This window comes from Lycium barbarum, chromosome 2 (genome assembly GCF_019175385.1).
Source record: "Lycium barbarum isolate Lr01 chromosome 2, ASM1917538v2, whole genome shotgun sequence".
Lineage (NCBI taxonomy): Eukaryota > Viridiplantae > Streptophyta > Magnoliopsida > Solanales > Solanaceae > Lycium > Lycium barbarum.
This window is the reverse complement of record NC_083338.1, coordinates 108,264,396-108,336,484: the sequence shown is the minus strand read 5'-3', so window position 1 is coordinate 108,336,484 and position 72,089 is coordinate 108,264,396. Positions and strand designations below refer to the sequence as shown.

The 72,089-nt window shown below is 37.7% G+C and overlaps 1 protein-coding gene across 2 annotated transcripts; it reads right to left on the bottom strand.

Annotated features, from left to right (window-relative positions):
• Positions 1-37,221: 37,221 nt before the first annotated feature.
• On the bottom strand, positions 37,222-47,529 carry LOC132626733 (prefoldin subunit 3-like). Of its 2 annotated transcripts, XM_060341702.1 has the most exons (6): positions 47,135-47,512; positions 44,769-44,826; positions 43,518-43,589; positions 38,185-38,304; positions 37,985-38,086; positions 37,222-37,668 (listed from the first exon to the last, which is right to left on the bottom strand). In XM_060341702.1, the coding sequence occupies exons 1-6, from the start codon at positions 47,266-47,268 to the stop codon at positions 37,591-37,593; spliced, it is 564 nt and encodes a 187-aa protein (XP_060197685.1). In that variant the 5' UTR covers positions 47,269-47,512; the 3' UTR covers positions 37,222-37,590. The 2 variants fall into 2 exon arrangements, with proteins under 2 accessions (XP_060197685.1, XP_060197686.1); XM_060341703.1 differs by lacking the exons at positions 37,222-37,668; positions 37,985-38,086; positions 38,185-38,304 and adding an exon at positions 41,867-42,573 and having other exon boundaries at positions 47,135-47,529.
• Positions 47,530-72,089: the final 24,560 nt, after the last annotated feature.

Sequence of the window (72,089 nt, the reverse complement as noted above, 5' to 3'; positions counted from 1 at the left end):
TTGTGTTCCCCACTTTGATTAGATATTATGCTTCAAGTTTCAATGTGATATACTTCTAGTGGTTGTTCTAAGAGTATGTACTTGATCTCTTAAGGACTTCCTAATGTTTCCCAACAGTTAGGCCGTATTTCCTCTTTATGATTTTTCCAAATGTAAAAGAGTTGAACTCGAAGAGCGACCAATAATGCCAATTAGACTTGTTCTTATCCCTAAGTTAGTCTATTAAACGAGGGTTAACGCCCCGAGTGATTGTTAAAGTTAATGCTCCCAAAAGTTAATGCTCCCAAAAAATCAGAATGAATGTTAAAAACCTAACTTTAAGTATTTATAGGGCCAAAAATCGCGCCAAAGTTCTGGACAAAAACACCCTTCGCGGCATCGTTACGGACCGTAACACAGGTTACGGTCCGTCCTTCGGTTCCGTCCTTTATCAGCTTGATATAGGTCAACTGTTACGTCTTCTTGCGATGGACCGTAACACAGGTTACGGTCCGTATCTTCCAGCAGATCATGGCTTCAGTGTTCAGTGGCCAATGCGTTACGCCATGACGTTACGCCCCGTAACCTGCGTTACGGACCGTCCTTCTGGGCGTAACACGTGACACTACTTAGGCTTCTCACTGGAAATTTCCTTCAGACTACGGTACACGTTACGGCCCGTAACATGAGTTACGGACCGTCATTTATAGCGGCACGTATTTGGACCTTCCTCTCTGGGTACGAATCACGTTACGGTCCGTAACTCGAGTTACGGACCGTCCTTTTGCTCCAAGTTGTCCGTTTTTCAGTATTTCTTATCATTTCCGTTCCTTAGTCAACTAACCCTACAAAACACCAAAATAACATAAGAAACGATGTAAAAACACTTAAAAACAAGCAACACTTCTAGTGAAAAAGACATAAAATGTGCCGAAATTCACGGCACATCAGTCGACAAGGTTCAGATGCTTGCTATGCCTGTGGCCAGGTTGGGCACATGATGTGAAATTACCCGTCGATGAGTGGTAGATTTAGGGTCCAGCCCACAGGATCAGCGGCTGGTTCTTCTTCAGTGCGCTCGGTAGGGCAGACTCCCCAGATTCCAGCAAGTCGAGGTAGAGGCAGAGGGGGAGCATCTACTTCAGGTGCCACTCAGCCCATATGTATGCTTTAGCCGGACGACAGAATCTTGAGTCCTCCCCAGATGTGGTTATAGGTATATTATCCGTATTTTCCCATGATGTGTATGCATTGATAGATTCAGGTTCTACCCTATCTTATATTACTTTGTATGTTGCTAATCGTATTGGGGTGAAACCCGAGCCAATTAAAACTTTTGAGGTATCTACTCCGATTGGTGATCCCGTGATAGCTAGACAAGTGTATAAAAATTGTGTAATTATGATATGCGACCGGCAGACTAAAGCTGATTTAGTTGAGCTGGAAATGTTAGATTTCGATGTGATTATGGGTATGGATTGGTTGGTCTCATGTTATGCTAATGTTGATTGCCGAATGAAAGTAGTTCGATTTCAATTTCCGGGAGAGCCCGTTCTTGAATGGAAGGGTAATACAGCATCTCCAAGAGGTATATTTATTTCCTACCTTAAGGCAAGAAAGATGATAGCTAAGGGTTATATTTATCACTTAATCCGAGTCCACCACACCGAAGCAGAGTCGCCATCTTTCCAATCTGTTTTGGTAGTGAATGAATTTCCGGATGTATTTCCAGATGAACTTCCAGGCCTTCCTCCGGAAAGAGAGATTGATTTCGCTATTGATGTGTTGCCGAACACCAAGCCTATTTCTATTCCTCTTTACCGAATGGATCCGGCAGAATTGAAAGAGTTAAAGGCACAGTTGAAAGATTTGCTTGAGAAGGGGTTTATTAGACCCATTTCATCACCGTGGAGAGCACCAGTCCTATTTGTGCGGAAGAAAGATGGTTCTCTACGGATGTGAATCGATTATAGGCAGTTGAATAAGGTGACGATAAAGAACAAATAGCCTCTCCCAAGGATTGATGATTTGTTTGATCAATTACAAGGTGCCAAGTGGTTTTCCAAAATAGACTTGAGGTCAGGTTATCACCAAGTGAGAGTTAAAGAAGAAGATATTCCTAAAACAGCTTTTAGAACGAGATATGGCCATTATGAATTCCGGGTGATATCATTTGGGTTAACTAATGCTCCGGCAGTGTTCATGAATTTGATGAATAATGTATTCAGGCCTCTCTTGGATTTATTCGTAATAGTATTCATTGATGATATTTTGGTATACTCTCGCACAGAATTAGAACATGCAGACCATTTACGTATTGTTCTTGGAATTCTTCGAACTCGAGAATTGTATGCGAAATTTTCAAAGTGCGAGTTTTGGCTGAATTCTGTAACATTCTTAGGTCATGTTATTTCAGATGATGGAATTTGAATTGATACTTAGAAAATTGAAGCTGTGAAGACTTGGCCAAGGCCTACGACGCCCACAGAACTCCGTAGTTTTCTGGGATTGGCAAGTTACTATAGAAGGATTCTCCTCTATTTCAGCCCCATTGACGAAGCTAACCCAAAAGTCAGCTAAGTTTCAGTGGAATGATGCTTGTGAGCGTAGCTTCCAGGAATTGAAAGATAGGTTAACTTCAGCTCCGGTCTTAACACTCCCAGAAGAGCCAGATGGTTATGTTGTATATTGTGATGCTTCCGATATTAGGTTAGGATGTGTGTTAATGTAGCACGGTAAAGTCATCGCTTATGCTTCAAGACAGCTGCGGAAACATGAAAAGAACTACCCAACTCATGATCTCGAATTGACTGCAGTTATTCATGCATTAAAGATGTGGAGACATTACTTGTATGGTGTGCATGTTGATATCTATACAGATCACAAGAGTCTTCAATACATTTTCAAACAGAAGGAGTTGAATCTGTGGCAGGGGCGGTGGTTAGAATTATTGAAAGATTATTATGTGAGTATTTTATACCACCCCGGAAAGGCAAATGTAGTAGCTGATGCGCTTAGCTGCCGAGCAATGGGCAACCTATGTGAAGTTCCTTCGGAGAAGAAAGAATTAATTCATGAGCTCCACCAACTAGCTAATCTTGGAGTACGTCTAGTTGGTTCAGGTAGTGCAGGAATTGGTATTAATAATCCCACGGTTTCGTCCCTGAATATGGAAGTGAAAGAGCGTCAATATGAAGATCCTCAATTGAGCCAATATAGAAATACATTTCATGAAAAAGAGAAGTCCCCATTTGAAACTACTATAGATGGAATTCTTAAATATCGAGGCAGGCTATGTGTTCTGGATGTTACAGAATTGCGTCGCTGAATTCTATAAGAAGCTCATTATTCTCAGTATTCTATTCATCCAGGAGAGACAAAGATGTATCGTGATCTCAAGTTAATTTATTGGTGGGATGGAATGAAGAAAGACATAGCAGAATTTGTAGCCCAATGTCCAAATTGTCAGCAAGTGAAAATCGAACATCAAAAGCCAGGAGGATTATTGCAGGCAATGGAAGATCCCTACTTGGAAATTGGAAGTGATCAACATGGATTTTATTATGGGGTTACCCCGTTCCCGAGGTAAGTATGATTCCATATGGGTGATCGTGGACAGACTCACGAAAGCAGCTCATTTTCTTCCAGTCAGAACCACATACTCAGCAGGAGATTATGCAAGGTTGTATCTCAAGGGGATTGTGCGACTCCATGGTATTCCGATATCCATTATCACAGATAGAGGAGCGCAATTTACAGCCAAGTTCTGGAAATCTTTCCAAGAAGGCCTAGGTACTCAAGTAAAGCTTAGCACAGCATTTCATCCGCAGACTGATGGGCAAGTCGAACGTACCATTCAGACCTTGGGGGATATGCTGAGAGCATGTGTTCTAGATTTTGGTGGTATTTGGGATGACCACTTACCTCTAATTGAGTTTGCATACAATAATAGCTACCATTCCAGTATCCAAATGGCTTCGTATAAGCCTTTATATGGAAGGAAGTGTAGATCCCCAATTGGATGGTTTGAAATAGGAGAAGTATAGCTAATAGGCCCTGAGTTGATTCAACAAGCAGTAGAAAAAGTCAAGGTGATCCGAGATCGATTATTGACAGCACAAAGTCGCCAAAAATCCTATGCGGACAACCGCCGGCGAGACTTAGAATTTCAAGTTGATAATTGGGTATTCTTAAAGGTGTCACCAATGAAAGGAGTGATAAGATTTGGTAAGAAAGGAAAGTTAAGCCCTCGATACATTGGACCCTATAAGATTATCCGCAAGGTGGGTCAAGTAGCTTATGAATTGGACTTGCCTCCAGAACTTGAATCGGTCCATCCAGTATTCCATATCTTAATGCTCCGCAAGTGTGTTGGAGATCCTATGAGGATTGTTCCAATAGATGATGTTCAAGTGACAGAAAAGTTAGTCTATGAAGAAGTGTCCATTGCCATATTAGACAGGCAAGTACGGAGACTTCGAAATAAGGAAGTAGCCTCAGTTAAAGTCTTATGGAGAAATAACAACCGAGAAAAAATGAATTGGGAAGCATAAGAGAGTATGAAATCCAAATACCCGCACTTATTTCAGCCCCCATAAGAGATCCACGATGAAACATCGAGATTATTAGGTATGTATGTTTTCTTTTTATACATATGGGTCGTGTGTGGCCAACTTATATTTCTATTATGTTGTGGCCCTGTGAGGCAATGTTATTATGGGTTGTTGTGACAAGATGGTAGTGCCATATTATAGGGGAAACTCTAGCGAAATTTTCCTAGAATTCCCGAGAACTTAACATTCGAGGACGAATGTTCCAAAAGGGGGGAAGAATGTTACACCTCGAAAAATTTCCCGTTAATGTACAGTGGATATACTAATAAAGGGCACGAAGTATACGATGTCTCGATAAGTAAGAAATAACATTTGAGGATCCTAATTGAGATTTCAAAGGCATTTGATGTAAGAGAAGAAAGTTGTTGAGGAAAGCAAGGTATATGTTGTGTGTCGGGCAAGATTTACGAGTATCGAATTAATGAGAGCTTAATGATGTTTTGGATAAGAGTTATAATGTTCCTTGGATTGGTAATGAGGTGTTAAATAAGTGTCAATAAGGTTCCATAAGGATTGGAGATCAAACGAACGACGGAGATCATTTCGGGGAAATGGGGTTATACGACCGACTTATACGGTCCGTATAACATTATACGGTCCGTATAAGGGTCCGTATAACACCCAGAAAAGATGATGTTTGCCTGGTGGTGAACCACGACCACTTATACGGGCCTTTCAATGTTATACGAACCGTATAAGTGTCCGTGGAAGTCCCGACGGGCTGAGTTAAGTTCAATTATATAAATGTGATCCCACTTCACTAATTTAATTTCCCACACTTCTTCATCTCTCTCAAGGCTTCTAGAGGGTTCCACACACCTCTTCCATAAGAACTCAAAAGAGATTCAAGATTAACTTCATCAAACTAAGAGAGTTAAGTGTATGAAACACATTAAAGTTCATCCAAACTAAGGAATTCCTATGGAAGTGAACTAGGGTTTTGGTGCAAGAAAAGTATTTCCACTCAAGGCTTATTCCTACACTATCTAAGATAAGTTTATGATCATTCCATATTGTTTAAGGTATTGATAGGTTGAAAGACTTGGATTGTAGAAGGAGATAGAAAATAGGCCATAAATGTGAGAATAGTGACATCTTTGAGTGGTAGCTTAGAATGAATCATGATTCTTGATGTGTTGGGATTATGACTATGCTATAAATGATATTAAGAACGTGGGATAAGCATTATATGTGAGAAAACGTAATAGTGTACTATGATCATGATTATGGAGGAGTTGAAGTGAAATTGTGAAATGTGGAAAATGTAGATAAATGATGATTGTTGCTTATAATACTGTGAATGTTGTTATGGATGTTTGGGAGTTGATATGTGATATGAGGAAAGTTGTATAAACAAAGGAAATGCTACCCAATTTTCTCTAGCTTTAGTAAGCACGTTCTTATAATTGTTTAGCTAATGTTAATACGAGCTCCCTTGAAGGTAAAGACGTGAGCATTGAAGGAGAACGATCAAGTGGTAGAATAGCTAAAGGAAAAGGTATGTGAGGCTAGTCCCTTCTTTCTAAGGCATGAATCTTATGGCATGATCTCCCCTCTTTCTCCATGAATTTCCTACATTCCGGAAAACTAAGAGTGTATGTTCATGAATAGCCATATGAGTTAAAGATAAGAGATATTATGAACATGATGATGATGAGCTTAAGTCCAAGATTCTAGAGTTCACGATATGATGTTTCTACAAAAGATAATGATGTTAACTACGATCCATTGATGTTGTTTATTGTATACACTCACCTTATATGCTAATTCCTTCAAGGTGAGGCAGAATGCTTATGAATGCTCCATAATGAAATCGGGGGTTCACGACCTTATGTCACCCCAATAAATAATAGTTGTCTTTGAGTTTGTATGCATGCATTATGATGAGTACATGATGATGATATTACACCGTGCCTATATGGCCGGGCAGACACCGCTAAGGCGGGCAACATATACACCATGTCTATATGGCATGGGCAGACACCACTATGGGCGGCATGAGATGGTTACCCCGGACGCGGCCTAATGATTATCACATCGTACCTATATGGTCGGACAGCTTATACAAATATGCATACATGATATGATGATGATTATGGAGTAAGCCAGCATGCATTATTTCTTTTATAATTGATAGTCAGTTACAGGTTGCTCCTCATTTGATGCTTCCTTATTTCATTGATGTATTATTATTGTTGATGCCTTACATACTCAGTACAATGTTCATACTGACGTCCGTTTTATTTGGACGCTGTGTTCATGCCCACAAGTAGGCAGGGAGGCGATCCAGACTCGTAGGAGCTACTAACAGACTTTGAGAGCACCCCATTATTCCGGAGGTGCCATTGATTTATTCTTTTGTGTATATATATGTTTTGGGCATGACAGGGTCCTGTCCCGTCCATATGTCTAGTACTCTAGTAGAGGCTCGTAGATACGTATGTGTGGGTAATATGGTTTCACAGTTTCTCCTCATATGTACATATATATTATTTTGATAGTCGGAGGGCTTATGTATATAAAGGTAATTATGTTTCGAAGTGAAAAGTGGTTTTTCCCATGATTTGAGTATAAGGTTAATGAATGAACGCTTGATGTGTACGATGGGTAATGGTATGAGCGGTGCTCGGTGGTTAGCCGCGGGTACCCGTCATGGCCCCTAGTCGGGTTGTGACACTAAGTTAATAATTTGTACATATTTGACAAAAAATTTAATATAAATATATGGTTCATGCAAAAGCTACTGGGTTCGGCCGAACCCACGCCGGAAGGGCTAGCTCCGCCTCTGGTTAGAAGAATATGGAGATATTTTGAGACTGAGGTATTTTTGGGAGGATTATGAAAGATCTTAATGGGTATGAAGACAACATAAATAGAGGGGAAGGTGATCATTAGTCTCGATTTTCGAAGCGGCACGCTTGCTCCTGTAACCGCCAATCGTAACCTCTGAAATGGTACTGCCGACTGAATGAACATGTGCATTAAAAGTCTTCATGATGACACGTCTAATCATTGGGGGGGGGGGGGGGGGACGTTTCGCTAGTTTTTCGCTTAAAATTTGAAAAAGACTCCCACTTCCTGGTCCCATGATCATGGAGAAATCGGAAAGTGGGAGACTATTTGTATTGGGCAAAACACACATCTGGGCTAGTCCTCACCACCGGAAGCTCAGAAAGTCCGGGGTATCTACACAGTTAGCCTCCACCCTCACCAACTAGGGTCAGGTCCGCAGGCCTCGATCAGTGTGTCATGGTAGAGATGCACGTAGGGCTACAGTCATGTCACATCACCCGAACTTTGGGGTTAGAAAAGTCTCCCTTTGGCTTATATAAGAAAGCTTAGGATAGAAGTGATGGATCATCTCCTTCCTCTCACCATTTGTAACCCTATTATTTTCTCTTAGCAATATACACAAAAGTTCATTATTATTAGCTCTTATCTTTACCGCATTATTATTCCGTATTATTTTGCACCCGTGCTCTCCATCACTCCAAATCGATCTCGCCAAAGAGTTCTCGGGGTTGGATACGGCCCACTTGTCTTTAAACCCAATAAAAACAAATCTCTAACTGATTTTTTGGTTAAATCCGATTTCACCGAAAAATAGCTACTATGTGGAGTATTAAATAAAGTAGCGTCGTCTACCGTCGTGGGTCGTGGTTGATGGATAGAATCCCCCTTCCTTAACTAGACGTTCGGGTTTGGGCTTTGAAAAAAAAATCTTTGTAGGAAACACTTGACCCTTTAATTGGCCTTACGTGGTGCGATTCTAGAATAGTCGAAACTCCAAAACGGGCATTGGACACCAGATGGAAACAAAATAAAAAAATTTTTAAAAAAAAGAGTTTCTTTCGAAAAATAGTTTGAATATAAAACAAAAGTCAATTTACCATAAAAATAAGATATTTTTTAGTATGAAGGGAAGTGAGTAAATAATCTTGGAGCCACATTAACAATAATCGAATGAACAAGCGAGTTACATTTTTAGATGTTTTGTTTTAAATTTGAATTAAGAGAAGGAAGATTTTAATCAAAACAAAGGAACTGAAATTATGTTTGAAGTGTGATAGTGAAATTGTATATTTGTACACTATGGATTAGGCGTGTAGTTGGTATATAAGGAAACATAGATAGAACACCGACTAATAAATAATGAAAAGATGAAATTTGACGAATAGGTCCCAGAAGTCTTGCGTCCTCCTTATATCAATGGATTCTTTCTTGGTTTAGAATACGTATAAAGTCAACAGTCAGAAACATTGAATATTGCTTGTTCAACCACAGGAGCACTTAAAAATTGCTACTATATTACTATTAATACTATTCTAATTCTCTAGAAAAAGAAGCAGATAATTAATTCCATTGTTAAAGGTTACATCTAATGCATAAACGACCCATTGCATATGTCTATTCTCTTCCGTTATTCTTTCCCTACTTTTTAAGTTATCCCCCACCCCACACCCCACACCTCCTCCAACCACTCCTTTCTTATAGGATGAGGGAGGGTGGCGTAACATATTATTAGGGTGTAACGGTCCTTATCAATGGTGTACCTGAAAATTTCTTGAATGGTATGGACATTTAAGAAATAAATAAAGAACAATGACAGTAAGTTTATATGTCCAAAAATTGACAAATCACAGAAGAAGAATAGCATTTAAAAAAAAAAATATATATATATATATATACATTTACACTATATAGAAGAGCCGGTTGGGCTCCCCTTTCGTCGTCCGTTTGTGGGCCCAACCGGACTCATATATATTAAATAAATGGTGGGCCCATATATTATTTATTATTAAAAAAACAACAACTCATATTAAAAAAATAAATGTGATCATATATATTAAACAACAACTCATATTAAAAAAAAAATTGTAGGCCCCATATTAAACACCAACCAGTAATAAAAAAAAGAGAAGAAAAAAAGTAGAACCCACCACATTCAAACTCATGGGGAAAAAAAAGTAGATCTCATATTAACAAAATCAAGCAATATTAAAAAAAAAAAGGTGAATCTCATATTAAAAAAACAAACAATGTTAAAAAAAGTGCTTAGAAAATCAAACAATTAAATCAATAATGATGAATTTATTGTCATATGCGTATCAACCTATTAACGGGAGTAAATGAAATTATTGTACAACAACATACAAAAAAAAAAAAAAAGTAGAACCCGGCACATGCAAACTCATAGGAAAAAAAGTAGAACCCACCACATTCAAACTCATGGGGGGAAAAAAAGTGGATCTCATATTAACAAAATCAAGCAATATTAAAAAAAAAAAAGTGAATCCCATATTAAAAAAAATGTTAAAAAAAGTGCTTAGAAAATCAAAAAAATAAATCAATAATGATGAATTTATTGTCATATGCGTATCAACTTATTAGCGGGAGCAAATGACATTATTGTACAATAACATACAAAAAACAAAACTCATATTAAAAAAAAAAAAAGTAGAACCCGGCACATGCAAACTCATGGGCAAAAAAAGTGGATCCCATATTAACAAAATCAAGCAATATTAAAAAAAAAAGTGAATCACATATTAAAAAAACAAATAATGTTAAAAAAAAGTTCTTAGAAAATCAAATAATTAAATCAATAATGATGGATTCATTACCACATGCGTATCAACCCATTAGAGGGAGCAAATGAAATTATTGTACATTAACATACTTAAAGTATAAAAGTGCTTAGAAAATCAAACAATTAAATCAATAATGATGGATTTATTGCCACATGCGTATCAACCCATTAGTGAGAGCAAACGAAATTATTGTACAACAACATACTTAAAATACTTATGTATTAAAATAAGATAAAATTTAATTACTTTTTCATTTTTTCCTTACTCTAATAAATGTGAAAAGAGATTAATGTCATAAAAGGAAAAATAATATTAAATGGAGATCAAATAATTAATAAGGTAAATTAGTGAAATTCTAATTCTAATTGACGTTTCCTTAAAAAATTGTGTAAAAAATAACGTGACAAGTAAAATATTCCCATGCTTCGTCGTCCGTTAAGCATTTAAAAAAAAAGTGTGGTCCTCATATTAAACACCAATCAATATTAAAAAAAAAAAAAAACACCAACCAATTAAGCATTAAAAAAAAGTGTGGTCCTCATATTAAACACCAACCAATATTAAAAAATAAAAAAAAACACCAACCAATTAAGCATTAAAAAAAGTGTGGTCCCCATATTAAAGACCAACCAATATTAAAAAATAAAAGGAAAAAAACGCCAACCAATATTTTTTTAAAAAAAAGGAAGTAAATTAAGTGGAACCCACCATCTCCAAACTCACGGGAAAAAAAAAAGGTGGACTCCATATTAACAAAATCAAGCAATATAAAAAAAAGTGAACCCCTTATTAAAAAAAATATAATGTTAAAAAAAAAAAGTGCAGGCTTTGTATTCGGAGCAAACACTAATATAATAAAATTTTAGATACGGAGCACAAACTACAATGTTATATTAATCGTGTTTTGAACATAGTATATGTATATATATTATATGCATAAAAATAGTACAAACTAATAATGTTAAAAAAAAGTGCACCCCTTAAAGGGTGGACCCCATACTAAACGACATCAAACAATATAAAAAAAAAGTAAACCCCATATTAATAAAATCAAGCAATATTAAAAAAAAAATGAACCCCATATTAAAAAAAAAATGTCAAAAAAAGTGCAGACTTTGTATTCGTTGTAAACATTAATAAAATTTTAGATACGGAGTACAAACTACAATGTTATATTAATCCTGTTTTGAACATAGTGTGTGTGTGTGTATATATATATATATATATATATATATATATATATATATATATACACACATATATATGCAAAAGAATAGTGCAAATTAATAATGTCAAAAAAAAAGTGCACTCCATATTAAAAAATCAAACAATATTCATGTAATTTCCAAAGTATTTCATTAAGTCAAATGAGCTAAACCGAGAATATTTACATTCTTTTAAATAGAAAATCAATTTCTACTTTGTTTCGTTTTAAACATGTAAAATTAATTTAATAATTTGAATTAGAATTATCCAAATCAAAATTTGATAAAAAATAATAAGTATTTTACACTTTTAAATTAATCAAATTAAAATTGAAAGTATCAACTGATGCTTAAATATTGATATTATTTTATCTCAAAAAGAGAAAAATGGTTTCCTTTTAAACAACTCTTCTCTTTTAAAAAATATTAATAAATTTGCCGATTTTGTATTCATCGCAAACATTAATATAATAAAATTTTAGATACGGAGCACAAACTATAATGTTATATTAATCGTGTTTTGAACATTATATATATATATATATATAATCACTATTCTACACATAGATACACTATAATCCGAAGTGTTAGGCCCGTGCGCAGCACGGGCATAGGTCATCTAGTATATATATATATATATATATATATATATATATATATCAAATTCGCTTATATTATGCTAAAATAACTTTTCTTAATGTTAGAAAATTTTATTATCACTTTATTCAGTAGGAAAGGAGTTTTACTTAATTTTTATTTTTTTACATATTATATAAATAAAAATTATCCGACTAAGCATTTTGTAAGATGAGACCTCGAAGGTGCGTACACCCCTATTCCTTATGTTCACGGCAAATTCAAGAGCGAACCACTGTTGCAAAGTAGTGACAGATGCAATTGATGCATCCATATCCTGAAATCTTGACAATTCGGTTTTGAACAAATTTAAGAGGAATAAGGGTATGTATTATTATCAAAGATCACTCTTGTAATATGATGAATATTATTTGTTTTTCTTTTAATATGATAGATAGCTATTATTTGTTTTCTTCTATAGGTTTTCATTAGGCTTATATCATCATGAGTACGAATTATTGACTAGAGTTAGTAAATAGGTCGGATAGAACCTACAAATAGCTAGCTTTAGAGTCGAGGAACAATCACTCCCTACTAATTAGTTTGAATATTATTCGAAGCAATTGCAGCTTGTTCACAGCCGCTGATGGGAACATTTAACTACATTTTATGAACGGGAAAGGGATAAAATTATTCCTGAACTTTCATAAATAGTTTATTTATATCTTTCGTTATGTCATTGGGTCAATTGTGCCCTTACCATTATACTATGGGTCAAATATACTCCCGAGCTTTTGAAAATAGTTTATTTATATCCTTTGTTATACTATTGGGTCAATTGTGCCCTTACCGTTATACTATGAGCCAAATATACTCTTGAGTTACACAGTCGGTCACGTGTCACAATCACAATTGTCCAACTCACTTTCTCCTATAATTACACCCAAATTAAATTAATCACCTGATCTGACCCGTCACTTTATTTCACCCAACCCATTTTGTTTATTTCAAACCCAAATAAAGTACTCGTACCCGTTTTGTTTATTTCATTACAGGTTTCGTTTCTATAAAACATGGTAGTATACAAAATGAAAACCCAAATAAAAATTGTCACCCCATTAATAGGATCGTTACAGTAACAAAAGCAAATTTATCCTTTCTTCGTAGAAATGAAAACAATGCAAAGAACACAGGCAGAGGAGAAGAGAAAAGAAACAGAAAAACCATTCTATCCCAAGAAATCCATCATGGAATAGTCGAGCCTGTTCCTCTCGACTTAATTCATCAATGGACCACCAACCAAGTAGCATGCTTATTGAAAATACCAACACATACTAGCCATCACTTAATTGCAGTTTCATGAATCACCATTCATGTGACAGTTAAAACTAAAAAGTCATCGTGTTATCCATAATTTTATGATCCTTCATTTTGGGTTTTCATTTTGTATACTATCATGTTTTACAGAAACGAAACCTATAATGAAATAAACAAAATGGGTACGGGTACTTTCTTTGGGTTTGAAATAAACAAAACGGGTTGGGTGAAATAAAGTGACGGGTCGGATCCTGTGATTAATTTAATCTGGGTGTAATTATAGGGGGAAATGGGTTGGGCCATTATGATTGTGACACGTGGCAGACCATGTAACTTAAGGGTATATTTGACCCATAGTATAATGATAAGGGCACAATTGGCCCAATAGTATAGCGAAGGGTATAAATAAACTATTTCCAAAAGTTCAGGGGTGTATTTGGCCCATAATATAACGGTAAGGGCACAATTGGCTCAATAGTATAACGAAGGGTATAAATAAACTATTTCTGAAAGTTCAGGGATAATTTTGGTCGTTTTTCATTTTATGAATCAAAGTTTGAATATTAACAAATACTTCGCATCATGTAATTTTTCCTCAAAAACCTTGCCTAATAGTGAAAGGTATATATGCTCTTCCTAACTTATTTTCTGAAGCCATTCGCTTTAGAAAATCTTTTACAAAAAAACAAAACCAGAGCCATTTGGTCTGAAAAACTTATTAGTTCTAGTATCAAAACAAAAATGTTTTCAATAAATTAAAAGCAATCTACATGTAGTTTTCATATAAAAACTAGAACGACAAGTATTTTTCGAAATATTCTATATATTCATCTTTTTGGACATACACTTGTTTCCTTTTTCTTTTCAGATTTATCCCTCCAATTTGAGAAAAAGAATTCCGCGTATGGTGGCCACCTGTGATAATCATCTTCTAATACCTTTCATACTTAGAGAGAAAAAAACTTATCTCCGAGATTCTCCTCTCTATTCTTTTTTTTTTTTTTTCTCCTTAACGTTAATTTAAACAATCACATTCCTCTCTAAAAAGTACTATTTGATTGTTAAAACTTAAAAGGTTGCTTTCTGTAGGAATGGCCTTCATAATGCATCTTATAGAATAAAACTACATGTTAGTTAATTCGTTGCAAATTAAAGAAAGATTCTAAAAGACGTATAAATTTTTAATGATCATTCGACTGACCCTCCATATTTTACTTATATATTGTTCTAACAATATTGGTTTGGTTATAGAGGAATTCTAATATAATGATGGGTTATTTCAACACTTTCCTGCTCTAGGGCAGTTCCTTAATTATAAATTCTATTTTATCCTATCCATTTACTGTTAAATATTGAATAAATAAAGTAAATTAGATTGATGTTCCTAATGCAGCACCCTAATGTTAGATATAAATATTACTCCAGTTGTCCCAACCTATGTGTTACCTTCCTTTTCATTTTGTCTCAAAAGAATGTCATACTTCCTTATATAAGAATATTCTAACTTTAAACTTCCAAATTTTATCCTTAATAAGATTATTTATAGTCATATACATCTATAGCCTGTTTTAGATCAAAAATTTCATAAGTCCTCAACATGATTTCAGTCTTTCAATCATGTTCTCTATCTTGCAGTTTTTCTTCAAAGTTAAAAATGTTACAATTCTTGATTCATTGAATGGAGCATCTTTGTTGATTATAAGATATAAGTTAGTGCTATAGTTATATTTGCCATTATTTTGAAGACTGTACTTGGCGATTCTCTTCTAGATTACCGTTAATTAGTACTCCTCATTCTTTCCACTGGACGGTTATATAAATGACATAAATTATTATATTTAACAGAAAAAAATTGTAGACTTGGATTCTAGATAGCCACCAGCTTATTCTTTTCACCTAGTTCTTTAAAATTGAAACGAATCCTTTCCAAGATCTTAAGCGAATATATGAGATTTTTACGGAAAATTGATTTTGTTTCTTTTGGACTAGGTGTGACCTCTTCACATCTTTTATGTTTTGTTTTTTCGATTTCGATTCTTTCTAGTGGTCAATCTGGTTATCTACTTAGAATATTCACCATTACTTTAATGGAGAAGTTTAATGGCTTAATACCTAGATGGACCCTTAAACTTGACATGTTTTGTAAGATAGGCATATAAACTTATAAGGTGACCAGATAGACACTTAAACTTACTCAAAGTGTATTTTTCAAGTTTTTCAGTTGTTTTGAAAACAAAAACTATATTTTTCAAACACTCACAATTTTCATGGCCAAACAAGCCCTAAATATATCACAAAATATTTTTTTTAAAATGCAAAAATAAGGCAAACGCATATACATGAGACTATAAATGTGCACTTAAACCAATAAATACTCGCTAATCGCAATTTTGCAGCTTTCAATTAACTCGGATTTTTTTTTTACACTTGAATAATTAAAAAACAATAACTTTAACCAATAAAAATCCTTAAAAAAAGAAATTTCAAATTAAGAAATTTCTAAGTTCAGTATTTCAAGTGTAAAAGAAATTTCAAATTAAGAAAACTGTAAAGCCGAGAAGAAAATCCTTAAAAAAAAGAAATTTCTTAATTTGAAATTTCTTTTTTTAAGGATTTTTATTGGTTAAAGTTATTGTTTTTTAATTATTCAAGTGTAAAAAAAAAAACCGAGTTACTTGAAAGCTGCAAAATTGCGATTAGCGAGTATTTATTGGTTTAAGTGCACATTTATAGTCTCATGTATATGCGTTTGCCTTATTTTTGCATTTTAAAAAAAAAATTGTGATATATTTAGGGCTTGTTTGGCCATGAAAATTGTGAGTGTTTGAAAAATATAGTTTTTGTTTTCAAAACAACTGAAAAACTTGAAAAATACACTTTGAGTAAGTTTAAGTGTCTATCTGGTCACATTATAAGTTTATATGTCTATCTTACAAAACATGTCAAGTTTAAGGGTCCATCTGGGTATTAAGCCAAGTTTAATTGATAGTGTTTTGAGCTACCGACTACTCTACTAGTATCTAGTAATGTGATTGATGAAAGAAATTAATTGCATACAACTTGAAATTATTTTTATTAAAAAATTCTTTAAACATTTATCTGTGTCTTTGGATAGAAAAAATTAATTTGACTCTAGTTTGTAAGTTTGAAAAAGGTCTTTATTCTTCTTAACGTTCGGAATGGTTAAAAAATTTTGTATTTAAATGAGCAAAGAGAAGAAAGATTGCTCATTTTTCCTTTGAATAATATATCACCTAATTGAAATGTACATAATTTTCTTTCAAACTAAGAAGAATGATATGGTATCATAAATGAAGTGAACCAAAAAAAAAAAAAAGGGAAATAACAGAATTGTTGTAAATGTTAATTTGATGGATGTCATCAAGCATCTTGGAGACCAAAGGAACGTGGGGGAACGTGGCCACCAAGGGAACTTGGCCAGCAAGTTATTTCCCTATATACTTGGCCACCAAGTATTTCATCCTATAAATAGGAGGTTTGTTAGTAGAATTGAAAGACAGTAAAAATCTCTCTTCTCCCAACTTCTTTGGCTATATCTCTTGTGTCGTATACTTTTAATATTATTTTATAATACGTTATCAGCTCGAGACTCTGCCATTTTGAGTTTAATTTTCTATCTAGCTCGCTGTGCAATTAATTACACGAGTGAAAGATTATCAACAAGATGTTATGATAGTAGCAAAGAAGCTATGGTCTTTGTTAACTGTAAGGCTCAGAGGTATAAGGTATGTGCATTTTTAAAGAAATCACTACCCATGTGAGGTATGGACACCTAGCACCCTCAAATATGTGCTTGATAATATTGCCTTTGCCGTAAGTTCGTTGCTGCAGTTGCTAGCTTATTTTGCAAGCATGCATATTTTAGTCAAATATTTAACATGTGTGTACACTCCATGTTCTTTATTTCTAAGAACTTGTGATCCTTCAGAAGCGTGCTTGCTATTAATTTAGATGAATATATCAAATCATATTTAACATTAGACATATGAGCTTTTGATGCTAATTCATATTTCAAAGAAGTGTAGATCTTACAGTGCTTCATATTAGCAGCAATTGCTCCGAAAGCCAGGTGAGTAAATTATTACTCCACTTGTTTTTAATCTTGTTATACTAATGATATCACTTTGTTGGATTCATCGGATCTCAGAGAACCTAATTAGTTCTGGACCATTTATGCCTCAAAGTGTTCCTGAAGAACAATATTGTTATAAGGAATTATGGTGTTAATTTTATATCCCTTAAATGACTAAGAATGAGAGTTTACAAGACACTCGAAGTGATAATATTTATTAAATCTCATTATGATTAAATTCATTTATGTCTATAACCACCAGAAGTGGGATTATTTTTATGGGCTTATTGTTGGGACTAACTATGTATGCCTCAATTTTCTCCTGAAGTAGCAATATCTTAAAAGAGGTTATAAGCTATCACGATTTGATATGCTTAAGGCACGTTCAGATAATTATGTTTTATTCCTGAAGAATGAAAACTTTTGATAAATGTTGCAAATACAGATCCATTCTCTGAAGTGAATGTGATAGTATGTAGTAAGGCCTATAAATATGAACATGCATTTGATTGTGAAAATATCATGATTCACCTCCAGAATAGGTAGAATAATTGAGAAGAAATATTCTGAATATTGTACTAAACTCATAAATTTGCTCCTCGAGTAGCAAACTTTGAACTCTACTCGATCCGGAAGCAGTAAAACTTTGAGCTCTACTCACGAAATAGTAAGACTCTGATTTGTACTCCAGAAGTAGTAAGACTATTGAATTTTACTCCTAAAGTAGTATGGCTTTTAATTCTACTCACGAAATAGTACAACTCTGAAATCTACTCCCGAAGTAGTAGAATTCTGAAATTTACTCCTGAATTAGAAAATATTTTAAAATTCACTCCTAAAGCAGTAAGACGTTGAAATTTACTCTCGAAATAGTAAACCTTCAAACTTTACTCCCAAAGTGGTAAAACAAAGAATTAGTAAAATATCTGAGAAATATTCTGAAGCAATGTCTTCTTGTGTTTGAGCAAAATACCGAGCTATTGATGAACGCCGTATTTCAAGCACATTTAAATAATCAAGTTTCGTTCCCCGAAGTGAATGAACAAATATCACAACCTAGCTCCTAGAGGGATAAAATACAAGGAATATACATGTCATTTTTGTGGTATGAAATTAAGACATAGCAACACGTACCTGTTGTACGCAGAAACATCTTAAATAATTTTATCAAAGTATCTTTTTAAGAAGAAAAAAAAAAGCAAAATAGAATGTTTCTACTATAACCACATTGATACATTATGGTTAATTGTTATTGATTTCCTTGAAGGAAATAACAATTAATGTATCTCTTTATGAAGGATGTGATTATTATGTGGTTGATGCTTAGATACAAAATATTTAGTTAATGATGAATCTCCCTGAAGGAGATGTTTGAAATATTGAAGTTTAGAATTCAATGTTTATTTCGTGACACCAGTAGTGTCGAAATTTGCTTTCATGGTACCAGAAGTATTTAAGAAATATTTGGTAATAGAAATTAATGATCAAAGGCTCTAGAAGAGCTAATTATTTATTTACAAGTATCATGACACTAGCAGTGTCCAAATAATATCTGATTATGATAGATAAATTGAAGTCTCCCGAAAAGGTTATATGTGATAGCACCATTTATCCGAGATCGTAATTGTTATGTTCGGAAAACAACTGTGGTAGACCTGAAGTTTTACTAACAATAAAAATGGTTATCATATGGAGACTACAAATGATCGGAATATTAAATATCTTCAGGTTACTACGGGTAAGAAATACACATATAAAATGTTACTCGAGCATGATGAGATCACATACCACGATAAACCAGAAGTTTATTGATATACAATCTTATGCAATAGGAAACCAGAAGTTTATTAAAATAAATAGCACTCGTCATGGTAAACTTGAAGTTTACAGGTACAGATAATTTTATCAGTTGACAAAACCCTTTTGATAGTCCTGATTTAAATCTGATGTGCCAATTGAGTATTAAAAACATATTGAATAACTAAAAGATTCTTCAAGAACTTGTATGTGTTGCTTGTTCTCATGATAAGTTGATTACATTAGCTAATGTTGGGACTGAATCCCCTAAATTCTGAAAAATATAAAAGGTGAATGTGGGCCTGTTCACCTGCAATGTGATATCCTAAATAGATGCATCTATGAGACGGTCACATGTGCGTTATTTGTCAACCTGCAGTTCGACATTTACGAAGTTGCTTACTCAAATAATTGTGTTGGAAGCACAATTTTCAGGACATGTAATCAAGACAATTCATCTTGATAATGCTGGTTTATATCTAAGTTGGTTTAGCATCAGATGCCTCCATAATACAGCTAAACCATTGCTTATGAGAACAGAGCTTCAGATGTTGGTCTGAGATATGATATATTGCATATAACAACACTTGTATGCTTTAGATCAATAAATTTTGATAAATTCTCCCCAATCAATTGGTTCAGGGTCAAGAACCAAATATTCCATCTAATAGCTTTTGATGTGTGGTATATGCACAAAGATGTATTTTCCCAAATAATATGTGGATATATGTTAGTTTATCTAATATGAGGGGGAGACAATAAGCAGCTAAGAAATATGTTACACCCCTCGTTTTCGTAGTGGTAGAACTTATGATTTCCTAGTGGGTATGCCTTGGGAATTGAGACCCGAGCCCGAGTTTTGGAGATAGAAAGTGTCTTACCCCGTGTGTAATGGTAACAGCAAGAATTCCTGGTGATTTACGGGGTTAGAAGATGAACGAATCGAATCGACGCGATCTGAACCGAATTGAAAAAGTCTGCAGACACCAGTCATGATTGACGGGTCGTCGAACCTGTCAACGGACCGTCGTTGTGCGACGTCGACAGTTTTCTGCAACCCAGCATTCTGTAGGCGCAGGTCGACGAGCACGTCGACAGACCGTCAACACGTCGACGGGTTGTCGACCCGCTCATCAAACCGGATCACTGAAGCAGTTAATTCTCCGAGTATAAATACGTGGTCGACGACTTTATTTCATATTTCTCTCATTCCCAGATCAGAAAATCCTAATATTTTTCTCTCCCAACATTTATGGCATAGTAGTGAAGATTTGACAAGACCCAGACCCCGAAAACCCGAGCTTGTGAAGAAGAAGGTTGTTTCTAGGGTTTCTCTAAGAATGGGAAGCTTAGGGAGTTGAAGTTAAAGTGACTCTTGGGATTCTTGACACCTCAAGGTATGTAAATGATTCCTACTCTTGTATTTGAGTTTGCTATCAAGAGTTTTAGTGATTTTGGGTAAAGAAAGGGTATTTGTGGAAGTGATAGATTGATGAAGGGTAAGGTAGTGGCATGAGACTATTTTAAAGAAATGATTAGGGATGGATTTTACGTGTATTTGGATATATATATATATATATATATATATATATATATATATATATATATATATAGGAACTATCATTGTAAGCTTATAAAAGAGATGGTCGTCTATGATTCGTTAAGCTTTATACGTGCTTGGGGATGATTAGTAAGCAAAGCAAGTAGCCTAATTAAGGCTTATGTTATCTTAACTGTAGATTTACAAGTTCAAGAAGTAGAAGTTGGGCGATTTGATATACGCCAAGGTATGTTAAGGTTTTCCCTTTCTTTCATTTTGACATGATCCTATGATATGAACCGATAAACAAGTAAGAGAGTTTCCATATTACTCTATTCTTATAAGTACTAAGAGAAATACAGTCTTGATGTCCCCGCACCTCGGCTATGGTATTTTCCCCATATACAGATCTTATGATTTCCTGTCATAGTAGTATGAGTTTAGTAAGGCCCATGAGAGGCAAACTATCATTTTATTGTTTGAGAATCCTGTCGTTCAGTTTTACTTGTACTATGAATTTACTTCCAATTCTCAGAGGTATGAGTGAAAGGCGCACTTGACAAGGGGTGAAGGTGTGACCTGTGATAGTACGTTCTATGTGTGAAAGGCACATTTGACAGGGGGTGAAGGTGTGGCCTATGAGTGGTCCATGAGTGACCTATGATGTTGGAGTATATATATGAGAAAGGCACACTTGACAGGGGGTGAAGGTGTGGCCTGTGATGTGACAATGAGGTGTGTACCTACTCTCTCTCTCTCTCTCTCTCTCTATATATATATATATATATATATATATATATATATGCATGTCCATATTTCCTGACATACAGATTCAGTCAGATGCAGACAGATACTAGTTCATACAGATTTATGCAGATAGTCATTTCAGCTTATGAGTTGAGATCTTATTCATGATTTCTATACATATATGCATGTTCTCTTTATGCCTTACATATTCAGTACATTATCCGTACTGACTTCCCGTTACTCGGAGGGGCTGCGTTCAAGCCCGCCGGTACAGGTAGACAGGGAGGTGGTCCAGCTTAGTAGGACCCTTATCCAGCAGCGATCAGTGCACTCCATTCGATCCGGAGTTGCAGTCTATTTTGGTAGGCCATTCTTTTGAGATGTATATAGATGGGTACGACGGGGCCCTGTCCCGTCCTTTCTACAGCTTCCATTCCAGTAGAGGTCTGTAGACAGTTGTATGTAGTAGTCAGACAATGTAGCCTTGTTGGCTTATATTCTTTTGTGTACAGTATATATAGCAGCCTAGCTGGCTTGCACTGTTCTGCCGCATGTTGTGTATATATATATGCCGATTGTGCAGAGTTCGGATGTTTCCTCTTTATGAGATTAGTTTGTGCCATTGATAGGCTATTGATGTTCAGCATGTTTCAGATTAGTATTTTAGGGGTGTTTGGTCGCTAAAGGTCAGACTTTTTATCGCGGCTCATCTGGTTGGGTCGTGACAAAAGTGGTATCAGAGCAGTTCCGTCCTAGGGTTGTCTACAGACCGTGTCTAGTAGAGTCTTGTTTATGGGCGTGTTGTGCACCACCCTTATCAACAGGATGCTACAAGACATTTAGGATGATGTCATTCTTTCTCTCCTAGATTGTGCGATAGAGCCATGTGTTAGGCGTTCACTTTCTGATAAATTGTTATGATTTCAGCGATGCCTCCCAAGAAAGCTACAGCTGCCCAGAAAGGCAAGAAAGCCATAGGAGAGGCCACTAGCTGTACTCGGCAAGCCACTGGGGTTCAGGATGAGATCCAGAGTGAGAGCCCATCTAAGACATCGCATACACCGTCTCCAGCACCCGTCCCAGTTCCTCAGCCAGATGTACCAGGCCAGGATGTGTGGGATGCTGTACAGTTATTAACCAGACTAGTAGCCGCTCAGGCTCAGCGGCAGGGAGCTGGTAGTTCGAGGGTTAAGACCTTCCTTGAGTTAGATCCTCCAGAATTTTCAGTGATAAAGCAGAATATGGATCTCTAAGATTTCATTGATGGTATGCAGAGGACTTTGAGGGTTATGTATGCAAGTGAGGTTGAGTCGGTGGAGTTAGCTTCGTATAGACTTCGTGATATTGCAGTACAGTGGTACCAGACTTGAGAGTTATCTAGGGGAGAGAATGCTCCTCCAGCTGTGTGGCGAGAGTTCACAGATGCTTTTATCCGCCATTATTTGCCTCCTGAGGTTAGGCGAGCCCGAGAAGATAAATTTCTACGTATTGAGCAGGGCAGCATGAGTGTCTAAGAGTACTGTGTGTATTTCGATTCTATGGCTAGATATGCCTCAGCCATGGTGGCTGAGATGGAGGACAGAGTTCACCGCTTTGTGGCTGGTCTAGGGCCATATTTGATAGATGCTTGCACGACTGCTGCATTACAGCCAGGCATGGATATCTCCAGTATACATGCATATGCACAGAATCTAGAAGATCGCAAGCGTTAGAGGGGGGCAGAGCGTGACCGTGACCGAGGCCATGGTAAGAGGGCTAGATCTTTCGATATTGGAAGTGAGTCCAAGGGAGGACAGAGGCAGCAGCATTCCCAGTATTCATATCATTCGGTAGGGAGTGCACCTCCGCGATTTTCAGGCCCGAGATTTGATCAGTCTTCTTATTCCGGAGCAGCCCAGAGTTCTAGAGCATCAGGATCTCAGTACAGACCAGAGTCAGGACAGGTGAGGCCACCCTTACCACGGTGTGCCCAGTGTGGTAGGTTACATCTCGGGCAGTGCCGATTGGGATCGAATGCCTGTTATTCTTATGGCCGACCATGGCATATGATGAGGAATTGTCCGTTAGGAGGTGGCATGGGCACTGTTCAGCCTACAGGGTCTATAGCTAGTTCTTCTTCTTTTGCAGTGCGCCCCGGGGCAATCTTTTCAGTCACCGACAAGACGAGGTAGGGGTAGGAGTGGAGCGTCCAGCTCGAGCGGTCCTCAGCACCACGTATATGCATTAGCTGGTAGACACGATCGTGAGTCATCTCCTGACGTTGTCACAGGTATATTATCGGTTTCCTCCCATGATGTTTATGCACCGATTGATCCAGGTTCCACTTTATCATATGTTACACCACTTGTTGCTAGTAAGTTTGGGGTAGAACCCGAGTCGATTAAGCCATTTGAGGTGTCTACGCTAGTTGGTGATCCAGTCATAGCTAGGCGAATATATCGAGATTGTGTTGTTATAGTTTGTGACCGCCACACTGTAGCAGATTTAATTGAGCTAGATATGATTGATTTCGACGTTATTATGGGAATGGATTAGTTGTCTTCCTGTTATGCTAATGTTGATTGCAGAACAAAGATAGCTCGATTTCAGTTTCCCGGTGAGCCAGTCCTAGAGTGGAAGGGTAATGCTGCATCGTCGAGGGGCAGGTTTATTTTCTACCTTAAGGCAGAGAAGATGATCAGAAAAGGGTATATTTTTCATCTAGTCCGAGTTCAAGATATGCAAGTAGAGTCGCCGACTTTCCAGTCTGTTCCTGTGGTTAATGAGTTCCCAGAAGTGTTTCCAGATGAGCTTCCAGGCATTCCCCCAGAGAGAGAGATTGACTTTGCCATTGACCTATTGCCAGACACTCAGCCAATATCTATCCCTCCTTATAGGACGGCACCTGCGGAGTTGAAGGAACAGTTGAAATATTTACTCGAGAAGGGCTTTATCAGGCCTAGTACGTCACCATGGGGAGCGCCAGTGTTATTTGTGAGAAAGAAGGATGGCTCCTTGCGAATGTGTATTGATTATAGGCAATTGAATAAAGTGACTGTAAAGAATAAGTATCCGCTTTCGAGGATTGATGATTTATTTGATCAGTTGCAAGGTGCCAAGTATTTCTCGAAGATAGACTTGAGGTCAGGATACCACCAGGTTAGGGTGAAGGAAGAAGACATTCCGAAGACAACATTCCGGACTAGATATGGCCACTATGAGTTCTGTGTTATGTCGTTCGGGCTAACTAATGCCCCAGCCGTATTCATGGATTTGATGAATCGTGTATTTGGGCCCTTTCTAGATTTGTTCGTGATTGTGTTCATAGATGATATTCTGGTTTATTCGCCGTCAGAGGCCGATCATGCAGAACATCTGTGGACAGTGCTTGGGATTCTTCGAGATAAAGAGTGGTATGCCAAGTTTTCTAAGTGTGTGTTTTGGTTGAACTCTGTGGCTTTTCTGGGTCACGTTATTTCAGAAGAAGGCATTAAAGTGGATGCCCAGAAGATTGAGGCTGTGAAGAATTGGCCAAGGCCCACGGCACCAACGGAGATACGTAGCTTCTTGGGCTTGGCAGGTTACTATAGAAGGTTTGTAGAAGGATTTTCCTCTCTTTTGGCTCCATTGACCAAATTGACTCAGAAATCAGTTAAGTTCCAATGGACAGACGCTTGTGAGCAGAGCTTTCAGACGTTGAAGGATAAGCTAACTTCATCACCAGTTTTGACTCTTCCAGATGGCTATGTGGTATATTGCGATGTTTCAAGTGTTGGACTGGGCTGTGTATTGATGCAGCATGGTAAGGTTGTCGCTTACGCTTCCAGACAGTTAAAGAAGCACGAGAAGAATTATTCAACCCATGATCTTGAGTTAGCAGCAGTGATTCATGCCTTGAAGATATGGAGACACTACTTATACGGTGTCCATGTTGATATCTATACTGATCATAAAAGCCTCTAATACATCTTTACGCAGAAGGATTTGAACTTTCGTCAGAGGCGATAGTTGGAGAGGTTAAAAGATTATGATGTGGACATTCTATATCATCCCGGGAAGGCTAATGTGGTAGCTGATGCCCTCAGTCGTAAATCTATGGGTAGCTTGTCTCACGTATCGCCAGAGAAAAGAGAAATGGTCCACGAGGTTCATCGATTGGCTAGCCTCGGAGTTCGATTGCTAGACTCAGGTGATGCAGGAGTTACTGTTCAAGACATAGCGGTATCATCCTTGGTAGTTGAGATAAAGAAGCGTCAGTATGAGGATCCTGTTCTAGTTCATTATCGAGATACAACACCTCAGAAAGAAAAGACACCCTTCGTGATCACAGGTGATGGGGTACTCAGATATCGAGGTAGATTGTGTGTCCCTAGTGTCGCAGGACTCCATCAGCAGATTATGGGAGAGGCACATTACTCCCACTATTCTATTCATCCAGGCTCAACAAAGATGTACCATGATCTCAAGGAATTTTACTGGTGGGATGGTATGAAAAGAGATATAACAAAATTTGTCGCTCAGTGTCCAAATTGTCAGCAAGTCAAAATAAAGCACCAGAAGCCTGGAGGTCTATTGCAGGCTATGGAGATTCCGACATGGATGTGGGAGGTAATTAATATGGACTTTATTACAGGGTTACCCCGTACTCAGCGGAAGTGTGATTCGATATGGGTCATAGTTGATAGGCTCACAAAGTCAGCTCATTTTCTGCCTGTCAGAACTACTTATGTAGCCGAGGATTATGCGAGGCTTTATCTTAAGGAGATTGTACGACTTCATGGTGTTCCTTCCGCCATTATTTCAGATAGGGGAGCACAGTTCACAGCCAGATTCTGGAAGTCTTTCCAGCAGGGATTGGGGACTCAAATGAGCCTTAGCACTGCATTCCACCCGCAGACAGATGGGAAAGCAGAGTGTACTATATAGACCCTTGAGGATATGCTCAGAGCTTGTGTGCTTGACTTACAGGGAAATTGGGAAGATCATTTGCCTCTTATCGAGTTTGCATATGACAACAGTTACCATTCTAGTATTCAAATGGCTCCTTGTGAGGCCTTATATGGGCGGAGGTAGATCGCCCATAGGTTGGTTTGATGTTGGAGAGAATCAGTTAGTAGGCCCAGAATTAATTCAGCAAGCGGTTGATAAGGTGAAGGTGATTAGAGAGAGATTTCTAACAGCTCAGAGCCGACAGAAATCCTATGCGGATAATCGGCGACGTAAGCTAGAGTTCAAGATGGGCGACTGGGTGTTCCTGAAAGTTTCGCCTATGAAAGGAGTGATGAGGTTTAGCAAGAAGGGTAAGTTGAGCCCTCGATATATTGGGCCATATAAGATCATTCGTATAGTGGGTACAGTGGCATATGAGCTGGAATTGCCTTCGGAGTTAGAATCGGTACATCTAGTATTTCATGTATCTATGCTTCGTAAGTGTATCGAAGATCCTTCAAGAGTTGTACCAGTAAGTGACATCCAGGTGACCGAGCAGTTATCATACGAAGAGGTTCCAGTGGTTATATTGGACAGGCAGGTTCGTCGGTTGCGAACCAAGGAGGTAGCCTCCGTTAAAGTCTTGTGGAGGAATAAGAATGTTGAAGAAGTGACTTGGGAAGCGGAAGAAGCGATGAAGATTAAGTACCCGCATTTGTTCCCAGCAGTACAGGGGGTGCAGTCGAAGGCATCACTTTTCTCAGGTATTATTTCCTTTCAGTTATCGTGATTGGTCGTGTGAGGCTCTAGCATTATATGTTATAGTATGTGGCCTTGTGAGGCATTATTTTGAGTTGTTGTGTACAGGACGGATTGATGTAAGTACAGGGAGAACTATGCCGAAAATTTTATAATCCAGGATTGTTCGAACATTCGAGGACGAATGTTCCTAAGGGGGAAAAAATGTTACACCCCTCGTTTTCGTAGTGATAGAACTTATGATTTCCTAGTGGGGTATGACTTGGGAATTGAGACCCGAGCCCGAGTTTGGAAGATAGAAAGTGTCTTACCCCGTGTGCAATGGTAACAGCAGGAATTCTTGGTGATTTACGGGGTTAGAAGATGAACGAATCGAATCGACGTGATCTGAACCGAATTGGAAAAGTCTACAGACACCAGTCATGATTGACAGGTCGTCGAACCGGTCGACGGACCGTCGTTGTACGGTGTCGACAGGGTTCTGTAACCCAACATTCTGCAGGCGCAAGTCGACGAGCACGTCGACAGATCGTCGACACGTCGACGGGTCGTCGACCCGCTCGTCGAACCGGGTCACTGAAACAGTTAATTCTCCGAGTATAAATACGTGGTCCATGACTTTATTTCATATTTCTCTCATTCCCAGATTAGAAAACCCTAATATTTTGCTCCCCCAACATTTATGGCATAGTAGTGAAGATTTGACAAGACCTGGACCCCGTAAACCCGAGCTTGTGAAGAAGAAGGTTGTTTCTAGGGTTTCTCCAAGAATGGGAAGCTTAGGGAGTTGAAGTTAAAGTGACTCTTGGGATTCTTGACCCCTTAAGGTATGTAAATGATTCCTACCCTTGTATTTGAGTTTGCTATCAAGAGCTTTAGTAATTTTAGGTAAAGAAAGGGCATTTGTGGAAGTGATAGATTGATGAAGGGTAAGGTAGTGGCATGATACTATTTTAAAGAAATGATTAGGGATGGATTTACGTGTATTTAGATATATATAGGCGCTATCATTGTAAGCTTATAAAGGAGATGGTCGTCTATGATTCGTTAAGCTTTATACGTGCCTGGGGATGATTAGTAAGAAAAGCAAGTAGCCTAATTAAGGATTATGTTATCTTAATTGTAGATTTACAAGTTCAAGAAGTAGAAGTTGGGCGATTTGATATACGCCAAGGTATGTTAAGGTTTTCCCTTTCTTTCATTTTGGCATGATCCTATGATACGAACCGATAAACGAGTAAGAGAGTTTCCATATTACTCTATTCTTATAAGTACTAAGAGAAATACAGTCTTGATGTCCCCGCACCCCGGCTATGGTATTTTCCCCATATACAGATCTTATGATTTCCTGTCCTAGTAGTATGAGTTCAGTAAGGCCCATGAGAGGCAAACTATCATTTTATTATTTGAGAATCCTGTCGTTCAGTTTTACTTATACTATGCATTTACTTCCAATTCTCAGAGGTATGAGTGAAAGGCGCACTTGACAGGGGGTGAAGGTGTGACCTATGATATTACGTTCTATGCGTGAAAGGCACACTTGACAGGGGGTGAAGGTGTGGCCTATGAGTGGTCCATGAGTGACCTATGATGTTGGAGTATATACATGAGAAAGGCACACTTCACAGGGGGTGAAGGTGTGGCCCGTGATGTGACAATGAGGTGTGTACCTACTATATATATATATATATATGCATGTCCATATTTCCTAACATACAGATTCAGTCAGATGCAGACAGATACTAGTTCATACAGATTTATGCAGATAGTCATTTCAGCTTATGAGTTTAGATCTTATTCATGATTTCTATACATATATGCATGTTCTCTTTATGTCTTACATATTCAGTACATTATCCGTACTGACTTCCCGTTGCTCGGGGGGGGGGGGGGGGGGGTTGCGTTTAAGCCCGCCGGTACAGGTAGACAGGGAGGTGGTCCAGCTTAGTAGGACCCTTATCCAACAACAATCAGTGCACTCCATTAGATCCGGAGTTGTAGTCTATTTTGGTAGGCCATTCTTTTGAGATGTATATAGATGGGTACGACGGGGCCCTGTCCCGTCATTTCTACAGCTTCCATTCCAGTAGAGGTCTGTAGACAGTTGTATGTAGTAGTCAGACGATGTAGCCTTGTCGGCTTATATTCTTTTGTGTACAGTATATATAGCAGCCTAGCTGGCTTGCACTGTTCTTCCGCATGTTGTGTGTGTATATATATATATATATATATATATATATATATATATATATATATATTGTGCAGAGTTTGGATGTTTCTTGTTTATGAGATTAGTTTGTGCCATTGATGGGCTATTGATGTTCAGCATTTTTCATATTAGTATTTTAGGGGTGTTTGGTCGCTAGAGGTCAGACCCCTTGTCGCGGCTCATCGGGTTGGGTCGTGACAAAATATGTTGTGAATTATTATCAGTATGATCCTCAGATAATTCAACTCAAATGCTGGAAGCATTTGCTAACCCAGCTATTTCATATTTCATCTGCAAAATGCTTCTAATGTCCCTGAAGGATAGAGTCTACAACATGCATAGAGCATGGTAGACAAATCGGTTCCAACTGTAATAATCCTTGAAAAAAAAGAGGAGCAAATGATCAAAATTATCATAATAAGGAGGCAATATGCTCTTGAAGAGCCTACAACATAACCTTTCATGAAACCTTATGACAGGTTCAGGTACCTGAAAATAATGAGATTTGATCTCAGTAAGTTATGTCGAATTGCGAATCGATACAAAATGATAGCTCGTTGACAATATTTTTGATACAATATAGCGCACAATATTGTATAAGGTTGGATTTGAATTATACGTCTCTTAAAGCATGTTGACGTTGAAATAATTACCAAGTGAAATGATGCATCTTGGTAAGCGATTGGACATGTAGTCCAAACATTAGAAGATATCACATTATTTATACCGATTGATGTTGTCACAGCCTATATGGCTTACTTGATGAATTTATATGAAAATTCCTGAAGGATTCAAAATGCCTGAAGCATATACACATTCTTGGGAAACTTGTCTATAATCCTTAAATGGATTAAATGAATCAAGGCTGATGTACTGAAATCGCCTTAATGAATATTCATTAACGAAGGGTACAAATATGACCCATGTTTACCCGCGTCTCTATATGATAATCCGAATTTTTCATTTGTTGTGCAAGTTGATGATGACTTGATTATTATTGGAGCTCTTAAAGAGTTTCTGAAAGCAGTAGATTATCTGCTAAAAGAAGTTGAAATGAGAAAATTAGATTAGTCCTGAAGTAGCATATATTTGTGAAATTGATGCATTTATTTGTCTTGCTATAAGCATGATATAATTTCTCCCCTACATAGAGATATTGAAATAAGGTCAATTGCATATTACAAATGAAAGCCCTGATATGAATGTGTTTATCCGAACAAATATTATCAAGTGTTTTGGATATACAGGGTCTTCATATGATCGACATAAGAGTTCGATCCAGATATGTTATCTATTTTCAAGGATTACTGTCATACCATGTTATTTTACTGACAGTCAGATCATACAAATATAACAACAGTTTATAAAGCAAGTCAAAAATGTACTTGGCGAGACTGCAACAATACTATATGACGATGATTCAACTCTATCTAAAGAAAGCAAGATGCAGATCATTAACTAGTTCGTCAAATGGTCATTTGAAAGATCTGATCACAAATGCTCTGCCAACCTCAAGCTATGATAAGTTGGCATACAAGATCAGAGCATATCATCTTCAAGAATTATGTGATGGTTTAATTAGGGGGAGTAAATACGCGTTGTACTCTTTTTCCCTTAATCAAGGTTTTGTCCCATTTGGGTTTTCCTGGTAAGATTTTTAATGAGGCAGCTGTCAAAGCTTATTACTAGATATGTGTAATCTTTTTCCTTCAATTAGGACTTTTTTCTACAGGATTTTTCTTAATAAGGCTTTAACGAGACACTTCATCTAATTAATGGACATCCAAGAGGGAGTGTTGTAAATATTAATTTGATTGATGTCATCAAGCATCTTGGAGACCAAGGGAACGTGGGGGAATGTGACCACCAAGGGAAGTTGGCCAACAAGTTATTTCCCTATATACTTGGCCACCAAGTATTTCATCCTATAAATAGGAGGTTTGTTAATAGAATTGAAAGACAATAAAAATCTCTCTCTCTCCCAATTTTTTTTGACTATATCTTTTGTGTCGTGTACTTTTAATATTATTTTATAATAAAAATTAGATTGTGCATATTAATTGGGAGTCTAGAGATGAAAGAGTCAATCCGTTGACAAAGTAGCTCCTCTAGAAACTCAAAGAATCAAAAGCAATTTGAGAACACTCAGCGATGATTGCGGCCATTTTTAATTTTAAAAAGAGAATCATTTTAATGGAATTTTATTTTGAATAAATAGAAATAGTGACAAGGCAAGTGAGCTCATCTCATATATAATGACACTGGATATTTTGGAAGTTTGTGAAACTATTGTATGGACTGGAGCACTACATATATGATAGAAGTCAAAGTCAAACAGCTTTAATTTTGTCTCTTTGGTATTTTAATACTCCCTCCATTTCAATTTATATGAACTCATTTGACTGAATACGACATTTAAGAAAGAAGGAAGACTTTTGAAGCTTGTGGTTCAAAATAAGTCTTGAAAATTTTTATGGCTGTAAATTATTAATAAAGTGAATTTGTTTCTAAATTAAAAAAAAATCATTTATTCTAATACAGATTAAAAAATAATAGATTCAAACAAATTGAAACAAAGGAGTAGCATTTGATCTAGGACGTAAACCGCGTCAAGGTTTACAAGCTGACAAAATGAAAAAGCTTAAAAACAAACAAAACACTTCACACTCCCAAAAAGTGAGGCTTTAGAGGATATAGGGGTGTGCTGGAGGCCCAATGAGAGGACAAAATCAGCCTCGTTTTGCGTGCACGTCTCTCTATAATATTTTCTCACTCCTTTTTGGGGGTATGATATGATTGCATTTGGACGCTAAGATACGGGAGGTGAAATTTTGCATATGCTCACGGATTATAACAATAAATACGTCTTAATTTCAAATTAGTTAATTTTTTATATTGTAAGTCATTTTTTAAAAAAAATACGGGTTTAGAAATGATTTTTGCATGTGTATTATAGTTGGCATCAAAATACTAGTTCAATTGATTCATAAACTCTAAGCTCCATTTGCCAGTGCTTTGGGTTATTTTACTCTAAATTTCTGTGTTTTTTCCTATTGGACATAATCCTTTGAACACGCAAAAAAGGCCGTCCTGTAAATACTGGTTCTAGTTACCTTTTGCTTGGTTTAGAATATAGCATAACATTTAGTTCTTTGGTAAAATAAAAGATGAATGCTCCAATAATTGAGGAGAGTTCTTATGAATTAACAAGTAAACTCTAAAATAGTCCAACTGTGATGAAACGCCTAAACTGGATTTGTGGGAGATACAGAAAATTCATACCCCGAATCCTAACTAATCTAAAATTAACTTAGGCATAATTGATTGATACACATGCAAACAGACTCATATAACGCATATATACACGCGCACATATACATATATAGAAACTTTCGATCTAGTAAAGTGAAAGAAGAAGATAGTTATGAGCTTAATTTAATTTTTTAGATGACAAAAATAGATACTGGGGTAAGTCTAAGTCCACGGCCAAGCAGGGACGGATCTACGTGGGTGGCAGGGTGTTCACCCGAACATCCTCGGCAAAAAATTACAGTGTATATATAGGGTAGATTTTCTGTGGTTATATACATATATTAACTTTTGAACACCTAGACAAATTCAAAACGCTAGCTCAAGTGGTTCACGATGTTTAAAATTATCTCTAGTGTCCTAGGTTGATTCCCATTGACAACATTATTTTTAATATTTAGCTTTCATTATTTTTTTCGAACCCCTGAGTGAAAATCCTTGATCCGCCACTACGGCCAAGGGATTAGATTGAATTTAATTTCTCCTTAATTTGCTTCCTTTAAACTTTAATAGCAACCTACATAGAAATGATATGCAGGACATACAGTCATGGCGTCATGGCATGTAAGTCCTTTTCACTAGTAATTGAACACATCTTTAAACTTTTTTTAAAAGACAAACTATATTTTCTGTTTAATCAAACCGAAATGTTTTCCAAAAACCAAAAATGACACGAGTCGAGGTAGTTTTTTTTTTTTTCATAAAAAATATTACAAAGACAACCTTTTTGTGAATGTCTTTTTAGAATTTTTCCGAGACACTACATTTTTTTGATAATGGTATAAGAGGTTGACTATGGTGGGTTTACGGAGAGGTAAAGATCGATAGGCCGAAGAAGTATTGGAGAGAGGTGATTAGATAGGACATGGAACGTCTTTAGCTAAGTCAGGACATGAGTTTAGAGAGGAGAGTATGGAGGTCACGGATTAAGGTTAGAAGGTAGTTGAGTGTGATCTCGCTTTCCTCCGGGATAGGCATGGTGGTGGTAGTTTGGTGGTGTAGTGCCCTGTACTTGTTTCTCCATTCATGCCAGTAGTATTAGCGTATTCTCGTAGTTTCTTATCCTTCAATTTCTGTTAATACTTGTTGTTTCTTCTGCGTCGATGATTGTTGTTGTAATTACTATTTTTTTTTTGGTTGGGGGGGGGGGGGGGGGGGGGGGGGAATTTTATGCAAGGCTTTTCCTATTATTTGCTATGTTTTCTTTACTTTTGTATTTTCTTTCCAACTGTTTAATGTGCGCTACTTGACCCGAGGATCTCTCTACCTCTACAAGGTAGGGTTGCATATGCTCTACCCTCCTCAGACCCCACCCGTGGGATTAAACTGAGTAGGCGTTTGGACATGCGGTTTGAAATCATGGTTTGAAACCATGAGATGAAACCAGCGTTTGGACACACATTTCATCTCATGATTTCAAACCCCAAATCATCCAAAAAGGCATGATTTGGGGTTTCAAACCGTGGTTTCAAAAAATTTAAATATAAAATTTGACCCATAAGTTTATATTTTGTAAAAAGAGACCCATAAGTTGATAGATATTTTTAATAATTACTCCCACCAACCATTTACCAACCTCATTAACCTCCACCAACCTTTATTTATGTCTACCAACCTCATTACTGTTCATGTTAAATTTTCATTTTTATTGAACTAAAATTTGATCAATTAATGTTGTATTTTTTAGAAAAGCCTTCTAGTAGCGTATTAATTTTGTTATGAACTATGACTTGCTCACTTAGTAAGATTATATAAGAATTGAGAATGTTTTATTAGTTTTCATAACTTGTGGGGTTTTTATGTCTATAAGAGAACATACAACTTAAGATATACAAATTGCATGTCCAAACATGATTTAAAACCATGTCAAAACGGCTCCTGAGTATGTCATTATCGTTGTTGTCTTTTTTGTTTGTTTATATAATGGTAGTGTTTGGGTCAGCCTGTGCACACCTTGACGATTCTGCTACCTCCTCACTTGTAACTCGGCAAACACAAACAGATGAGAAAAAGTGTCTTAACATTTTCTTGTCTCTACTGGAACTTAGATTTTGTTTTCCCATGATGTTTACCTATTTGATTGACCATTAGGTCATACCTTAGGTGCCAAAAGATTTCAAAAGTTGAACCAAAGCCAAATCTAAATACCACATAAGAATATATCTGCACTCTCATGGGAAACCACAAAGTTTATTATACTATGACAAACAAGTTGTTTTGTGGATTGTTGTAGTACAATTCAATTTGTCAACGCGGTGTTTTGAAGCCCTACAAAGATCCTCCCCACACTCTCCCAAGTAGTAGACAGTTGCTACTACTAAGTCAAAAAAGAGTATTAAGTAGCAGTACAAGATAAAAAGAAAGTGTAGATGGTCCATCTCCATGTGTGGGCACAAATGCCAAGTACCACCTTTTGATTAATCTACTTGTCAAGTTCTAATGTCAAACATACTGTTACTTCAGCTGTATTGCCAACCCAACCCCCAATACCACCAAACAGGTTTCTGATGATGCAGAAAAGTCATACTTCAAATAAATCCGGGTCAAAGCAAAAATATTCTTGACTTGGTGTGTGAACCCAAACACACAACATGCTGCCATTATGTATCATAATATTAGATTAGGGGGGAAAAGAAATCCAGAAACACAAGAGACGATGACAGGTCAAAGAATTTGTCTGTTAGCCTTCAAATTAGAATCAATTGCAATAGATTATTGTTTTACTTACTGCATAAGGATTATATTAGTATATATGGATTAAGCCCTTTACTAGGCCTTGGTACAATAAAACATTAATTAATTTACATAGAGATGAAACTTCCTGAGCATAGTCTGAAACTCTCAATACTTTTGCATATTAATGCCATTCATCAACGCACCTACTTTTTTAACAATGAAGATGACTTGGGACAATTTGAACCACCAGACCTGCCAGAGAATATTCAGCAACAACTGACGATAGAATACATAAGAGTATTTGTTTCAGAATCCAGTTAATAATAAAAGTTGCAGTGACAACATTTGTAGCCAAGAAGAACCATACATAGCAAGAATCAAGCATGTGGCACCAGCAACTTTTTCTCAAGGCACCTCATAAGTACATAGGGAGTTTGACTGTAACTAGAGCTGTCAATATGGGCTTGGCCCGCGAGGCCGGCCCAACCCAACCCTTCATTTAAGTAGGATTGGACTAGGATTTCTTTGGCCCATATAGAAGTGAGGCTCAAAAGCCCAGCCTCTCTTGGCCCGCCGGCCTCAAGGGTTGGGCTGAGGCCAGCCCTTGAGGCCAGAAAAGAATAATAAATTAATTAATTTTTAAAAAAAATATAAGTAAATTAAACAAAAAGATAAAAGTAATGATTAAAAAAGAATGTACTTACTACTAAATAGTAAATTAGAAAATAAAGTAATACTTTTTAGTCTTAGAATTTATATTATGTTTAATTTCTTTTGAACGTGATCTGAATTAGTGATCAAAAATAATAATTTATATTTGTTCTCTTAAATTTTTTTCTTCTATGATATGATTTTGCTTAAGAATGGTGTGGTAGAAGATTCTATTTCATATTGCATAAGTTTCATGTTCAAATTGTACCAAAAATCACTTAGAAAATATTATTTCGGAAGACGAAAAAACTTAAAGGGCTGGCCCGTCCTAACCCGCGGCCCGCTTAGGGCTGGGTTGGGCTGCCATTTTGTAGGCCCTTCAATTAAAAGGGCCAGCCCGTCCTAGCCCATTTAATTCTTTGGTCCTTTAGGGCTGGGTTGGGTTGGGCTGGGCCAGCCCATATTGACACCTCTAACTGTAACTATTGATTCCCTCCCTTCTGGCTGGCACGGGGCACATAAGCTTGAGGAGAACTTCAATGACTGGGAAATAGGCAGCTTTGCCCTTCTACTTACAGATCTGGAAGAGGTACAAGAAAGGCTATTGACAGTAAAATCTATTTATTTTCCTTTGGTTTAATCATCCGATGTCCGGAACTTACTGGCCCGAGATTAATCAATATTTGCGAGATAGAGCACTCCCTACCAAAGGGACTCCATTCAATGGTTCACACAGATTAGGGTAGAGGAACCTTTACAATTCCACCACACCCTTGGTGTTTACAGTCAAATCTTGCTACAACCTTTTGGTAGAAACTCGTCCAAATGATCAATGGCCTTGAAAACTTTATGAAAGAAAAATGCTCCTGTAAAGGTCATATACTTTGGTAAGACTGTTATGCATGAAGCCTGTTTAACTATGGACAATCTGCAAATGAATTACTCAACTTAAGTAGATATTACTTATGTGAACGTTTAACTGAGACCATAAAGTCTGGCAAATCTAGAGCTATTCCTTTCTCTGTTTGGAGTACAGCGCGAATTAACCTCAGTGCTTTCAATTGTTTTATTTTATTCCCAATGTTAGAAAGGAACAAGAGAGGAATGGGCGAAGATGGGGATAAAGAGTAAGGATTGAAGCCCCCTTAGCTCTGCCAGGCACTTGACAGGAGTTAGCTCTGTAAATGTGTAGAGCCAAGTGTGACGAACTACGTGGGAAAATAGACCTTCTTTCTTTGATTTGAAGCAAGATTTTTGGAAAGTAACAATTCCATTCAGTTCGCTTTCGGAAAACTTGCTGGTCGCGGCGACCAGCGACAAGCCCCGTAAAGGAACAATATAGCGTAGTGATACCACAATTTGACAATCTTTGCAAGAATTGTATCGTTATACTTATGATCCTAGCCAACTAGTACATACACGACCTCACCAACAAATATTTGTTTTCTTACAAAATTGCTACAAGCCCAAAATTGATAGTCTAAAATAATAATCCAGGATCCCTGCTAGAGGAGAGTCCAAGAAGCAACCTAAAACGATGAACAAAGATCTGACTCGTACTCTTTGCAGCAAAAGTGAGTACCATGCCTCTTTAATATTAATCATCAACACGGATGTTTCTCATGATTCTTTTGGACTGGCAGCTTGTCGAACCTTACGTTGATGCACGTCCCAGTTGTATACTCGAGCAATCGTGACCTGAGAAACAGCAAACTTAAACAATAAGTAAAAAGTAAAAGATAGCAAAGACCCGGTGGCTGGAATTATGCAGATGTATAAACAAAATAAGCAATAATAGCAACTACTAAAAGTTTGCATTAGATACATTCACGGAGGGTATTCACAAATTAAAATTAATTTCTTTTTTAGAGGACATAAAGCAATTTAATATTCTTGGCTAGCATATGCAACACAAGTGAGGAGTAATTAAAACTAACTACTAGAATTCAAAGACAATTGATTGCCAGCAAAACACTGCCTTATCGTCCAACATAAGAGATAAAGCAGAATGGACCTGAGTGATTGTCACTTGATCCCTCAAAAATTGTAGATCGGTGACAAGAACTTCTAAGCTGGCTTTTGCATTTTCCAAGTTTTTCTTAAGGAGGGTCGTAGCCTGCTCCATCAAACATGCAACAATATCTCTTGATTAGTACTACAAATGTCAGTGTTCAAGGCTACAGAAAGGCCTCATTTCAACAACCAATCAGATACCTCTTCACATGAATACTCCAGCATGACATTTGCCCCAAGCCATAGACACACCGAATCAGACTCTTCAATTCTTGCCCGAGAATAAATCCCTTCTGACACTTCAAAATCAGCAATGAGTGCCTGCAACCAGAGGAATAAATTTAATGCAAGGGAATAAATTTAATGCAAGAGTTTTTCAAATAACTTACACATTAAGGAAACAAAAATGGGGCTAATCTATATTGTGTGGACTTCATCTGTGTTGATACCATTTTTGTTCAGGTGTAACAGTTGTATATTACTTCAACCTTCTAAATACACCAAAAAGCTATTAAAAATTGAGCATACCTGTACTGTCCAGGCACTTCAGGATACACATTCAGAATTTATTCAGTTCTTGTTCAATTCATAAGTGAAGTACACAGACCAATTTAACAAATAATTTCTCGAATTCTTGGTCGATCAGTTTGATATTTGGCAGTTTGGTATTTTTTGCATGAATAGGTACAACAAGGCCCAATGAAGGGTAATCCGAGCAATTCTGGTTGATTCTGAGGCAGTGCGGGTTGGTCGAATGAGCGGAAGGAGATTGCAAAGGCAAAATCAGACCACTGAAGGGTCCTATGCGCTGGCTATGCGTCGCACAGCCAGCGCACAAAAACCCCATCTCTGAATCTCAGACAGGCCATGCGCTGGTCGTGCATCGCGTGAGCAAAACACAAGGAAGACCATGCGCTGGCTATGCCTCGCACAGCCAGCGCACAAGAGGCGTTAGTTCTCCAAATTTGATCGGGATTGGGCCAACTTATCTCATTTTTGGCCTAGCTTATAAATAGTCGTTTTTCACATTAGAAAGGCGGCTTAGACGATTTTTGGAGACTTGTGAAACTCTTTCTAGGTTTTATTTCTCTTCTATTATTTTCTTTACATTGAAACCCTATGTTATTCATGAATTCTAGCTTCCATTCTCGAATCATGTGTAACTAAACACCTTAATTCTGGGGTTGTGGTGAAGCCATGATTATTGACGTTTGATAAGTATTTTAATCTTAGTAGCGTGTTCGTAAGCAATTGTTTCTTTACTTCCGTGCTTAATTGCTTGATTGTCTGCGCAACAGTGGAGTTCTATTTACTAATTGATATACGTGCTTGGGAAAGACGACGTTAGTTTAGAGAAGGAGTAAAGAGATTGTGATCTGATTATCCCTATAGTTGGGCTAGGATTTGTGACTAGGATAGGAATATACTTAGATACCGCAATCAATTACATACTGTACTCTTATTGTGTTCTTGATAAGTCAATACCATAGGAATATAGGAGGCGAATTATCTTGAATCGGTGAGTAGTGGTTCGGAAGAATACTGCAAGATTAATAATCCGGTTAATTAACAATTGTGAACAAAGTTGCTAAGGTAGGACACTTGAAGGACTCAATAGGGTTGGTGAACCAACCACGACCCTGGAATATTTCTAAAATCTTGATAAAAGCAACTCTCAAAGACGTTCGTAGCACAATTCTAGTTTACATTGTTAGTTATTTAGTTTTCAGCATTAAGTTACAAAACAAACAAACCTTTTATTCATTACTTGCATAATTAGTAGCAATAGTTTATTTTCGTGAAAGTATTGGTCATAAGTCTCTGTAGGTTCAACATCCGATTTTATATAATCACTATATTACTTGTACGATCACGTACACTTGCGTGTGCATTTGGACGCAACACAGTTAAGCATTCAGAATACACAAACTGAATACCTAGAGATGGTGTCAGCAAGGTGGCCATTTATATCCATTATAAAGTTAACATAGAATTGTTTGAATAACGTGATCTATAAGTAAAAGGACACCTCGATAGACATTTTTATGACCGAAAAATTTGGGACCAACCGCAGCCTCTGAATGGGATTATGGACCCACCCCTCTACCCATCTCCACTTAAATACTGGACTTAGTTCGCAGAAATCTCAATAGTCTTTATCAGGGTTATAATGAGAAAAATCCTCCCTAAGTTGCTCGGACTCAGGTGTGAGTGTCCAATACGAGTGCAGATCTAAAGGTTGGATACTTCATATCTAAACTTTCAGATTCGGGGGTATTGGATACGAGTGCAGGGATTCGGCTAAAGTGATTCAAATATTTAAAAATGAGTTATAAAATAAAAATATGCCCAAATTATGGACTATTAGGAAGGAAAGGACTGCAGGAATTTTTGAGAGCAAGTTTGAATCTGTAATTATTAAGTACAAATGCATCTCCTTACTGTTTTGTGGTGTATGACATGGCTACTGCAAATGATATAGAGGCCATGATAGATTTCTTGAGTTATTGCACATTCAGCAGTGATGTACCTGTAAATATCTTTAAAGCACCTTCTAGTTGCTGACTTTTTTAACGCAAATATCTTTTAATGATAAAAAATCAAATGCCTAAATTATGATTTCACCTTAGTTTTTGTTTTGATTTCAGAAATCACTTTATCTATCTCGAATTTCTCTATCGATACTGGTCAAAGTACCCAAAATTGATTGACCAAATCTAGTACGGATCCCACACTCACACTACACCACCCATGTCGTGTCGACACGAGTGCGGCATCGAAAGTGAAGAGTCCGCGCAATTTAACCTCCATTCTCCCCTCCCAAATCCTCATCTTCTCTCTTCCCTTTTTCCTGCGTTTATCTTCCCTTGTAGCAGCTACAGCCATACTCAATAAACATCCTCCCAAGTTCCAACAAAGACTGCGACTTGTGAATTGCTCCACAGGGTAAAGAGAAACGGAAACAACTAAAACCAGCATCGCATCAAACATAATATTGGGTAACAAACCAATTACAAACCATCAAAATAGAGAGATAAATTAGAGACTTTAGCATCCAAAGCAACGGTATAGTAGTAGAAGGGGATTCTAGAGAGATTCATTCGAAAATTGCTAAAGTCAGCTCTAAGAGGGGTCATGAGGTATAACAGCTTAAAAGCTTTCTACGCTTCTCAAATAGCCAGCAGTATTGGAGCCCAACGCAAAGAAGTAAACTGCAATAAAATTAGTGAGCGACTCTGAGAGGAGCAGGAGAGAAATAGCTGAAGGTAGTAGGTACAGGATAAAGAGAATACATTACCCATAATTTAACACCTTCCTTAGCACAGTTGCAGCGGCGAACAACGGTGGAATGAATGCAAACTAAGGAAACTGTTCTGTTGTTGTAGTGAACACAGCAAGAGAGACTAGAATAAAGTACAGATGAGTTGATACAGTAGTGTGGCAGTTACCAAAAAAAGGCAAAGGTAATTGAAACCCGCCAATTTGGCGCTTAAAGAGATGATGTGATGTGTAGCGAGGGGTTATCGCTTCATGTATGAAGCAATGCGCTTCAAAACAATGACACGTAAAGTGATCCCAACAAAGACCAATCTGTGGTTGAAATAATTTTTATTTTCAAATTGTGTGTTTCATTTTAAAGCAGCACACAGTTTTTTCTTTTTGATAACCGAGAAATTTTCAAGGGCCAATAGTGCACGGTTCAAAACTCAGTGGATAACGGGCCGCCGTCTACCCGTCCTCACTTAAATACCAGGCTTTTTTCTACAACAAGGTTTGAACCCACTTAAAGAAGAACACACTTTAAATTCTTGCTTTCAACTCAAGCCTCGTCGACCTTGTCGCTTCTTTTGCACTTTCCTTTTTTTTTCTTTTTTTTTTAAAAAAAAAAAAATAAGGTAAAGTTTATTAAAAGATACCAAGATGGTACAGAATTACAACAGAAACAGTCCCTGCCATAACAGGGCAGCTACGAACCCCCGATCTCCTCTTGGAAATCGATATATTGCTCCATATTTTCCATTACTTGTCATTTACACCAAAAATAAAAATTTAATAACCATCTATTTTTATCCTGGACATGTGCTGCCTTTTTTCTTCACAGCAAATCCTGTTCCTTTCCAACCATATCATCTAGAACACACACATAGAGGAAATTTCTCCAAACTAACTTATGAGATTTACCCATCCTTTGATGTTGCCATGATTCCAACAAACTCTTCACACTGGAAGACTGCCCACTTGACACCATGTAAATTTAGAAAGAGCCCCTAGCACTGTCTTGCCACTTTGCAATGAATGAATTCACTGTTTCTGCCTCTTCTTCACACATGCAACACCTATTACTAAGAACAACTCCTCTCTTCTGCAAGATCTCCCGAGTTAAACAAGCTTCCCTTGCTGCAATCCAACCAAAAGGCTACTATAATAGGTGCTCTTGATTTCCATATTGCTTTCCATGGCCAATCTGATTGATAGAGCCTTGCTGTTTTGAAGCAGATTGTAACAACTACTAACTGTGAAGATACCATCATTGTTTGCTGCCCAGATTAAAGAGTCTCTCTTGTTATCTTCCAAACTGAAAATGTCCAACTGCATCAATTGAGCAAAATCATCAACTTCCCAATATTGAGACCCCTCCTGAAAATCAACTGCCAGACAGTGCTTCCCTAGCACTTTTCTCTTTTAAGAACACTGCAAAGAACTTCCGCAGTTCCTTTGATTTCCTGGTAATTACTTTTACCATTATTAAGAAGCAGAGCGAATTTAGATGGCCAATACATCACTTGACTTTAGTGGAGCTTAAAATTAACAGAAGGAAATGGTCAAATTGATATCATTTCACGTTTTGATGGGCACAACCCAAAGATTTGTGGCTTATATGGAACTGTGTAGAATTTGACGGTCCTTGTACACTTCACCAAACATTATTGAGGTAAACATATATATTCAAATTTGACAACATCTCAACTTGATAGGATCCATAAGCCAATGTAAAAGCATATAAAACAAAATGATATCCTGCTCCTCCAAATCGTGAACTTCTTTCAGCAACCGCAGTACTATTACCGTCTTAGTTCTAATCCATGGGTAAGGTCACTCATGTTAGAGATGAAAATGGCCAAATTTAAGTATCGGGACTAAACTCTAAAGGGACCATTGGGTCTACCAAATAAACCGATCAATATCTTATACAGTCGTTTCAATTCCCCAAATTTAGCTAATACTGAAAAAGGGTCTCCAACACCTTAGTTTTTTGAAACTGAATCTCCAACACCTTAGTAAAAAACTATTTGCTGTAAGAAATTACTAAATATGCTGAATTGTTTCAACACTGTATGATAATTTTTCTTTTGATAAGGATGAAGAACTATTATTTCTCAACATAAAAAATTCATTTTCAAATGTCGCAAACATGCATGTATAATAGTCAATAATCTGATGTCAACTACCAGATAATGTGCATGCAAAAAAGAGTGGCGAGACTTCTATTGAAATTAAAAACAAATAAATAAAAGCATAGCAATAGAACAAACCTCACCACTGTCCTTCTTAGCTTGCAAAGTAGCAACTATGGCCAAGCATTTCTGTATATCAGGAATCTTTGCCTGCCATAGACGAAATAAGGATAAGAGAAACTCTCCACAAAATCTGAGTAGAACAAAATGAAAGCATTACCTAGCAAAACTGAGGCATTTTCAGTATGACTTTGACCAATCATACAATTGAGTCTGACTTTATTAGTGAAAGCATGCATGTCAAACGTGCGAGGGAAAACCTTGGGGACTAATCAGTATCAGAACAATAATCTTAACAAACAGTCATATCAAGTTGTAGGGGCAGGCTAACTTAGTTTATCCTTACTTCCACCGGTCTTTTATATTGAGCATGGCACCAATATGTATCTTCTACTTTAAATTTCAAATTTAGTTGCATGAGGCAGTCTATACTGGCAATTGGCAGCTAGCAGAAGTGGAGAAATTCAACATTCTATAGTTCTGTGATGCATAAGCTATCTTTAAAAGTCAGGCAGATTCCAGTCTTTAGAAATTGTTGTAGAAGTCATTCATCTGTGGAGAGATGTAATTTACGTAATCCTCATATGTTGGTCTAACTAGTAAATCGGAGCACTATTTATGGCTTTGACATGAAGCAACAAATTGCAAAAGGACAATCTATATTCCTCTTGCATAAAACATTAGTCTGAACATTTATCGGAAATTGATATGATCTCGTAAGTAACATATGATTTACCAACATTTTCTTTCAATCTGATGAAAAGGCTAATTGAATCATTAAGAGCCCGTTTGGATGGGCTTATGGCTTTTGACTTATAAGCCAAAAGCTATAAGTTAGGAATTCTAGCTTATGGCTTTTGGCTTATTTTTGTAGTTTTGGCTTTAAAATAAGTGCTTAAAAGCACTTTTTTATTTTACCCAAACACTCCAAAAGTGCTTAAAAGCTATTTTTGGCTTAAAAGAACCTAAAATAAGCCAATCCAAACAGGCTCTAAGTCTTGATAGTATTCCTGGAAATTAACAGCAATATACGCTAAACTTAAGTATGGTTCTAAAACTTCCCATGCGCCTTCTAACAAGAATCAACCAACAAGATTCTGAAAGATGAACACTTCGATTCTGAAAGATGAATACTTCTTCACTTAATTTCTCAAATAACAAGAGCAATGATATTACATTAATCCAAGAACCAGTCAAACGTCAGTGCCCACGTTAGGATAGACTTAGTTGTCAGTAGAACTAAATGTGACATAAGACACAAATGTGTACCTGAAGATCCCTCTGCTGAGCTAGAAGTTTCATTTCAACCACTCTGTACTGCTGAAGTCTGCAAATGGATGACATACATAGGATTTATTATTAAAGAATGTTATACATGGAAAGGTCTGCGTACATTCTACCCTTCCCAGACCCCACTTTGTGGGATTTCACTGGGTATGTTGTTGTTGTTGTTGTTATACATGGCACAATTGAAGGAGAACATAAGAAACTAACTACTTGCATAAGTATTTAAGCAGGACTACTAAAATGCATGGCTCTGGGGCTTATAACCTAATAGTAGTGACAAATATTCAGAGACAGAAACCCAGAACGGATAGGATTAACAAATTTATGATATATGAGTGCTAATATACAGGCCAAGTCATAAAGAATCAAAAGAAACAATAGATTTCCAATTTTTGTTCAAAAAAATTCCCATGTGATTTTATCATTTCAAAAATAAATAGACTCCTACAAGGCTACAACACTTAGAAGAACAATCAAGCAAGGCAAGCGCTCTATTGATTTTAGCATAGCATGAGAACCCCTATTCAATAGAACAAGCAAGCAAGGCAATATTCTTTAACACCTGAATCCAAAGGTATCTTTAATCAAATATCTTGCATCTATTTATGAATTTATACAATTTAGACAATTAGACCAACCCCATGCAACAGTTTGGCTTGGTCCTTCGGATAAACGACATTGTACTATTAAGCATAAGGAAGTTACAAATGAAAGAAGAATATACTTGACGTCACCTAAATTTTGTTTGAAGAGCTCATAGTTCGTATACTTTTCATTCAGGTTGTCAAACAATTTTATCATGCGAGGGTAGAAGGACCAGAGATTCCATAAGTAAAAAGAAACAAAAGACATCGAATTTTAATAACAAACCAACATAGGTTGGGAATGACCAGATGCACACTTCCATATTTGTAATCACACTGATTTTATTTAGTAATCCCCAAAAAAAGGAAAAAAAAAAGAAGAAGATGGATATAAGATTCACAAATTATTGTTACACAGCCGATCTTCTCTCCTTTTCCTACACCGATGCTTCTAAGCTTTCTTCTTGCATTTGAATAATAATTTCACTCTTACCCTTTTAATGGCCCAATCAGTTTTTATCAAAATACTTCAATCTAACCTAATCATTAGTCATCCCTGCACAACGACCTTACTTGAACAGGATCTGTTCTATAGGCTCACACCATTGTATCTTTATTAGTCATCCTAGCACAACAGACCCTATTCCAATATAACAATAGAAAAGGACACTGTAATTACCACAAGAATAACGACAAGAAAGTGTTTGATCTGTACAAATTTCCCATAAAGAAAGAAATCTTCACACCATAGTAAACAACTATTTAACTAATTAAGCAAACCCTGAAGTAAATAAGCAGAAAATAAAAAGAGGACGTCATGAACTGAAACTAACACTCATCAGTTCCCAAGTATTCAACACGTAAGAACACAAAAATGTAACTATCAGCGAGGGTTTAACATTTATGTAATAACAAACTTCCTGGATTAAAGATTGGAACTCCCACATCATAGCACAAACAACCATTTCTGATGATGCAAACCCTGAAGTAATTTCTTTTTAAAAAAAAAAAAAAAAAAAAAAAGAGATATCAGAAAGGTTCAGTTTTTATATTATAGGAGCAGCAAATTTTCCAGCACCCAAAAGAATAGAACTTTCATATCATAGCTAAAACCTAATTTCTAATCAAGGAACCCTGAAGAATATTAACACAAAACAAAGCCAAGAAACTCATAAAGTGGAGCCAAAACTCTCCATTACACCAAGCCACCAAAATTGATTTGCTCTAACTTTCCGACAGAACAAGTTACAAATATCCCAGCAATTATAAAATCCCTAAAGAATGGAGCACACACATCGTGGAAGACAACTAATATCTAATCAAGCAAAACCTGAAGTAAATAGACAAAACAAAAACAAAGTCATATAGTCACGCCAAAAATCTACGTAAATGACATTCCCAAGCAATCAAAAGATAACTAAAGATTGAAACTTAAACATGATAGAAGATAATAACTCCTAATTAAGTAAATAACGCCAAAGAAGCCAACAAAAAGCTCATAAACTAAAAGTAAAACTCTACACTAGACGGAGTCAGTGACCTTGATTTGCTCTCAAGTAAATAAAAAACAATAACATAAATTATAAAAGAGATCATAAGATCCGTAAAGATTGAAACTTTAACATCATAGCAGATAATAAAACAAAAGCAAAAAACTCATAAACTGAACCTAACACTCTACACTAGACGAGTCAGTGACCTTGATTTGATCTTAAGTAATACGAAAAGAATAGCATTAGTTATAAAAGAGATGAAGTGTGAGACCTTTCTTGGAGAAAGGAAAGAGCAGAGTTGACATCGAGAGAAGACTGATTGAGGTAAGACTGAACATCTTCTACAAATGATGCTCCTGGTATTCCCCTTCTCTCCGTTGCCCCACTCGATGACGCCATTTCCATTACACTTTCCGTTGCAGAACCCTCAAGAACTGAACAAGAATAAAGAGTTTATGATCACACCGTCGTCGTTTAGTATGGGCTAACGGAACCGACGTCGTATAGACACATGGTTCTTCAGCCTTACAATTTTGGACCCTCTAAAATATAGCACATCGCCTCGGAGTTACGTCAGAATGCTCCAGAGCTGTTATATGCCTCTATTCATTTTGTAAAGATTCTTTTAACTAATTTAAGTTTCCCTAAATTACTCAGTAGGTGTTTGGACATGAACTTGGGTGGAGGTTGATTTAAGTAGGAATTATGTTTCGACATATAATTTAAGAATTCAAACATTGTCTTTTTTATCATAAATATAAAAATTCTCCAATTTATGAAAACTATTAAAATCATGGTTCATAAAGTATTGGAATATCCTAAGACTCTACGTTAATAAATCATTTTCATGTTCTTTTTATAAAAAAAAATGATTGCGATTATATGTTATTAGAAACTTTTATTTTGAAACTGATGTTATTAGAAACTTTTAATATAAATAATTTTACAAGAACTCACCAGTCCAGTAAATCAACAATAGTAGTAACTAACTATTCTTCAATATAAAACACCCACATGATACGGAAAATTTCTTGATAAAATAGGGAATAAAGTAGAATTGGGTAATTACTTTTGCAATAAATATTATTTGTTTTGCAAAATTTAAAATTATGTGTCAAGTTTTAAAATGTAAAAAAAAAATCACAAATTTCAAAAAATTCTACTTTTTAGGTGGATTTGAGATTTGAAATAAAAATTTCAAGTTTAAGTTTTGTTAAAAATGTCATAAACAACCATATATTTCAAACTTGAAGTCCAAATTACATGTCCAAATGCCTCCTTAGATAGCTCATTAAAAATAGGAAATTTTTCAAAAATGTACAATCTAACACCACATTGCACTCACATACTATATATTCAGTTTACACCCGCATACATTTAATTTTTTTTTCGCAACTTTATTTATAACTGGCGTAAAATATTATACACTTACTGTAAGTAATGTATCAATTTTGTGTAAAAGTGTACAATAGTGTTATAAGAGGTATTTATACATAGAATATTATACACTTACTGTAAGTAATGTATCAATCTTGGGTAAAAGTGTACAATAGTGTTATAAGAGGTATTTATACATACTTTTACATTATTATACAAAATTATACAATGTTATACAAATTTATACAAAAATTATTGTTTGTCTCCTACGAACTTCAACTCGTGAAACTCCACCAGAAATGCGTGAAAACATCACAAAATAGCTCAAATATTCATTGAATAGCTTCAAATCTTAACCACAACTTCAAATGAAATCCCCACCTGTATAACAGTTAGTCAGAAAATTCAACAAATCATATAACCGATTTGTGAGTTTGAAGTTTTTAAAAATCTCAATCATGGAGCTTTAATCTTCACTTTAACTCACCCAACAATATTTAAATTTGTGATGATAAACATGAATATCACTCTCAATAAGTTTCTAAGCATAAAAAAATGAAAATCATAATCACAAACTAAGAAAGTATTGTCTTTTTCTATCTATTTCAAGTTTTGTAGCAAAACAACTAGCACCTGACTAGTTGTAATTTATTCAAAATAAAATCAAAAGTATGTACAGAAAAGCAATGAAATCTATGCTACAACAACAAAGGCCAGAAGTGCCTCTAGAACAAATGAAACAAACTAGAAAACTGAACTGCAACTATATTCCAAATAATGATTTGATGTCACATATTCATTCACCGCTTTCTTCATGATAAGGGAGTCTGTTTCTAGTATCAGTGGCAAGAGCTGATTTCTTACATAGTGTGATACAACCTCAAATAAAGCTTTCGCTTCTGCACAGATGCTTGTAGTATCTGTAATTTTACTTGCCCATGCAAATATGAATTCACCTCCACTGTCATTTACACAAAATGATGATAAGCTTTATCCTATTTTGCCTTTTGAAGTTTAATCCGAATTATATTTGTCCCATCCTAAACTAAGACTCAAGCACTGCACTTTTATACAGTCAACTTATGGCTTATAACCTTCCAAAAACTGCACCAACTGTGGCCAACTTTTGGGGATTTTCAACCAAGGGTATCTTACTTTAGCCAAATGAGTGAGATTGAGGTTAATCTCAATATCACCCTACTCCTAGACTGTAACGAACCGTTTGGTCATTTAGGCATTTTACCTTTTTACCTATGTTGACCCTTCCCCTAGCCTCGTTAGAGCTTGTTTGACTTACGAGGATAGGTAGCACGATTCTCAAGGTGATCGGGTGACTCTTGTTTGATTTTTGAGGAAATTAGAAGTTCTAAGTTGAATATGTGAAAAACCTTTGACCAATAGTTGACTTCAGGGTAAACGAACCTTTTTGGGAATTTCATCGATTTCATGAGGTCCGGAAATTCGATTATAACTTGGTGAGGTGATTAGTTCGATTCCCAGGGCACTCGGGGGTATTTTGTTCCTTTGGTTGGAAACTTGATTTTTGGGGTTTTGATGGTTGACCGGGTGAAGATGACCTCCGTTAGGAATTTCGAGGACACGGTGAATTCGTAGCGTGTTTTTACATTGGTATGCATATTTGGTTTGTATCTAGAAGGTCTCGGATGAGTGTCGGGTTTTGAGTTGAACTTGGTGAAAAACCAGAATTTTCTGGTTTTCTGGTGTTCCGCTATGCGGGACTTTGTGTCGCATCTGCGGGCCTGCCTATGCGAGACTTGGTCCGTAGATGTGGAGATATTAAGTGAGTCCGCATCTGCGGAAAATGGGTCCGCAGATGCAAAGTCGCTATTTTTGAAACCTTAAAATCCCAAACTCGAAGCATTTCTTCCCATTTACTAAATTGGAATCTTAAAGCAGTCCATGTCACGACCCAAACCGATGAGTCTTGACGGATGCCTGACCTCTACTAACTAGACACCCCTACACTTGCTTAGCTATCATAGAAAAACAGGTGGCCCATATCTGACTCATAACTGAACTATGCTGACTCTGAAAGAACAACATCAAGAACTCCCAACCACCCGTATATATATATATATATATATATATATATATATATATATATATATATATATATATATATATATATATATCTATATGTGTGTGTGTGTGTGTGTGTGTGTGTGTGTGTGTGTGTGTGTGTGTGCGTATACTGAAATAACAGTGCAAGCCAACTAGGCCACTACATATGCTGTACACAAAAGAATAGGAGCCGACAAGGTTACATCACATTCCGACTATACACAACTGTCTACAGACCTCTAATAGAATGTAAAGCAGTAGAAAGGACGAGACAGGGCCCCGTCATACTCATATAGACATGTCAAAAATAGCATACCACAAATGAACTACGGCTCCGGATCAAGTGGAGCGCACTGACTACCGCTGAGTAGAAGCCCTACCGAGCTGGACCGCCTGTCTACCTACCTGAACCTGCGGGAATAAACGCAGCCCCCCGAGCAATAGGGGAGTCAGTATGGATAATGTACTAAGTATGTAAGGCATAAGAACAACCATTACATAAAATCACGAAAGACATCTGAAACATAAGAGCTAATCTCAATATCTGAATACATATCTGGGAACATCTGTATGACTTTGTATAACATGAAAGTGCCTCTGAGGGCGTATGATATGCATAGGTCATAATATAACTGTTAGTGCTGAGGAATGTACAACCCGATTCATATATATATGTTAGTGCTGAGGAACGTACAACCCAATCCATATATCATATCCCATCGGCCTCTCTGCGGCCATCATCATCATCACTGTGCACCAGCTGATCAGGTGGTAATGCGTATATAACGCCTATCCCTTTCCCCCTACCCCATATACATATAATATACGTGTATATAATGCCTTTTGGTCATGGATCAATGTGCATATGTATAAATGAATGCAATGCATAAGTAAAATAAGTAAATAGAACTCTCAGAGTGACATAAGGTCGTACTACCACCGATGGATATCGTTTGAGCTATCATCATCAACATACGAAATCTCAGGACCCAAGAATAGAAGGAGAAATCATAACAAGGGGTATAGGAACACCAAAGGCTAAGGTACTCCTAATGCTTCTAAGAATAGAGTAATATGGAAGCTCGTTCATTCGTTCGTTCGTTCATATTATAAGGATCATGCCAAAATGGAGGAAAGGATAGCCTTAACATACCTTGGAGCGTATCTACTCGTCCAACGTCTACTTCTCGAACTCGCAAGTCTATAATCAAAATAACATATCATTAGACCATTTACCTCACTTACTAGCCAATTCATGTACGAAAAGAGTTTAATGAATTTCGGACAGCATTCCCTTTGTAAACTTATCAATCACTCAATTTCCAACTCATCCCAAACATCAACACGACATCAACAACAACAAAAACATCATATGGCAACATAAACAAGTAAGAATCTCTTCAAAAGTCTAATCAAAGTCAACCCATAAGGCAACCATACTAACAACTAGTTCATACCTCCATAACACCACCCTCGCCTTAAATCACTAAAACTCTTGATAATCACTCCCTAATAAAGATAAGAATCATATTTATACCTTGAAGAAGCTAGAACTCCCAAGACTTAAGCTCCAACTCTAACTTAAAGCTCAATAACTCCAATGGAACCCTAGGAACAACTTTTCCTTCACTAGCTCGGGTCCACGGGGCTCGGATCTTGGTAAAACTTCACTAATTTGATGGAAAATGTTAAGAGGGAATATATTAGGGTTTTTCTCTGGTTGGGGAATGGAAAATAATGAATTAAAATGAGGGGTTTCATATATATAGGTCGAACTAGAAAGTTCCAGCGATGAGGGTTAATGGATGGGTCGACGGCTCGTCGACGTGCTCCATCGACCTGCCACCTGAAAGTTCAGAGGCGACGACTCATCAACGGCATGCAATGATGGCTCGTCGATATGTCAACGACCCGTTAAAGGTGACTGGTTCTGCAGGTTTTTCTTGAGTCGTTCCAACTCGCGTCAATCCGATTCGTTTAACCTCTAATCCTATCGTATGGTAAAGAACATATACTTGTGCTTCAGTACATGCGAAGTGAGGCAATTAATATCTTAACAATTCGGGTGTGGATCTCCATACTAAGGGTATAAACCACTAATATGCCAAGGACTTTTTTTGCGACGGAAACGAGAGATGTAACATTCTCCCCCCTCCCCCCTAGAAACATTCGTCCTCGAATGTTCATACAAGTTATGGGTTATTAAAAAAATTCGGCAGAGTTTCCCCTGTAACTATAACCCAAAATAATGCCACACAAGGCTACACAAAGCAATAACAACCATGGCCTCACACGACCCAAATGAAATAGCCTTAAGTATATCACATATCTGAAGTCTGAACCTCCTCGGAAGATGAGAATAGGTGTGGATATCTGGTCTTCATATCATTTTCTGCTTCCCATGTCATTTCTTCAACATTATTATTTCTCCAAAGCACTTTAACGGAAGCCACATCCTTAGTTCGCAATTGTTTACTTTTATGAACTAATGAAATACCTATGGTTTGGTTTATGTTCCAATATCTTTTTGTTATTTCTTCCCACACCCTCCCCCTTTTTTTATTCTTTTTCAAAAAAAAAAAAAAGACGAGGAACCCTGAACTGAAATAAATAATTGTTCGACGAACTTGTCTATCCAATATAGCCACTGGGGTTTCCTCGCATGATAATTGCTTGGTCACCTAGATATCATCTACTGGTACAACTCTCGAGGGATCTCCTATATACTTACGAAGCATGGACACATGGAATACTGGATGTACCGACTCCAATTCAGAAGGTAGCTCGAACTCATATGCTACCTTACCCACTGTACGGATGATTCTATATGGCCCAATGTATCGAGGGCTTAAGTTACCCTTCTTACCAAATCTCATCACTCTCTTCATAGGCGAGACCTTCAGGAAAACGCAATCGCCTACCTCAAACTCCAACTTGCGCCGCCGATTATCTGCATAGGATTTCTGTCGACTTTGTGCCGCTAGTAACCTTTCTTGAATCGTTTTCACTTTGTCAACCGCTTTCTGTATCAAGTTTGGGCCTACTAATTGATTTTCTCCAACATCAAACCATCCTATAGGTGATCTACATCTCCGTTCATATAAAGCCTCATAAGGAGCCATCTAAATTCTGGAATGGCAACTGTTATTATATGAAAACTCAATAAGAGGCAAATGCTTATCCCAGCTACCTCAGAAGTCAAGCACACACGCTCTCAGCATATCCTCAAGTGTTTGTATAGTACGCTCAGCTTGTCCATCTGTCTGCGGATGAAATGCAGTACTAAGACTCACCTGAGTCCCCAATCCATTATGAAAAGATCTCCAGAAGTTAGCTGTGAACTTCGCCCCTCTTTCTGAAATAATAGCTGTAGGAACACCATGAAGTCGTACAATCTCTCTAAGATAGAGCTTCGCATAATCCTCAGCTGAATAAGTAGCTCTGACAGGTAGAAAGTGAGCTGACTTTGTAAGCCTATCAACTATGACCCATATTGAATCATACTTCTGCGGAGTACGGGGCAAACCCGAAATGAAATCCATATTAATTACTTTCCATTTCCACGTCGGAATCTCCATAGCTTGCAATAAACCTCCGGGCTTCTAGTGCTATATCTTGACTAGTTGGAAATTTGGACACTGAGCGACAAACTTTGCTATGTCTTTCTTCATACCATCCCACCAGTACACTTCCTTGAGATCATGGTACATTTTTGTTGTGCGCGGATGAATAGAATAGCGAGAATAGTGGGCTTCCCCCATAACTTGTTGACGAAGTCATGTAACATTGGGAACGCATAATCTACCCCGATACCTAAGCCTACTATCACAAAAGGTGTCTTTCCTTCCTGAGGCGCATTATCTCGATAATGGACGAAAATAGGGTCTTCGTACTGACGCTCCTTTACCTCTGCTACCAAGGATGATACCGTTGTGTCCTGAACGGTAACTCCCGTAGCACCTGAGTCTAACAATCGAACTCCAAGACTGGCTAGCCGACAAACTCCATAGGCTAGTTCTCTCTTCTCTGGCTACAAATGTGACAGCTACCCATAGATTTGCGACTAAGGACATCGGCTACTACATTAGCCTTTCCAGGATGGTACAAAATATCAACATCATAATCTTTCAACAACTTTAACCATCTCCTCTGACGCAAGTTCAAGTCCTTCTGCTTAAAGATGTACTGGAGGCTCTTATGATCAGTATAAATATGAACACGAATGCCATATAAGTGGTGCCTCCACATTTTCAAGGCATGGATCACTGCAGCTAACTCAAGATCAAGGGTTGGATAATTCTTCTCGTGCTTCTCCAGCTGTCTGGAGGCATAAGCAACAACCCTGCCATATTGCATCAATACACACCCTAACCCAATACCTAAAGCATCACAATATATCACATAGCCATTTTCCCCTTCGGAAGAGTCAAGACGGGTGCTGAGGTCAACTTGTCCTTCAATATCTGAAAACTCCTCTCACACGCGTTCGTCCACTGAAACTTAGCTGATTTCTGAGTCAGCTTGGTCAACGGGGCTAAAAGAGAAGAAAATCCTTCTACGAACCTTCTATAATATCCTGCTAGACCCAAAAAACTATGTATCTCCGTTGGTGTCGTGGGCCTTGGCCAATTCCTCACAGCTTCAATCTTTTGAGTATCCCCTATAATTCCTTCATCTCAAATAGTGTGGCCAAGAAAAGCCACAGAGTTCAACCAGAACTCACACTTAGAAAACTTCGCAAATAACTCTCTATCTCGAAGAACTCTAAGCACCGCACATAGATGATCAGTATGTTCAGCTTGTGACGACGAATAAACCATAATATAATCTATGAACACAATCATGAAAAGATCTAGAAAGGGACTGAATACCCTATTCATCAAGTCCATGAATACAGCTGGAGCATTAATTAGCCCGAATGACATAACACGGAACTCATAATGCCCGTATCTAGTCCTGAATGTCGTTTATAGAATGTCTTCCTCCTTCACCCTAACCTGATGATACCCTAATCTTAAGTCTATCTTTGAAAAATACTTGGCACCCTGCAGCTGATCAAATAAGTCATCAATCCTCGAAAACGGATACTTATTCTTTATAGTCACTTTATTCAATTGCCTGTAGTCAATACACATTCGCAAAGAGCCATCCTTCTTGCTTACAAATAAAATCGGCGCTTCCCACGGTGATGTACTGGGTCTAATGAAGCCCTTCCCAAATAAATCCCTGATGTGGCGTGATTTTACGCCACAATCGATGCTTTTCGGCTACAAGTTTTACTTGTTTTTAAGCAAGTCTATGTGATTTTACGCGGTTTTTGTTATGATTCAGGTAATACGAGATCCCTAGAGCCTAAGTGTGGAAAACAAGCAAAAAAGAGGAAAAAAGTTAATCACTGGAAACAATTGGAGATTCTGGAAATTTTGGTGAAAAATTACTCTGCGCGTTCGCGCCCACGCGCATCAGTGACTCTGCGCGTTCACGCTAGTATGTCACACGTTCGCGCTGAAGTAAGAGAAGTGATGCTGACGTCAGCCACGCGTTCGCACAGATACGTGGCGCATTCGCGTTGAAGGTTTTTCGGCCCAGTCCGAGTAGAACTTGGACTTTGACGATTTTTGCTATTCCAGTTGTTTTAAAAAGCCAACTGAGAGCATTGTAAAATTATCTTTGGCATAAAACTCAAGTTTGGAGGCTAGGGTTCCTACGTAAATATTCTTTTTTTTATTCGAACATTGTTTATGGAAATTTCTTTATGACAATTGAGATTAATACTCTTGTTTTGATTATTTATTCATCGACATTATTTTTAATCAAGTAAGTTCTTGTTATTTTAATTATTCTTGTTCTTTAACGTTTCTCAAGGGATTAGCTCACCCTAGGGATCGCCCATTTACTTTGTTTGAAACTTGGAAGAGGAAGAACGGGGTTGGGATAGAATAATTAACATGAATTTGGGGCGTTAACCCTCATCTAATGGAAATTGACCTAGGAATAGGCGATACCACTTGTAGCCATATTCGGGTGTTCTTAATGCTCCTAATTGTTTGAGGCATCTTCAATTGGGTAGTCTATTTAATCTTCGGGAGAAGTTAATTTAGAGTTATTATCCGAAGCTAAATAAAATAAACTTGCTATTATTTATAATTCGTGAAATATATTTGATCGTTACTTGAGAAGTAGTTTCCTTTATTCCATTCTTGTGGCCATTGATCAATTTACTTGCTTTCTAGATTAGAATTTATATTTTCGTATTTTATCAAACCTTTTCAAAAACCACCATTGATGCGTTCGGTCTAGCTATTGTTAGTGATATCCTAATCTGCTTAAATTTCCTACATATTGTTCTCTGTGGGATTCGACCCCAACCTTGTTGGGTTACTATATTTGACAACGTCCGCGTTGACGTTTACCATTAATAGGTGTAATTTGAGCGTATTAAATTTTGACGCCGTTGCCGGGGAACAATTGGAGTATTTTGGCTAATTTAGGAAATAAGCTAACTTGCTTTGAACCGAGCCTGTGAATATTTGTATAGTTGTTTTCTGTATTTTATTTTATCTTGAAAAAAAATGGCATCTTTCCATGAAAACTTGTTTAGTAGTGATTTTTATTGTGAGCATGGCCAGATTGGTGAGTTCAAACTCATGATGGAGTGCCTGCTAGGTGAGGGTAACGAAAATCAAAAAGCTTTGGAAGAATACTTGGAAACTAGTCTCCAACTTGGTTTGATGACAGACGAAGAAAATCCTCCATGGGCAAATCATTATGAACTACCCAATGCTCAAGATGAAAGGGTAAATCATGAAGATGAGTTTATTGGGAATGCCAAAGAAAAAAATAAATTGGAGTCAACCATTTTTCTGAAAAATCTAGTAGGTGTTGACTCCAATCCGAGGGAAGAAGAGGATGTCGTAATTCAAGAAGTTCAAGAGCCTTATATTTTTCAATTTGAAAATTCAAGAAGGCAGAATGACATTCCTTACTTGAAAGCTAAGAAGTGTAAGATGAAAAATATTTTACTTGGCGTGGTTATATATTTACAACTCCTCGCTGCTCGTGGTCACAAACTTGAATCCAAGTTGGGTGCCCAATTCATAAGCTCCAAATGGCGAGAAAAGTGGTGAAGTTGGTAACCGTCGTGCCACGACGTTAAATCAAGCGCTTGGTGGGAGGCAACCCATCATTTATAAATTTTTATAATAGTTTATTTTATTATTTTTGACTAACCTATAAAAAAAAGCGATCTGGAAAAAGAGGGTTTCATATGCCTCTGCGCGAACGCGCTGAACAAAAAAAAAGAAAAAAAAAAGAGAAATATTGGTCAGCGCGAACGCGCCATATGACCACGCGAACGCGCCAACGCGAATTTCCCAGGTAAGCACACCGTTACAAAACAGAAGCAAAGGGGGTATAACCCTCATTTCCCTCCCTTTTCTCTCACTTTTCTCTCAAATTCAACTTCAAGTCTTAAAAATTCTTCAACTTGCAACCACAAGGTATGTGATTCTCTCATTCTCTTGTTCATAGGGTTGTTTTTATCATCTTTTCATGTTAGAAATTGTGAAAGAAAATTTTTACTTTCACTTGTTTAAGCATAAAAATTTGATGAAATTGTTGAATTTCCTGTCATGTAAATTGTTGTTAGTTGTCGAGTGATGTGAGTTGAGAGTTGGGTATTGATGTGTACAAAAGATGGGGCAAAATACGTGCTTAAAATCATTAAATCGAAGCCCCAAAATCATGCCCATAACCTGTTTGTGAAAATGCCTTCTGAAAATCTGAACTGTCACCGACTCACCGCGATCACGCTGATCCCTTGCGCGAACGCGCAGAAATAAAGATTTAAAACAGCGCGAATGTGGCGCGAACGTGTTGAAGGAAAACAGGCAGTGCAGAAACAGAATGCTCGCACAGAGCTACTCGAAACTTTTGTGACCAATTTCTTTGGCCTAATTGCCTCATTATACATTGTTTTAGGTATTCATATGTATGCTCGACATGTGTGTTCATTTTGTAGGTACTTACGCTTGAAAAATGGCTACAACATCCAATGTTGCCCAAGTGCCCTTGATTGAATACTACGATACCACCACCTTTCAGTCAGCAAAATGTTTGAAGCTTTATGATAGACTGCTGGAAAAGAGCTTCATCGAAGAAAGGGGCATTGTAACAGAAAATTTGGAAGAAAAGATGCCCGAGTTCTATGAAAGGCTGGTAACAAGCCGATGGATACGTTTTGCGGATGCACCGATCAAGGAAAATTATACCCTTATAAGGGAATTCTATGCAAATGCTGCAGAGGCTGACATTACAGATCAGCTGATTGTCAAAGTGAGAGGCATGGATGTTCTGTGTAATGCTTCTCGAATCAATGCCTACTACGGTCTGCAGGATGGTGATAACAGTGAGATGACACAGAGGTACGAACAAATGCGACAATAATGGTTTGTGACCCACCTCCACGGTGGGGAGCAACCAAAGTGGTTGACCACAATGCAAAGAAAGATTGACTCCACAGAGTTCACTGCTGATGCCAAAACTTGGCTAGATATTGTGACATCCAGGGTGCTGCCTTCCAAACATGATTCAGAGGTGCCCCTTGAGAGGGCTAAACTAATTTGTGCTGTGATGGAAGGGTTGCCTGTTGACGTGGGGAGGCTTATTATGCGAGAAACATGGGAGGTGGTGCTTGAAATAAGAGTCTATTCTTCCCGTCATTGATCACTTATTTGTGCTCCACTGATGGGGTGCCCATGATGCCAGGTGACAAAGAAAAGGGGTGGTGGACCGATTCGTCCATTGAAGAAAAGAAAAGGAAGATTGACGTAGCAGCCCCGTCATTTGGGCAGTTCACCTGTACTGCATCGGATTCGATTGATGGGGCGCCTGCTCCTACTCCAGCTATACCACTCTTGCCACCACTGCAAGAGGCCGCCAGGCCTTTTCATTATATCTCCACCCAGGTCCATGGGGTGGACACTCGGATTCAACAGCTAGTGGCTAGTCTCCCTTCGGGCCCATCTGGAGAGGTCACATCTACAGATCCCTCTAAATCTGTTGGTCCGACATTAGCAGGTGTAGTGGAGGAGCTGAAGCATATAAAGGAAAAGCGGGGTAAGATGGAGAGGAGGCAGAAAAAGGCAAGAGAGCACGCCAAAAAGCAAAGCAAGTTTTTGAACAAGATGATGAGTATTCTGAGGAGTGTATGCGGAGCACAGAATGAGGAAGTGGAGAATGAGAAAGATGTTTTCCTGCCAGAGCCTAGTAGCTCCAGCTCAGAGGGTGAGCAGAGATGACGATATCACTCAGTTCTATCAGGTATGCCTAAGATTTTTTATATGCTTATGTGATGCAGTGGGGACACTGCAAATTTTTTAGTTGGGGGTGGCTATCTGATATTGTTGTATTGTAAATATGTGTTTAGGAACCCTCTCAGCTTTTCTTTGCCAGAGTTCTTTTCCTGAGGGGTTTTATTTTTGTTGAAACTTGCATGTTTAAGTTGTTGCTTAGGTTGAATAGAGTAGTTTTGACTTATTTGGTGTTACTCTGTAACTGATAGCATGTTGTTATGGTTTGCTGGAAATTTTGGACCCCTCGAAATTTTGAAAAATGCATACTTAGGACAGTTATTGGTTGACATGATTGATTCTTTATATGACATTATGATTATTGGGGTATTGTGTGTGATGAATGACTACTTAGGAGGTCATCAGTGTAAAAATAATTGTCTTTATGCCAATGTGTTGGTGAGTTGTTAGTTTGGTTCTGTTTATGCATGTATAATCTAGAACTTGCTCGGTTGGTCTTGTTTGACATCCTAAAGTTAGTTTGGTTGTGAGATGATCTTAGGTTTTCTTTGTGTAAATAGTCACTTAGCCTAAATAAGCCTTACCAAAAGTTTCAAATATCCCTAGTTTCCCTTTTTGAGTCTTTTGACCTTTTTCTTGGCTAGCCAATTATGAAACCTTACCCTTTGTGCAATTAATCCATCTTCGCACCCGTTCCCTCCTTGATGCTACTAGATAGATGAGGCAAAATGCCTAAGTTGGGGGTGAATTAAATGTGGAGTAGATGTTAAAAACATAAATTGGGGGTGGTGGAGTTTGCTAGTGGAGATTCGATGTGGTAGTTGCATATAAAAAAAAGAAAAAAAAAGAAAAAATCAGAAAATTGTAACACGAAAAGATTTGTAAGTTGGTTAGGAGCAAAACCACATCGAGGTCGAAAACTTGAAAGAAAATAAAGGGGTTGGAAAGAAAAGAGGTGAATTAAGGTGAAGAGATGTTGTAGTGTTCAAGGAGGGTGAGTAACTAATATCCAAAAAGTATCCTAACCGCCCCTAAGCCTACATTACAAGCTAAAACAAGTCCTAATGTGATCACAACCGAGCGAGCCTAGGATGAAAACATAGAAAATAAGGGCAAGCCTATGGTATTTGCATGTGTAGATATGAAGTTCTTGGTGAGTGTGAGTGTTTTTCTATTCTCTTTCGTCTTCGTCCCATTCTTGTTGTATATATGTATGTTGGGACATTCTTTGGGTCTGTGTGAGGGCATAAGGATGAGAATTGAGGAAAATAAAGTGACCGCCTAAAGTAGCGTTTGTGTGCATCATAATATGTTCGATAATGTAATGCCATGCATTGAAGCTTCATTGTTAGTCATAGCGTTCCTGAGTTGTGTATATTGCTTTAAAATAGAAAAGTGGGGTGGTCCTCGGAAGAAAAACATGCATGCTGGTAGTTCAGAGTCAAAATCAATGTATACATTGTTATTCTATGATATCTAGGTGTTAGATTGAGTCGTTGTTTTGTATGGCTTGCTTGCGGACAAGCAAATACTTTAAGTTGGGGGTGTTGATGTGGCGTGATTTTACGCCACAATCGATGCTTTTCGGCTATAAGTTTTACTTGTTTTTAAGCAAGTCTATGTGATTTTACATGGTTTTTATTATGTTTCAGGTAATACGAGGTCCCTAGAGCCTAAGTGTGGAAAACAAGCGAAAAAGAGGAAAAAGGTTGATCACTGGAAACAACTAGAGATTCTGGAAATTTTGGTGTAAAATTACTCTGCCCGTTCGTGCAGGTAAGTCATGCGTTCGCGCCCACGCGCGTCAGTGACTATGCGCGTTCGTGCTAGTATGTCACATGTTGGCGCTGAAGTAAGAGAAGTGATGCTGACGTCAGCAACGCGTTCGCGCAGACACGTGGCACGTTCGCGTTGAAGGTTTTCCGGCCCAGTCCGACCAGAACTTGGACTTTGACGATTTTTGCTATTCCAGTTCTTTTAAAAAGCCAATTGAGAGCATTGTAAAATTATCTTTGGCATAAAAATCAAGTTTGGAGGCTAGGGTTCCTACATAAATATTCTTTCTTTTATTCGAACATTATTTATGGAAATTTCTTTGTGACAATTGAGATTGATACTCTTGGTTTGATTATTTATTCATCGACATTATTTTTAATCAAGTAAGTTCTTTTTATTTTAATTATTCTTGTTCTTTAACGTTTCTCAAGGGATTAGCTCACCCTAGGGCCCGCCCATTTACTTTGTTTGAAACTCGGAAGAGGAAGAACGGGGTTGGGATAGAATAATTAACATGAATTTGGGGCGTTAACCCTCATCTAATGGAAATTGACCTAGGAATAGGCGATACCACTTGTAGCCATATTCAGGTGTTCTTAATGCTCCTAATTGTTTGAGGGATCTTCAATTGGGTAGTCTAGTTAATCTTCGGGAGAAGTTAATTTAGAGTCATTATCCGAGGCTAAATAAAAAAAACTTGCTATTATTTATAATTCGTGAAATATATTGGATCGTTACTTGAGAAGTAGTTTCCTTTATTCCATTCTTGTGGTCATTGATCAATTTACTTGCTTTCTAGATTAGAATTTATATTTCCGTATTTTATCAAAACCTTATAAAAAACCACCATTGATGCGTTTGGTCTAGCTATTGTTAGTGATAATTCTTAATCTGCTTAAATTGCCTACTAATTGTTCTCTGTGGGATTCGACCCCAACCTTATTGGGTTACTATATTTGACAACGTCCACGTTATACCATTAATAGGTGTAATTTGAGCGTATCAATCCCTCAGTTTCCTCCTTCAATTCCTTCAACTCTGCCAGTGCCATTCTATAAGGAGGAATGGATATTGGTTGAGTATCTGGTAATAGATCAATAGTAAAATCGATCTCCCTCTCTGGCGGAATGCTTGGAAGCTCATCTGGAAATACCTTTGGGAACTCATTGACCACAGGGACAGACTGAAGGGTCGGTGACTCTGCTTGCACATTCTGAACCCGAACTAGGTGATAAATATTCCTTTTTTTGATCATTTTCCTTGCCTTAAGGTAGGAAATAAACCTACTCCTCGGCGAAGCAGCATTTCCCTTCCACTCGAAGACTGGCTCATCTGGAAACTGAAACTGGACTACCTTCGTTCTGCAATCGACGTTAGCATAACAGGAAGCCAACCAATCCATACCCATAATAACATCAAAATCGACCATATCTAACTCAATCAAATCTTCTATGGTATGGCGATTACAAGCTATGATTACACAACCTCAATACACTCACCTAGCTATAACTGGGTCACCAACTGGCGTAGACACCTCAAAAGGTTTAATTGATTCAGGCTTTATTCCAAATTTGCCAGCAAAAAATGGAGTAACATATGATAAGGTGGAACCTGGGTCAATCAGTGGGTATACATTATAGGAGGAAACTGATAATATACCTGTAACAGCATCAGGAGACGACTCACGATCCTATCTACCAATTAATGCATAGATTCGGTTCTGAGGACCGCTCGAACTAGATGCTCCACTCCTTCCTCTACCACGTCCTGCTGGTGTCAGAGAACCTTGCCCTGAAGGGCGTACATATGAAGAAGAACCAGCTACGGACCCTGTAGACTGAACAATACCTGCACCACCCCTCGTCGGGCACTCTCTCACCTTATGACCTGGCTGGCCACAAGCATAACAAGAATTTGATCCCAGTCGACAATATCCAGCGTGTAATTTACCACACTGGGTATACCGTGGTAAGGGTGGTCTCACCTGGCCTAACTCCGGCCTGTACTGAGAACCCGAAGCTCTGACCCGCTCCGAAATAAGAAGATCAATCAAATCTTTGACCTGGAAACCGCGGAGGTGCACTCGCTGCTGGATGGAATGGATACCGAGAGTACTGCTGTCTCTATCTTCCTCTTAACTCACCAGCAATATCTAAAGAGCTAGCCCTCTTACCATGGCCCCGATCACTCTGTCACGCTCTGTCCTTCGTTAACGCTTATGATCCTCCAAATTCTGTGCATATGCCTATATGCGAAAAATATCCATGCCCAGCTGTAACGCCGCTGTTGTACACTCATCAATCAAATGTGGACCTAGACCAGCCACAAAATAATGAACTCGATCCTCCATCTCAGCCACCATAGCTAGGGCATATCTAGCCAATGAATCAAAATATACACTATACTCCTGAACACTCATACTGTCCTGTTGGATGTGTAAAAACCTGTCTGCTCGAGCCCGCCGAACCTTTGGTGGTAAATAATGATGAATAAAAGTATCCAAAAACCCTCGCCAAACGGCTAGAGGGGCATTCTCTGCCCTAGATAGCTCCAATGCCTAGTACCACTGCACTGCGACATCACGAAGCCTATAAGAAGCCAACTCTACTGACTCGACCTCATTAGCATGCATGACCCTTAGAGTCCTTTGCATGCTATCAATAAAATCCTGGGGGTCCATATTCAGCCTCAAAACTGAGAACTCTAGGGATCTAAACCAAGAAATTCTTGACCTTCGTACTACTAGCTCGGTCTGCCTGATCAACACCAACTCCTTGACTCTGAGCCTGAGCGGCTACCAATCTAGTCAACAACTGTATAGCATCACGCATATCCTGACCCGGTACATGTGGCTGAGGGACTGGAGGCACTGGAGCAGGCGCTGGAGGTGGGATACGCAAAGTCTGAGATGGGGTCTTACTCTGGGACTCGCCCCGAGCCCTGGTGGTCCGCACAGAATGGCTAGTAGCCTCACCATCCACTCTCTTACCCTTCTGGGAAGCTGTAGCTTTCTTTCGAGGCATCACTAAAATTAGAACAAATTTTAGAAAGTGAACTCTTAACACATGGCTCTATCGCACGATCTAGGAAAGAAAGAATGACAACATCCTAAATGTCCGGTAGCCTCCTGTCTATAAGTGTGGTGCATAACACACCCACAAATAAGACTCTATTAAACACGGTCTATAGACAACCCTAGGACAGAACTGCTCTGATACCATTTCTGTCACGACCCAAACTGATGAGTCGTGACGGATGCCTGACCTCTACTGACCAAACACCACTACACTTGCTTAGCTATAATAGAAAAACAGGGTGGCCCATATCTGACTCATAACTGAACTATGCTGACTCTGAAAGAACAACATCATGAACTCCCAACCACCTGTATATATATATATATATATATATATATATATATATATATATATATATATATATATATATATGCATATACTGAAGTAGCAGTGCAAGCCGACTAGGCCGCTACATATGTTGTACACAAAAAAAATAGGAGCCGCCAAGGCTACATCACATCCCGACTATACACAACTGTCTAAAGACCTCTAATAGAATGCAAAGCGGTAGAAAGGATGGAACAGGGCCCCGTCATACCCATATATACATGTCAAAAATAGCACACAACAAATGAACTACGGCTCCGGACCGCTGAGTGGAAGCCCTACTGAGCTGGACCTCCTGTCTGCCTACCTGAACCTGCGGGCATGAACGCAACCCCCCGAGAAATAGGGGAGTCAGTACGGATAATGTACCGAGTATGTGAGGCATAAGAACAACCAGTATATAAAATCACGAAAGACATCTGAAACATGAGAGCTAATCTCAATATCTGAATGCATATCTGGAAACATTTGTATAACTCTGTATAACATGAAAGTGCCTCTGAGGGCGTATGATATGCATAGGTCATAATATAACTGTTAGTGTTGAGAAACATACAACCCGATCCATATATATATGTTAGTGCTGAGGAACGTACAACCCGATCCATATATCATATCCTATCGGCCTCTCTGCGGCCATCATCATCATCATCATCACTGTGCACCAGCTGATCAGGTGGTAATGCGTATATAACACATATCCCTTTCCCCATACCCATATACATATAATATAAGCGTATATAATGCCTTCTGGTCATGGGTCAATGTGCATATGTATAAATAAATGCAATGTATAAGTAAAATAAGTAAATAGAACTCTCGGAGTGACATAAGGTCGTACTACCTCCGATGGGCATCCTTTGAGCTATCATCATCAACATACGAAATCTCAGGACCCAAGAACAAAAGGAGCAATCATAACAAGGGGTATAGGAACACCAAAGGCTAAGGTACTCCTAATGCTTCGAAAAATTGAGTAATATGGAAGCTCGTTCATTCGTTCGTTCGTTCACATTATATGGATCATGCCAAAATGAAGGAAAGGATAGCCTTAACATACTTTGGAGCGTATCTACTCATCCAACATATACTTCTCGAACTAGCAAGTCTACAATCAAGATAACATATGCCACCATTAGACCATTCACCTCACTTACTAGCCAATTCAAGTAAATAAAAGAGTTTAATGAATTTCAGACAACATTCCCTTTGTAAACTTATCAATCACTCAATTTTCAACTCATCCCAAACATCAACACGACATAAACAACAATAATAAAATCATATGGCAACATAAGCAAGTAAGAATCTCTCCAAAAGTCTATTCAAAGTCAACGTATAACGCAACCATACTAACAACTAGTTTATACCTCCATAACACCATCTCCCTCACCTTAAATCACTAAAACTCTTGATAATCACTCCATAATAAAGATAAGAATCATATACATACCTTGAAGAAACTAGAACGCCCAAGAATCAAGCTCCAACTCCAACTCTAAAGCTCAATAACTCTAATGGAACCCTAGGAACAACTTTCCTTCACTAGCTCGGGTCTACGGGGCTCGGATCTTGGAAAAACTTCACTAATTTGGCGGAAAATGGTGAGAGGGAATATATTAGGATTTTTCCCTCGTTGGGGAATGGAATATAATGAATTAAAACATAGGGTTGCATATATATAGGTGGAACTAGAAAGTTCCAGCGATGCTGGTTGACGGATGGGTCGACAGCTCGTCGACGTGCTCCGTCGACCTACCACCTGAAAGTTCAGAGGCGGCGACTTATCAACGACGTGAAACGATGGCTCGTCGACGTGTTGATGGCCCGTCAAAGGAGACTGGTTCTGCAGGTTTTTCCTGGGTCATTCCAACTCGCGTCGATCCGATTCGCTTAACCTCTAATCCTATCGTATAGTAAAGAACATATACTTGTGTTTCGGTTAATGCAAAGTAAGGCACTTACTATCTCAACAATTCGGGTGTGGATGTCCATACTAAGGGTATAAACCACCAATAAGGCAAGGACTTTCTTGTGACAGAAACGAGAGGTGTAATAGTCTAAGGGGCGATTTCGCTAGTATTCTTGAGGAGGATTCTTCCATTAGGTAAGTTTCATACCTTTTTATTTTATTCATATTACCATTAAAGTGGGGAAATCATGTTAGAAAAAACATGCTAAAGTTGGGGGGTTTGGGATGATAAACCCTAAGTTGATTTTGAATTATCTTCACTCTAAATCTGGTTTTATTGGGAAATCTCCTTGAATCTAATCAATTAATCATTGAGGTTAATAGTTCTGAAGTATAAATCTCTCTTTTCCTTAAGTTTTAACTATAAAAAATAAGGGTTGAATGAATATGAACCCTAGATTGGTAATGGTCTTCCTTAACTAAGTTTATGGATAATTTTTGAAGGGATTTCATGATTTGTGGCCTGGGTTAGCTATTTCTAACTTCATATTCGATTTCTAAACAAATTTCCAAACGGATTGAAATGTGGGGTTTCTCCAAATTTGTTTTTTTTTTTACTAAATTGATGAAATTAATTCTTATTAGGGTTGGATTGATATGATACTTGGTATTTTAGCATTTTAGACTTTGGGTAAATCATTTTCAATATAAATTATCGATTTTGCCCTTATGGGCCCCGATTTTCTTTTTAATGCCGATTTTGACTTCGACTTGGGATTATGGCAATATGGGTACCATAAGCATTGTAATATAATGTAGATGAATTATTTGGTAGACTTTGATCGTTTGGAAGCTATTCTGAAGGGAAAGGCTTTGGCTTAAGATTCGTGGCACCTGTTCGGCCTTCGAGGTAGGTTACAGCTTATTTATGTTTACATTTCAATTAGGGACACGTATGTAGATAGTAGTTATTGACGGAGAAAGCATAATAGGCCTTCGGGCATGGTGTGGAGGTGAATTCCAATTAGGTTGGTATCGTCAGCTATTATGTGGGCTTGTCTCCATGTTAGCTAATAGGTGTGTTAGTCGATAGACTTATTTTATCATTTGATTCTCACTTATCGCATGGAAAGGAAAGGCTGAAAGTAATGACTTGAGTTGTGTTCAGTATTCTTGGCATGCATTATTGATTTTATGTTGCCCCTTGTTACATCTCACTTGCCTCGTGAAAAAGGAAGAAAATGTTAAAGAAAGGAGTTTGATATGCATTTTTCGGAAAGTATCCGTTGATCCTACAATATATGGTGTATTTGAGGTTGATATCATGCATGGCATTGCATCCCATACTTCATATATGATTTGTTACACTTTTGAATTGACTTTGTTACACTTTTGAATTGACTGTTCTCATCTTTGTTTCTTGATATCTCACTTATCAACTGGAAAGAAAAGTGATTAAAATGAAATGAATTATGATGTGCATTACATGGTAATGTTACTATTGATCCCACTATGAGTGGTGTTGTTGTGATTGATCTTATGCATGGCATACATCCCATATTGCATATGTGACTTGATATGGTTATGAAACTAGAAATGATGATAAGTGAGAGAGTGCAACTTCCGAGGTCTTTGTCGGAGATCATAAAAGAGAGATGAGAGTTTGTGATTCGAGGTTGTTGCCGGATCAAAATGTGTGCTCGTGATCCTAGGTCATTTACCGGAGCAAAATGAGAGCTCATTGCCCGAGGTCTTTTGCCGGGACGAGAGGTACATGGACTTCGCGGCTCCCCCATGGGTCATGGATATGAGGAATTTCCCTTAGCATGTGTGTACGGTATGGTAGGGAGACCCGGGGGGAATTGTATAGCACTTGCATAGCATGCATTGCATCCCATATGTATTGTCCTTCATATCATTGCATCGCACATTACCTCATTGAATTCTTATTGGTGATTTACCTGAGTTGTTGCCTGCTTGTTAAGTGATTACTTAGAAACTTGGTGGACTTATGGATTAGAAGCTTTCACCTAGGCTATGATCGGATAATATTGAGACTTAATGTGCCTATTGTTGTTGTGAAACGTTATCTGAACATGTTTAGTGACTGTACTTGATTGCTTATCTATTCTACTCATTGATTTCAGCTCATTTATATGCGTTATTTAATGGTTGTCGGCCTATGATACCTACAAGCCCTGTGTTGTGCTCGTACTACTCTTTCTAGCCTCTTTATGGAGTGTAGAGTTGTTTCTAGGTTGGTGTTTGAGACCTCGTGATAGATCTCGAAGATATCACAGCAATGTTTGGGTGAGCTATTAACCGGACCTACAACCCGGAGTCTCTTCATATGTATTCTGTCCATGCTCTTCTTACGGACAATAATTAATTTCATTCGGAGTTTGTATTTCATTTAAACTTCATAAATCTTTTTAGAAGCTCTGTACTACTCCAGTCTAGGTTTTGGGTATCTACTCAGTACTTCTGCACTTGTTAAGAATTTATAAATTAAGACTGATTATGTACTTGTGCTCAATTCCGCATGTTATCTCAAATTTGATGTAGTCAAGTGAATGGTTCGCCCACCAGGGAGTTAGCGTGGGTGCCCGCATGATCCGGTAGTTGAGTCGTGACATAGACATATTCCCTTCATGAACTATAGTGTTCCTCTGATAGTCCCAAGTGTCTTCGTATTTTGATGATTGTCAAACTGTTTCAGAACCAAACAGAGACATGGTCTGTAATCTGCTCTCTATGCACCTTGCACTGTGGATAGAGACAGCTGTAAATCTTAGCAACTTCCTGCAAACAAGTACAACTGTGAGTTGGCCCATGCTTTGGATCAAAATATAAGAGTGGTCTCTTTTCATCCCGCATGCTCCCACTATATATACATCATGATGGCAACATACTTGGTAGACTTGAAAACCTATTCTAAAATCGTGCAAAGCTACCGACACAAGTTCTTAAGAACAAAGTCACCTACAAGTTGAAGAACCTGATCCAGATACAAGATTTTGTCTATGTTCTTTAGGTTATTGTGAATCTTTGTTCATTTGTGCTTAAATTGTAAACCTTCTCTTTTGTGTTAAGAAGCTGTTTGTCGGTGGTTTGAAAAGTCTCAAAGTGTACTTGCTGGAAGTGTGTTTCTGCAAGCTTTTGAGTGGTACAGTAGGCTACAGTTAGTCTAGGTGTATTAGTGGTCCTTGGCTAGAGTTAGTCAAGTGGAGGTGCTTGCAATCGGAGTATTGCAAGGGTGGAGGAACTATGGGTTTAGTTCATTGGTTACATAAGCGTTATTGTAAGGGTGAGGGATTACGAGAGTTAGTTCCTAGCTTACGATTGAGTTGGAACCTGAAGTTGCTCGTTAAGTGGAGTTGAAATCCTACTAGGGTACGTCGTGGTTTTTAATCCCTTGAGCAAGTAGTTTTCCACGGTAAAATCTTGTGTTGACTCTCTTACTGCACTGCATAAGGGAACTGGTACACAACCAGGTCCCTCCATATATTGTGTTTGGTGGACGCATAGCCGGCAACTTTCTCCTTTTCCACAATTGTCACAATATGATAGGAAGAGTAGCCTGCTGTAATGCTTTTAGCTTAGAAGCACAGTCTTCCATCTACCTTGTGGTTATTGATTGATTGATCTGCACAAAAGGCCCCTGTACACCTACTGTTGAAGCAAAAAAAGTTTCAACTACATGATGCATACTCTCTGGTCAAGAATAAATGTGACATAGTCTTTTGTTCAGGATGTGCACAACACCTACACCTAGACACAATAGAAATACTTATACTTGCCAGTATATCATCCATAGGAAACTTCAACTTCCATACTCTCCGTAGGAAGAAAGAAATTTTATACGGCAAGCCTTTCACCCACATTTGACTATAATGTCAGTTTGTCTGTTTTTTCTGCCTTAATAAATCTCATGCACTGCTTACTGAAAATTTGTCACTGTTGGTTAACATCCACCAAGGTTTATCACATAGATCAATTTGCTCATTTAACATTATCTCACTTCTTAAGATAAAAGGGACAAATATGTCCCTCAACTTTGCGTATAGAGCATATATACCCCCCCATTAAAAAAATGGTGTGAATATACCCCTCATCGTTACACAAATCATGCATATTACCCTTTTCATTAACAGAGACTATTTTCGAATTAAAAACATTTACTAATTTATTAAAAATTAAAAATACCATTTCCTTTAAAAAAATCACTGACCCATAACCTTTTATCCTTGACCCGACCCAGACGGAAAATGTAATGACAGGGGTGTAACGACCCTAATTACTGATCGTGCAGGCACCTACCTTAATATCACTAGTAGGCGAACCCTTACCGAAGTAGGTCCCTTGTTTTTGGCAGGAAGAGTTCCAGCCTTTGTTGCCCCTCGGTAGAGCTCATTACTCACTAGCAAATTTTAACTTCTTTAATCATTTATTCTCTAACAATCAATAGAAAAGTGAATGAATAAATAGTCTAATCGAGTCATAAATAATAAATAACGTAAGTACGGAAGTCTAACTATTACATCCCCAAAATATGAAAGTCATCATATAAGGACTCTAACCAACAATGTCTAAAGAACGAAATATCTGTCAAACATAATAATGAATAATGTCTGGAATGAAAGTAGACATCTGGAAAGAAAGATCTTCAGGCAGTATGGCATGGTGTCACGAGCCAACCAGAGGGCCAGACGGGCACCCGGAGTTATCCTACCGAGTACCTCTCAACATGCTCTCATAATCATATCTAGGTGAGCAACATGGCTAACTCATAATTTCCATGCACCAAATAACACGAATTTCCTCGGATGTAGGCACTTTCATATAAACATCATTAACTATGCCTGTATATACACAAGACGACAAGGCCATCAAAATGATATACAAAATATGAGCCGACAAAGCTGAGGGATATCTAACTATACACATCTGTCTACGAGCATGTACAAAGAGCATGTAATATCATAAAGACGGGACAGGATCCCGCCATGCCCATATATGGACACAAAAGAATAATACCAACTACTGCAACTCCAGATCAAACAGAGCTCTTCTAGGCAATCTCTGATGAAGCAGCCTAAGGGTCGGGATTGTCTCCCTGTCTACATGCGGGCATGAACGCAGCGTCCACAAGCAAAAGGACATCAGTACGGATAATGTACTGAGTATGTAAGGCATGAATAGTAACATGATAAAAGCATGAAGAATAACGTAAGATAGAAGGACCATTTATACCTCTTGAGACGTTCATCATGCTTACTTAACCTTTCTCTAAATAAAACATTTCATACATATACATATACATATAATGATACCATACCCGACCATGTAGGTTCGGTGTCATCT

Coding starts and splice junctions, on each gene's coding strand:
- LOC132626733 (XM_060341702.1), bottom strand. CDS start 47,268: ATGGAAATGGCGTCATCGAGTGGGGCAACGGAGAGAAGGGGAATACCA. Junction 44,827..47,134: donor CTTTCCTTTCTCCAAGAAAG/GTCTCACACTTC, acceptor ATCCATTTGCAG/ACTTCAGCAGTACAGAGTGG. Junction 38,305..43,517: donor CTAAGAAGGACAGTGGTGAG/GTTTGTTCTATT, acceptor CTCTGGTTGCAG/GCACTCATTGCTGATTTTGA.